The 72,089-nt window shown below is 41.6% G+C and overlaps 1 protein-coding gene and 1 pseudogene across 1 annotated transcript; one reads left to right on the top strand and one right to left on the bottom strand.

The window, feature by feature from the left end:
- Positions 1–20,190: 20,190 nt before the first annotated feature.
- On the bottom strand, positions 20,191–24,255 carry LOC103668312 (annotated as a pseudogene).
- Positions 24,256–68,649: 44,394 nt separating this feature from the next.
- LOC103668311 (60S ribosomal protein L23a-like) lies at positions 68,650–69,293 on the top strand. The gene is given in 2 exon segments (XM_040625684.1): positions 68,650–68,930; positions 68,932–69,293. Coding segments are annotated over 2 exon segments (585 nt in total). The 5' UTR covers positions 68,650–68,699; the 3' UTR covers positions 69,286–69,293.
- Positions 69,294–72,089: the final 2,796 nt, after the last annotated feature.

Here is a 72,089-nt window from a genome sequence, read left to right on the forward strand (position 1 = left end):
CCGATGCAGGGCTCGATCCCAGAATGCTGGGATCATGACCTGAGCCAAAGGCAGACGTTTAACGACTGAGTCACCCAGGCGCCCCCTATCAGAATGTCTTAACATGCTAGCCAAACGAAGATCGATGGGCTTCACGGCAGGTCCACACAATGAAACTCATTGAGGGTGGGCTGCAGGAACCTCAACATTCTTAGCAGGAATGTTCCCTAGCCTTTGGGAGGATCTGTCCAGCTAAAAGGACTAAGTTCAAATAGTGGCGATTCAGGTTCTTTTGCACAAACTGAAGGTTGAAATCCTCTGCTCAACCAAAGAGAGAAACTCCAGTGGTGGAGTTCCAGGCACCAGCTACAGCAGTGTTTCCTCAACTTCCCGTAAAATCACCCAGGGGAACTGGTAACACTAGAGCTTCCCTGACTCTTTTCGGATTCTGATCCAGAGGGTTGTGGGTGGGACCACCAGTGAGTCATGGGTTGACGGCAATGTTTTAGAAACGCAGGGCTTTAGAATAAAAGTACAAATTAGGGACATGAGAAACATTCCACACTTATGAAAAAGTACCCAGGAGTGATATATTCGTCATTCTTATTTTTCCCCCAATTTAGTGACATTTTTTCTCACATAGATTTGACCCCTTTGCCTCTCCACTTTCTTTCTCTCCTGGATCTGTCTTTAAAGCTTTCATCCCAAGATCCATCATAAGATCTTCAAGGGGGGGGGACTACACTTGTCAACCTAGTACCCACCTCCAGCCTCTCCCCAGCGGGTGCCCAGTAAATATTTACTCAGTACTAGCCTGGTTAATAATATTCTGAGGGGTTAGAAGGTTTTTGAATCTAACTGAGACGACATCTTGCAATCCTCTGGCCCTGCAGTCAATTTTCAACTCTTCAGTAAACGAAGCACCAAGCGTCAGTGCCTTTGCAGAACACCCTGTAACAGCCATCGATTCCCCCTAATGTCTCCTCTGCTCCCCCCACCCTAAGGATAAGAGCAGAACAGGGCAATAGGGGCTGATGATCGAGATCTGAGCTGCACGTGAAAGAGACTATACCCTGTGATTTTTCTGGCTGTTGACATCAAGTTGGTTACTACACCATTGCTATAGCATTTTAGTAGTAAATAAAAACGCATTGTTTAAAGCGAATGCATTTATATTGAATTCTTTAGATTTAAAAAAAGTCAATAAGCATCTCCTTTCCTTTTTATCTATAGGGCAAATTGAGGTTTGAAATTATACATCTGAAATAAAGTTGGGGAAAAGATAAAGGATAAAAGATGGAAATATGTCAAATGAGTTTTAAAAGGGAAACACAAAAGCAATGTGCCTTGAAGATATTTTTCATAAAAACCTCTCTCATGGCTTTTCTGAGCAGGAACCATGGTTGAGCAGAGAGAGGAAAGAGGCAGCCCAGGTAAGACAACAGCCGGCAGATGAGGACAGCACAGAGAGCGGGCTTGAGTAGTGAGACCCTTGAGAGAATCTCATTCTTACTCAGAAGGACTGTGTGATCTTGGGCACATCACCAACCCCTCAAACATTAAAAAAAAAAAAAAAATCCTTCAATTTTTAAAAATTTTTAGCAAACATTTGTGAAGACAAATAGCCATCCATCTTCCCTCCCTTTTAAATGAATGGGTGTCACATGAACTTTTAGAAAAGGAATAACACAAAATAGATGAGTTGTAAACTAGTCTACTGGCACAGAAAATACAGCTAATATCTGTCTTCGCAATGATTTCAGCTAAGCAAAGTAAACAAATCCCTAATCCAACTAAAACTCATTTGGCTATTCACGTTATCATACACTGAAACAGAAAACAGAACAGAGCAAAACACACACACACACAAACCCAGAAACACCTACCTACCACACCAGAGATTTCTAAACAGGCTCTCTGTCACTCTATTTGGAATTTTAACTTAATTTGCATTTATCTCATGATTATGTCTTTCGGAAAATAGGTTTACATTTCAGAAACTTTTTCTTAGATTTATTTTTAAGTAACCTCTATACCCAACATGGGGCTCGAACTTACAACCTGAGATCCAGACGCACGTTCTACTGGCTGAGCCAGTCAGGCACCCTTTGGATAGCCTTGAAACGGATTTCTCATGTGAACTCCAAGTTCATGAATCATTACCCTTTAGGACTCTGTGCCTTTAGGTGGAGACTTTCCTACCATTTTCACACACAAAAAAAGTCGTCAATGCATCCAAGTGCACCATGTATTTAGATGTAGGTCTGGCAACAAAACACTGGGAAAGCCCAGCCTCAAGTCCCAAATCCAGTATGGTAGTTAGGTTTAAGCTGGTAGGTGGGGGCAGTTAACAAGACAAAGGAGTTGCTTAGAACCACAGGAAATCTGCTTCAGTCCAACAATGTATTCCCGAATGTTAGCATTTGACAAAAAAATGAGAACAGTTCTATCCTATTTCCTCCATTTCTAGTTCTTCTCCAACACATTGGTAATATAAAGCACGAACAAGGGTGTACGACTATTTGCAAAGATGAATCATTACAAATGAGTTGGGACACAGCCTTCAAAGAATTCCCATAAATTCAGAGTTCTGAACTTGGAATAAATGCTTAGCTCTAGTCTCTCTTTGGAAACTATGAAATATACTCCATCTTCACATGTAAAAAAGATTATAAGCAAGATTAATTGGTTTATTATGAAGAACACTGATCTTTTGCAAATAAGTTACTGTCATTAAGACTATGGACAAATATGAAGTCAAAGCATACATCCGTAAAGGTAAAGGTGTTGTGGTCATCAGTTCCAACGTGGGGAGGTGGGGGGGGATTACCTCACACCAATAACCTCACACCAAAAACCAATTCTCCAAACACCAGCTGGATGTCCTCAATTCAAGTGAATTCTGACACCATCTACCCCCAGGTTCCTACAAGACTGCTTCCCCCCCACCCCCCGCCCACTACTGATGTAGGTGGCAAGTCTAGGCCTTTACCTCTGCTTCTGACCAACTGGCTACAGATCCGAGGTTCCAATGGTCCTGTCGCTGGGTTTGCTTAATTTGCTAGAGCAGCTCACAGAACTCAGAGAAACATTTTACTTACTAGATCACCAGTTTATTATACAAGGAAAGAACTCATCAACAGCCAGACGGAAGAGACGCACTGGACCAAACACGGAAGAAGGACGTGGAGCTTCTATGCCCTCTCCAGGTGCGCCACAATCCACAAATCTCCAAGAGTTTATGACCCGGAAGCTCTCCAACCCCCGTCCTTTTGGGTGTTTACGGAGGCTTCATTACAAAGGCATGATTGATTAAATCATTGGCCATTGGTGATTGACTCAACCTCCAAACCCCCTCCCCTCCCCTGAGGTCAGGGGGCTGGGACTGAGAATTCCAATCCTCTAGTCAAGATTGGTTTCCCTGGCAACCAGCTCCCACCCTTGGGTCTTTCCAAAAGTTACTCCATGAACATAAACCCAGTTGTGGTAGAAAGGGGTTTGTTATGAATTACCAGCTTCCGCTGCTCTTTTCACTCAGGAAATTCCAGTGGTTTGAGGAGCCGCGAGCCAGAAACCTTGGACAAAGAACAAATATAATTCTTATCAATCACAATATCACAGCAAGAAAAAATTCTCCGAAGGAGAGCAAAATTTGCCCCCCAAATACGTCTCTTTGGCATAAAGGTTATTTTAGGCTGATTATTTCTAAGAAACAGCAGACACAGAAAAAGCTGTGAAAAATGAAAAGTTACTAGAGACATTTACATTTATAAGGGAAATCCCCATTTGTATGGGTGGCTCCCGCTCCCTACTGGGATGACTAAATCTCTAAAAACTAATCAATGGAGACGGCAAGGATTTAAATCTGCATAACAACCTTACCCCTGTTTACTGTGCTTTTCCTGGTGACCTCCTGCTTCAGGACTCCCCATCCCGCAACATCTTCTTTGTCTTTAGTTGGAGACACTATTTAAGGTAGTGGCTTGGGCCTTTTCTGGGAGTTAACTCAGTTTTCTTGGATCTCTCCAGGTATACAAGAGGTATACATGTTATTAAACTTTGTTTTTTCCTATTAATCTGTCTTATTACAGGGGGTGTCTCAGCCAAGAATCTAGAAGGATAGAGGGAAAATCATTTTTCCTCCCCCACGTCTTCATAGGTCTTGCTTGCCATTTAAAATAAAATCTTCTAGAAATTAGTCAAATCAGAACTTACCTAGCTTCTGCCTAAAATGCCACAGCTAATTTAAGTGAAAAACTAACACCACTTGGTATAGAGGTATCTCCTCAGAGTTTCAGTATCCCTGTCTGCTGTTCATGCTGCAAGGAAAATTTCAGCATGCCCTCACTGAGGGATAGTGACAAAGTAGAGGAGACAGAACTTTCAGCTAAATCCTTGCTTGATGTTACACTCCATACTCCATTAAAAGATAAAAATCAAATATTTCCTTGTTTGTTAATATTTTATACTGACAACCACAGGGTTCTTAGGAACTGAAAATGCCATCAGGAACCAGGTAGCCTTTTATGCATGTGAATTCTCAATAATTAGGTAGGAAAACGACAGGGTCTTAAACATGCTAATTGCCCCTTAGGCAGGAGGCGAATAGTTAGGAATTCTCACTGAACCAGAAATCAGAAAGTAGGTTGGCTACTTCTTTATAAACTATTATCTTAAGGATGGTCTATTTATTTCAAACTCTGAATTCCCTCCGATTCTGATTTGCTGTATGTCTTCCCAAGGCACATCCGCTGTCCTTGACCGTAGCGGGCGGGGGCTGATTTCCTAGCTAGTTTGAGGAGACGGTGCCCATTACGGTGCTGCCTCTACTACCTCCCTGTACAGATAACGAACCAGGAAAAAGCTCTGACTGGGTAAACCCAAGGTTCAACCCAGTAAAAACGGACGGTGGCTGATGTGATGGTTTTCGGACCTCATGGTCTCACACCCTGTCACCCTAGACCCCTCAGGCAATCATCCTCCAAACAAATGGCCCACTGATTTACATCTGAAGGGTCTCCTGGCTAATGTTTCACTAGACAGTGGTAAATGACTTATCTTTTTTTTTTTAATATGACGTAGCACAATTTAAAAAAAATTTTTTTTTTCAGGGGCACCTGGGTGGCTCAGTCATTAAGCGTCTGCCTTCGGCTCAGGGCGTGATCCCAGAGTCCTGGGATCGAGCCCCACATCGGGCTCCTCTGCTGGGAGCCTGCTTCTTCCTCTCCCACTCCCCCTGCTTGTGTTCCCTCTCTCCTGGCTGTCTCTCTCTGTCAAATAAATAAAATCTTTAAAAAAAATTTTTTTTTATTAATCTCTATACCCAACATGGGGCTTAAACTCACAACCCCAAGATTAAGAGTCACATGCTCTTCTGACTGAGCCAGCCAGGTGCCCCAGTAAACGACCTTAACAGCAGCTAACCCCTCAAGGCCCTGAATGCCTCGCTTCCACATTCCTTAGAGACTAATCCTACCCTAACCCCCTCCCAACTTGAAAGTATATAATCAGTCACTCCTAGCAATCCCAGTGCCCCTCTTTCTGCCCACCGGTCCTGTCTCTGTGCTTTAATAAAAAAACACTTTTTTTGCACTTTAGACATCTCAAGAATTGTTTCTTGACTGTTTGCTCCCAGACCCTAACATTTCACATCACTCTAGACTCTATTTTCAAGGATGTTTGTATAAGCAAACAATGGGATGATAGAAACAGTGTCTCACTCCTTGGTCAGAAGACAGACCTTTTTTTTTTTTTTTAAACTCTCTAGGACCACATAATGTCTCCCTTGGGGCAAAGATGAGGCAGGTTTATTGGAAGTCTTCTGTAAAGAATCTGGTTCTTAAGTTCAGGGTTCCTCATTTGTGACATAAATCCACGCTGTGCACAGTATCCACTGGGACTGCTCAATCCAATTCTACGGAACTTGAGGGACAAGGGGAACAGATGCAAATACGAAGCTCCTGCTGCCTGTTTACTGTCTTGTGAGCAACAAAGACCCTTGTCTTTGATCTTGGAGTACTGTACCTTCTGCCAGAATCCATTTAAGTGCGACAGACTAATTTATTAGCTTGCTGGTAGGATGAAATTTCAGACCCGTGATAGTTAACTGCCAAATACTTCCCCTGTGCTTGCTCTTGAAACAATGGTGCAAACGATCTTTTAAATAAAACTATTTCAGGAAGGGGCACCGGGCTGGCTCAGTCAGTGGAGCATGTGATTCTTGATCTCGGGGGCTGTGAGTTCGATCACCACCTTGGGTGTAGAGATGACTTCAAATTAAAGTCTTAAAAAAAAAATACTATTCAGGGATATGTGGTACTGATGTAGTTTTGAGCAGTGTTGCTGTTGGGATTCAGAGCCAACAGCCAAGAAAGAATTCTTGAGGCGTCTTTGGTGCAAAAAGTTGATTTTATTGAAGCACAGGGACAGGACCCACAGGCAAGACCCACAGGCAAAAAAAGCTGCGGCACTGGGGTTGTGAGGAATGGCTGATTATATGCTTTGGAGTTGGGGGAGGTAAGGACAAAAGGAGATTTCCAGAAGGACTTTCATATGCTACAGAAGACTCTGGATACTGGCGGTCTAGCTATGGTCAAGGTTGTTTTTCCTTAGGAATGTTATACTTTGCCTATCTCAAGTATTTGTCGATGGGCTGCAGGTTATAAGGAAATTTAATTTTATTTGCGTTTCCTTCTGCCTTTGATTCCCATCTCACTATGGAAGGGAGGGTGATGCTAGGGCTCCAGGAAAATTGAGTTATGGGTCTCTGAAAGTTAGGCTACTGGTAAGGTGGTTTTTTCCTTGTAAATCACTAAGGCATTGGTAAACTGATGGAGACTCATGTCCTGCAGGACTGTGATCTCTATCAGTTAACCATTTATTTTTCCCTTGCCTTAGTTTCAGGGCACTAGGAGTGCCTGAAGAACGTCACACAGATCCCACCCTGGTGTGGCGGGGGATTGCGGGGTGTCAGCTCGTGCTTTGTGCTCTGCTTTTCTTCTGCTCCCTCATCAGTACTGGTGAATGCACCACCGGGAACGCTTCTCAGTCCTCCGCAATGAAATAGGTGCAATGATTGGGGCGCCTGGGTGGCTCAGTCTGTTAAGCGTCTGCCTTCTGCTCAGGTCATGATCTCGGGGTCCTGGGATCAAGCCCCTTGTGTTCCCTGCTCAGCGGAGAGCCTGCTTCTCCCTCTCCCCCTGCTGCTCCCCCTGCTTGTGTTCTCTCTCTCTCTCAGATAAAAACAAACAAATAAATAAATAAAATCTATTAAAAAAAATTCTTGATGAAAGTAAAGTAAGATATATCTCTACATTCTCCTTGATTTGTCTGTCCTTAACAGTAAGCACAACATTTCTGGAATGACTATATCTTGTAATCTAATGCCATTTCTTAATGTCCGCTTTTATAGCTATAGATGTCCATGAATTTAATTTGCTCAATGTCATACACACGCAGTAGTAATTATAAGTGTATTTTAAGTGGATGGTTTCTTTTTTTTAAGAATTTATTTCTTTATTTATTTACTGAGAGAGAGAGAATCTCAAGCAGAGTCTACAGTGAGCCGGACTCACGGTTCTCATGACCCTGAGATCATGACCTCAGCCTAAATCAAGAGTCAGACACTTAACTGACCGAGCCACCAGGCTCCCCTATAGTTTCCATTATATACACATTTGTTAGTTTCCTTTCTCGTTCCTGGTGTGTGAGTGTATAAGAAAAAGGGACCCGAAACATCCAAACAGTTTAGGTAGGAAACTAACATACCAGAGACGTTAAAGTGTGAGACCAAAAGTGGATTCTCCTAACTCTGAAATAGGCTGTTTCAATGACCTTCATCAAGTCATTTAATCTCTCAGGTCCTCTATCTGCTCATCTGAATGGGTTAAATTATTTTAAGAGCAACTTTTAAATTTCATGAAACTATATTTTTTTGTTGCTAAGCATAATAACTGATACATTGAGAATTTTTTTGAAACAGGATATCAATTCTGATATTTAAAATCTTTCCACAGGCAATGGATATATAATGAAGAAGATATCCCAAAGCAGGACTTTGAAAAGTGGCAATAAACTCATCTATGATAAAAGATTTCCCTAGCCTCATCATGGATATTAGATACTGCTCTTTAGGTACTTTCTTGCATTGCCCTATTATCTCTAATAGGTGATATAAGGTATTTCTTTAGTGATAAGGTAATTCTTTCAAGATTGCAACACTATAACCTTCTCTACCACTGATTAAAATAGATAACTTAAAAGTTGCATCAGAAACTAAATATTTTTGAGACACCTGGGTGGCCCAGTCGGTTAAGCATCTACCTTTGACTCAGGTCATGATCCCAGGCTCCTGGGATCAAGTCCCACATGGGGCTCCTTGCACAGCAGGGATCCTGCTTCTCCCTCTACCCCCCACTCCCCCCATTTGTGCTCTTTCTAACAAGTAAATAAAATCAAAAATAATAATAAAAAAATAATAACAAGAAAAAACTAAATATTTTTATAAGTAAGTTCCATTCAGCTTTCTTTTTAAGATTTTATTTTTGGGGCACCTGGGTGGCTCAGCCGCTTAAGCATCTGTCTTCAGCTCAGATCATGGTCTCAGGGTCCTGGGATCAAGCCCCACGTCAGGCTCCCTGCTCAGCGGGAAGCCTGCTTCTTCCTCTGCTCCTCCCCCTGCTCCTGCTCTCTCTCTCAAATCAGTAAATAAAATATTTTAAAGAAAAGATTTTATTTTTAGGTAATGTCTACACCCAACATGGGGCTCAAACTCATACCCCCAAGATCAAGAACCACATGCTCTACCAACTGAGCCAGCCAGGTGCCCCCTCCCAAAAGTTCTTAATGTCCTGGTTCACGGACAACCAAAATGATTTTCTATGAGGTTGTACTGATGGTCCCAAGTAATTTTGTTTTCTGTTATTAATTTGTAGTAGTTATAAGTGGTATTTTCATAGTCAGCATTCATTTCTACTTTCTCTGGTTAGAGCTTTCCTATTCTCCATTAAGGAACTATTCTGCACTCCACTGTACATAATCATGCTATCTCTATTTTCTCTGGCCTCCCTCCCTCCCTCCCTCCTTCCCTTCCTATTAAAAACAACTGCAAATCTAAAAATTTCATATAATCAATACACAATTACAAAAAATAAGAGGGTCTAAGGTATGAACCAAAAATCAGTTATTATATCATCACAAGACATGACAGAATCCAATGCATTACAATTTTAATACATTTGAATTAATGCATTTTGTTTTTATTACCATTTTTAAAATATTTTAATACTATGTTAAAATTTATAGCTTGATCATTTATATTTTTTTAAGATTTTATTTATTTACTTATTTGAGAGAGTGAGAGAGAGAGCACAAGCAAAGGGGAGAGGAAGAGGGAGAGGAAGAAACAGACTTCCAACTGAGCAGGAAGCCTGATGTGGGGCTTGATCCCAGGACCCTGGAATCACCACCTGAGCCGAAGGCAGATGCTTAACCCAGTGAGCCACCCAGGTGCCCCTCAATCAAGCACTTCTAGAATCCTTAATACAGGGCCGCATGGGTGGCTCTGTCAGTTAAGCGTTTCCCTTTGGCTCAGGTCATGATCTTGGGGTCCTGGGATGGGCCTCCCAGGCTCCCTGCTTGGTGGGGAGTCTGCTTCTCCCTCTCTGTCTGCCCTTCCCTGCCCCCCACTCATGCTCACATTCTCACTCTCAAATAAATAATAAATCAAACCTTGAAAAAAAAAAAAAAAAAGAATCCCTAACACAAAATGCAAAAGCCAGGCAGCAAAACACGGATATTACTTTTTTCTTATCCTTCTAATGTATTTTAGGATCAAAAACACGTCCTTCCTAAAATAATGCCTAGCAGCTAAAGACGGGGCATACTGATGTGGACAACTGCAAATGTAACTTTGCCAAAGAGAACTGCAACTTGATTTGGGTGATATTTATAAATTTGACTTTCTTAGTTTTTTATAGGGCATTTGTGTTTTGCTTAATGGAATGGATCATCATGACCTAGATAATTTGCTGAAATCAAGGGATAAATGGATTAAAGATCAATGCAATATAAAAATACAAGTCTGGCTTTGGCAAAATGATGTGTAAACAGGGGGAAAATATTAGTTTTGCAAGAAATATTTGAAGGTGAAAACTAACCTCTAAGTAACTTCTAAGCAAACACTAAAAATGGCTAATTGTTTTTTTCTTCTTTAATAAATAATATTCCAGTGGGAATATTTTATCTCAACAATGAGTTAGAAGTCTGAATTATAGTGGCACCTGGGTGGCTCAGTCGTTAAGCATCTGCCTTCGGCTCAGGGCATGATCCCAGGGTCCTGGGATCAAGCCCCACCTCAGGGAGCCTGCTTCTTCCTCTCCCACTCCCCCTGCTTGTGTTCCCTCTCTCGCTGGCTGTCTCTCTCTCTGTCAAATAAATAAATAAAATCTTAAAAAAAAAAAAAAGGAATTATAATCTTTTTTAATTGCTAATTTACATATTACCTTGTAGGGGCTATTAACTTCTGCATTTCAATTTCTATTGAAGGGGAGCTGAATTTGTCCCCAGATAAGTCTCTTTGGCCTAAGCATTATTTCAGGCTGATTATTTTTAAGAAAGAGCAAACATAGAGGGAGCTCTAAAAGCTGAGTAGAGGGGTGCCTGGCTGGCTCAGTCAGTAGAGTATGTGGCTTTTGATCTCAGGGTTATGAGTTCAAGTCCCATGTTGGACATACAGCTTACTTAATAAAAATTTAAAAATGAGTAGAAGTTATCCTTTAGTGGGGCGCCTGGGTGGCTCAGTCGTTAAGTGTCTGCCTTTGGCTCAGGGCGTGATCCCAGAGTCCTGGGATCGAGCCCCACATCAGGCTCCTCCACTGGAAGCCTGCTTCTTCCTCTCCCACTCCTCCTGTGTTCCCTCTCTCGCTGGCTGTCTCTCTCTCTGTAAATAAATAAAATCTTAAAAAAAAAAAAGTTATCCTTTAGTAAGAGACATTTACATTTATAATGATGCTTCTCATTCTGTACCAGGATGACTAAATCTCTAGAACCTTATCAGTGGAGAAGACATGGAAACAAACCCGCGGAAGAACCATACCCTTGGTTACTGTGCTTTGCCTGATAACCTCCCATAACTGATCCCCCTCCCCTCAACATCTTTAGTCTTTGCTGGAGATGATATTTAAGGCAGTGGCTTGGGCGCCTGGGTGGCTCAGTTGGTTAAGCATCTGCCTTTGGCTCAGGTCTTGATCCCAGGGTCCTGGAATCGAGTCTCACATCGGTCTCTCTGCTCAGTGGGGATTCTGCTTCTCCTTCTGCCTGCTGCTCCCCCTGCTTGTGCTCTCTCTCTCTGTCTCTCTGACAAATAAATAAATAAAAGTTAAAAAAAAAAAAAAAGGCAGTGGCTTGGGCCATCTCTGGGAGTTACTCAGTTTTCCTGGTTCTCTCCCATATATACAGGAGATATACATATTATTACACTGTCTGTTTTTCTCTTGTTAGTCTGTCTTTTGTTACAGGGTATCTCAGCCAAAAACCTAGAGAGACAGAGGGGAGATTATTTTTCCTCCCCTACAGTATATTTACAAAACAAAACAAAACAAAACACAGCAAAAACAAAACAAAAAAAAAACAAATGGAATGAAACCAACATTTACAAGGAATCTAGACAGGGCTGAGTTTTAGATAGGTTCCCTCCCTTAATTCTCTCAATAATCCCAATAGGAATATACTGTATCTCCATTTTGCAGACAAGGAAAATGATGTTGAAATATGTGAATTTGTCCATATTAATATAACTATTAAGATGCTTCCAAAAGTCACCTCATTAACATAAACTCAGGTGTGGTTGAAAGGGTTTGTTATGAATAACAAAAAACCATTTTTATTGCTCTCATCACTTAGAAAATTCCAAGAGTTTTAGGATCTCTATGCCAGAAACTGGACAAAGACCAAATATATATTTATTATAAATCAAAAATTCTCACACGTCTATAACTATTTATAGATTTATCTATCTAAAAATCTTTTTTATGTATCTATACCTAGATATACTCTATTGCTTTGATTTGCCCTCTCTTGTCCTTAGAAATATCCTGTTAGCTGGGGAGCCTGGGTGGCTCAGAAGGTTAAGTGTCTGAGTTTGGCTCAGGTCATGATCTCAGGGTCCTGGGATCCAGCCCTGCCCATGTGAGCCCCAGCCATGGTGAGCCTGACCTCAGGCTCCATGCTCTCCTTGTCCCTCTCCCTCTGCTCCCCACCTCATGCTCTCTCTCTCAAATAAATAAAATCTTTAAAAAAAAAAAAATCCCATTAGCTGATGAAAAATCAAGTGTTCTCCCTCCCACAATTTCAACTTTATTTTTCTTCTACTACCTAAAGCAAATATCAATACACCCTTTTCTGATTAAGTAGGAAAGGAAAACATTTAAGTTTTTATGATCTTGTTTGATTGATAAATATTGATTTTTATCATCTTTGGCTGGAAGGTATTTTATTTCCTTCTGAGATTCCAATTTCTTTTCTATCCTCCTTTTGTTCACTGAATATTATTAAATTTGTAGAATTCAAAAAGATGAAATAGCAACATAAAATCTACTTCTGTGTTTTATATCCATTCTTTCCCTTCTGTTGGATGTTGGCTTATTTGCTTTCTTCAAACATACACCCACTATTCTAGACTTCTACTGAGACTCAAGCAAACTCCTCCATAAACATGTGTGTTATTTAATTTTTTATAAGAGCAGCATGATACTTTGTTCAGCGGAAATTTTTAGAAATCAGATTTACTTATTCATTGAGCACTTATTTTCATCTACATTCTCTGACTTGTAATGATGGAAACTGAAAACTACATAGTAAAATTCTGAGGCAGGATGTATATAAATGTATAAATGTATATAAATCTAGCAAAATAAATCAAAGAAGCAAACCAGAGATCAATTCTGTTAGACCCTAGAATAACTCTGGAGTCAAAGCCTTCAAGCAGATGCCTATTAAGATACTTAACATACAACTCACCTGCATATTTTTCTTTACTTTGTCCACATCTATGTCAATTGTCCTTTTAGTAAGTTTCCTGAAGGTGATAACAGAAGGAGTGAGAAACCCAGAAATGGAGACTGACTGGGAGCATCTAGCATGGAGCCTGCCCAATTTTGCCCAGCCCTGGCCTCTCTACTTCAGCGGCAAAATAACTTTCCAGCCACTCTGTCCTCTTAACATCAAGCAAAGCTTTCAGATTTGGACTCAGGAACTAAAAGTTGAGAATAAATTCTTTGAAAAAAAAAAACTCAATCTAAATTAGTATGAAATTAATCTGTAAGCCACAGTTCAGCTTAGCATCACTTGACCAATAGCTATTGAAGCTAAAGGGACTAAATAAATATATTCTTTGAAATTGGCATCTGTTTGACCTTAACAGCTGTCTTCCTCTTTTGAAGTGTCCTCAACTTTTTTGATTTAAATTTTTCTTTTCTTTTTTTTCTTTTAAGATTTAATTTATTTATTTGACAGAGAGAGAGCACAAGCTGGGGGAGCAGCAGAGGGAAACGGAGAAGCAGACTCCCCAGTGAGCACAGGGCTCTATCCCAGGACCCTAGGATCATGACCTAAGCCAAAGGCAGACGCTTAACAGACTGAGCCACCCAGGCACCCCATTTTTCTTCTTTGAAAAAAAGGGCAGCAGCGCCTGGCTGACTCAGTCAGAAGAGCACACAACTCTTGATCTTGGGGTTGTGAATTCAAGCCCCATGTTGGGAATAGAGATTACTTAAATAAATAAAACTTTTTTTAAAAAAGGGCAAATAATCTAACAGAAGATGTAAAGACATGAGGAAGAACCACATAGAGAGGAAAAATTGTGAAAAAGTGGTCAGCTGCATTACTGAGCAAGGCAATGCAAATCAGTATCAGAATGACATGCTGCTTTGCACCCATTTTATCGGTGAAAGTAAGAAATCTGATAATATGAAGTGCTGGAGAAGATCTGGAGTAGAGTGATCTTTCAAACATTGCTAGAAGAAGTACTGATTACTACAACCACTTTGGAAAGCAGCTGGAAATACATTGCAAAGATGAACATTCAGATACCACATAGCCCAGCAATTTCCCTGCTAGTCATATACCCAAAAGAAACTTTGGCACATATCCTCTTCCTCCTCCTCCTCCACCACCACCACTACCATCACAAGATGTGTACAAGAATGTTCATAGAAACCCTTAGTCATTAAAACCTGAAAACTACCAGCGGCAGAATGGATAAATAGAACATATAAACGACTGAAAAGCAGCTGTAGACAAAAAGAATGAATGTTAGCAATGCAATTTTGAATAAAAAAACTAATCCCATAAAGTGTCATGTTAGGAAATAAAATCTTGTAATAATAACTGATCTTTCTGTCATTTTTGACCCTTCTTTTTATTTGAACCACACGATCCTTCCCCATTAAAACAAGACTAGGAGGTTGAGGCATTCCATGTTTCTTACCCCAGAGGAATAGCAACACACAGCAAAGATTAAAATTGTTTTAGTACATAAGAGAGGAAAAATTTTCTTTTACCCATCGAGGTTCTGTGGCTAGTCTAATAGTTAAATTGACATAAGACCAATTAACAGAAGAAAGACAAATTTAATTTCATACATATGGGAGCTCCATAAAACTATGAGATCCCTGGGCAATCAGGCAGTTGAGGCTTACATGCCACCCCAAGCTAAGGAATGGAATAGGGGCTTCAAAGAGGAGGGTAATTCATAGGACAGTAAGAGGAACACGTTTGGTTAGTAGACATTTGCCCTGCGTGGGGGAAGAAGACCTTCCTCTGCCCTGTGCACTGTCTAGCTGGACTCAGAATCATATTGACATCAGATTCACAGGAGAAAATCAAATTTAATAGGCCTAGGTATGGGGACTCCACACAAACATGGAAATCCCGAAGACAGTGAGGCAACATGAAGCTTCCACGAGCTAAGGGGAGGTATAGGGTCTGAGGATACAAAAGGGAGAAAAACCATTAGCCAGAAGGTGAAGGGGGATGTTTTGAATAACAAAGTTTGCCCTGTTAGGTAGGTAAGGTTCTTAAGAACAGAGGAGTCTTTGTTAGTAGCTCTCTTCCTGGTACAGGCTCTTCTTTCCAATGTAAATTTAGGTAGTTCAGGGGGAGGCGGAGAGCTTTTCCTGCATCTGCTGGAAAGGACTTTTAACTCAAAATAATCTTTATGCCAAAGTGGCCCACCCCGTGGCAGCCTGCCCATGGCCCCTATACCTACCATAAAGATGAGTCATTCAGATCAAGGTGATCTCTGGCAATAACTCTCTCTGAGCCAGCCCTCTGTCTAAATTTTTCCAGGTCAGTAAGGGAAATTTGGAAAGTTGTTTCTTAAGTCTGCTGGGTTCTGATTGCCTTCAGTTCAAAGTAATTCATACACCCAAGTGGCGTATTTTGGGGGTTACATATTCTGCTCCACTTCAAGTACCATCAATGTGACGTTGGGTATTTTTTAAAGAGATTGACTGACTGATGATTGAGAAAGCAAGTGGGAGGGAGGGGCAGAGGGAGAAAGAATCTCAAGCAGACTCCCTGCTCAGCACAGAGCTCAAGACAGGGCTCGATCCCACGACTCTGAGATCATGACCCGAGATCATAACCCAAGCCAAAATCAAGAGTCAGATGCTTAACCAACTGAGTCACTCGGGTGCTCCTTGTGTTGGGTATTAAAAGCAAATCTCTAAAATAATCAAGAAATACACCAGCACTGCTACATTTTAATCCTGTATTTGCAACTGTAGGAAATGCAGAGACAGGAAGTATAAGGACGGGAGGGAAGAAAGAAAACTGATTTTTCTGCATAAGATACAATAGCCCATATGTCGAGATGAAGCCTCCATCAGCGTGGAGTCCTGAATAACCTCACTGAAACACCATCCCTACCAATCCATATAGAACATTTGATGTGAAAGAGAAATAAACTTTTGTTGCTTTGAGCTACTGAGATCTGGGCATTGTTTGTTGCTAACTTATTCAAACTGGTACAGATGGCTTCAATTTAATCTATAGCACTTTGTATCTAGCTGGATAGCTTCACATCCAAGCTGGAGAGCCTATATTTTAAACGCCTGAAATAGTTTATAATATGTATTTACAAATAAATAGAACTCATGAATATACAAATTTCCCTAACCTGGAGATTAGACAAAGTTAACTCAGCCAGAGAAAGAAAGAGTCAGAGAAGGGTACAGAATTGTTAGATGGTGTGAATCCCTTAGAGGGGGATCCGAAATTTCTCCTCTTCCTTCTCAGGGGAGAGACTCTGTATGTGTGTGTGTGTGTGTGTGTGTGTGTGTTTCAAAGAATGGTTTCAGGGGCGCCTGGGTGGCTCAGTACGTTAAGCATCTGCTTTTGGCTTAGGTCATGATCCCAGGGTTGTGGGATCAAGCCCCGAATTGAGCTCCCTGCTCAGCAGGGAGTCTGTTTCTCCCTCTCCCTCTGCCTGCCACTCCCCCTGCTTGTGCTCTCTCTCAAATAAATTAATTAATCAATTAATCTTTAAAAAACAAACAAACAAAGAATGGTTTGGAAAAAAGCACACAGAGGAGAAATGGCAGCACAGGAGATCGGGACTGAGACAGCCTACCATACCCAGAATCTCTCTCATCAAACAGTATCTGCAAGCTTCCCTAGCTTTGCCCTATCTCCCAGTAAGGTGGCGAGGAAGGGCTGAGAGATGGTAAAGGGCCTTGCGCCTGAAAGAAACAGGACAGAGTGGGTGGATGGACTTACAGAGCCTGAACGTGATGGCACAACTGGGACCCGGGTGCCAATATAAAGGGCTGCCAGGGACCAAACGGAGTCAAGCGCCTGTGAGAGGACACCTGCACGAAGATCCGCTGACCATCCAGTTGCAGGGGTTTTCTAAAAGGCCATTATTCCACATGAGCCTTGAACATAGTGGCCACCCTAAGAGGGATATGCAAAAATCCTTAACCGCCTGAGTTTAAATTTGATTTGTCTAAGACAGTTCTATAATGGTGATGACTGAGTTCAATTTTTTGCCTTCATGCTGAATTGGGAATCAAAATGAAGGCTGAACATTTACAAAGTTAAAAGTACAATGATTTGCTTATGTGCGTTTTGCGGTGAATCAAGCACTCCCTCAAAGAGCTGGCTGGGCATCGTTAGTAAATTAAACATACGGAGAGGGAGAACACTGGGGAATGGATTAGATTTGGATAGAAAAGCAATCAGATGTTCAATTTCTAGACATGGTAAATTTGAGATGCTTAATAAACCTCAAAGTAGAGGAAGTTGGGTGTCAGTAGAGAGGTTTAAGGGAGATATGCACATTTGGGGGGGTTAGGTATGGATGAGGATTTAAAGTTAGGGACCTGGGAATTAGATTACATAACAAATAAACACGGAAAAAGAACAGATCTAGAGACGCGAACTTCGAGGCATTCCAACATTTACAGATTAAGAGAATGTTATTCCAACAAAGGAGACAGAAACAGCAGCAAAATGAACTAGTGGAGTAAAACAGGATTGTGTGGTGTCCTGGATGCCAAATAAAGTTTCAAGAAGGATGCGATCGACCATGTCAAATACTAAGAGGAAAGATGAGAATTGAATAATGGCCATTGGGTTTGGCATTGCTGGCATAATAGATAACTTTGGAAATGCAGTTTTGTGAGTGTTGGAGATGAGAGCATGTGCAATGGTCCAAATCTGGAATAGTTGGTCTTTCCATTCTTATGTGGTTTTTCCAAAAGAGTTTTGTTGACTTGGTAGGAAGAAGCTCCTTGATAAGGAGGTTATTCATTCGAATATGTCTAGAAACACAGCATACTATATCCCACATTATAAGTCAAAAGGAAAATAAACAAATCAAAAGACATAAGAAATCAAAAAAGAGACATATTTATTTCACCTAGAAATTCTTAAACTTCTGTCCTATGAAGTATACACGTGTGTGTGTGTGTGTGTGTGTGTGTGTGTGTGTGTGTGTGTGTATAAGGCCCCACAGTCTCTCACATGAAGCCCTTTGGGTCATATGTAATTTGAAAACCCAAATATTTCAGACTTCAGAAAGATAATGAAGCGGATAGTGCATATTTTATGTAATTCCACCAACAGGAAATCAAACACATGAGCACTTTCACAATTTTTTTTTATATAAAGTTTCACCCTGGGATAAACAAAAACTATAAATAGCTTCACACTCCTTTAAGTTTATACACCAAAGAATTGTGTGCCAACGTTTCTAAGAAAATAATTTCAGTTTCAGAACTTTTGGGGTTTCAGAGTTGTGGGCTTATATTAGGATTCAGTGGAAATGTTTCCTAGAATAAAATTTGTACAGTGTTGACAAATGACCTAGAAGTGAGGGTCAAGAGCCAGTAGTAACCTTTGGGTAAAATATAAACATGGGCATTTGTTAAGTACAGTTTAATTGTAGCAGCTAATATTTCACGCAAGCCACTTACGGATTCATATCATGAGACAATAAGCAAAACGCTTTATAATTTCAAAATGTTATATGATTGTAAAAATAATGACACGAAAATGACATCAAACGAAACGTTTTTGTATGTTTTTAAAAATGAAAACAAAATGGGTGCCTGAGGGGCTCAGTCGGCTGAGCAACCCACTCTTGCTTTCGGCTCAGGTCATTATCTCATGGGCCCTTAGATGGAGCCCTGTGGCTGCTCCGTGCTCAGAGGGAAGTCTGCTTGAAGATTCTCGCCCTCTCCCCACCCCCACTCACAAGCACATGCTCTCTCTAAAACAAATATTTTAAAAAATGAAAACAAAATTAATTAAAAACATTACTACACAGGAAGATGAGGGGAACAGATGGAGAGAAAGAAGGCCTCCCTGAAGCCCTCAGTAAAACAGACAAATTAATAAACAATTATCAAATGCCTGTTTATTTTTTTAATTTTTTAATATTTATTTAGTTAAGTAATCTCTACACCCAACGTGGGGCTGGAACTCACGACCCTGGGATCCAGAGTCATATGCTCTTCCTACCAAGCCAGCCAGGTGCTTCTGCTTATTTATTTTTTAAGATTTCATTCACTTATTTGTCAGAGAGAGAGAAAGAAAGAGAGCACAAGCAGGGGGAGCCACAGGTTCCCTAATGAGCAAGGAGCCCGATGCAGGGACTTGATCCCAGGACCCTGAGATCATGACCTGAGCCGAAGGCAGACACTTAACCCACTGAGCCACCCAGGCGTCCCGCCCCTATTTCTTATAATAGTGCATTTAGTGTTATGGGAGATAGCGTCCCCATTCCCTCCACTCCACAAAAAACCACAAAAGCTGCCGTGGATCCCTTGGAGAGTATAGCCAATGGAATGTTCATCTTATAAAGTGATCAAACTAGAGCTGTACAGAGCCTATGGTTAGAGATAAACTGGTCATAGGAAAGCCAGGGTCAATCTACTTATGTAAGTCATCATGCTTTTAGGTTATTCACTCCATTCAAGTGCATCAGTCATAAAGAAGAGCTAAAATATCCCTTCCTTGTACTTTTTTTTTTTTTTTTTTTTTTTTTTTTTTGGAGCTAGAGGGAGAGAGAGGGTGAGCACAAGCAGGGGGAAAAGCAGGCTCCCTGCTGAGCAAGGAGCCCGATGTGGGATTTGATCCCACAATCCTGGGATCCTGATCTGAGCTGAAGGCAGACACTTAACTGACTGAGCCACCCAGGGGTCCCCCCCATGCTTGTACTTTTAAGCTGTTTTTCCAGCTTTTTTTTTTTTTTTAAGATTTTATTTATTTATTTGACAGAGATAGAGACAGCCAGCGAGACAGGGAACACAAGCAGGGGGAGTGGGAGAGGAAGAAGCAGGCTCCCAGCAGAGCACGGAACCTGATGTGGGGCTCGATCCCAGGACCCTGAGATTAGGCCCTGAGCCAAAGGCAGACGCTTAATGACGGAGCCACCCAGGCACCCCATGTTTTTCCAGCTTCTATAAGCAATTTTCCACCCAACAGTGATGAGTTGTCCCCACTCTTCGGTGAGATTCAACAGATGCAGCCAGGACTTCTCATTTACTAACCAGAGCCTAACAGAGGGAAATTCCACAGGAATCTGCGATGAATTTGGAAATAGCAGTTAAAATAACTCAGTCCCAGTTAGTTTACATGTGGCCCCTGGGAATGGCCACGAGAAGGATGGGGCTGGAAGGGGAGAAATGAGGGCCTCTAGTTCCAGAATGAAATGCTTTTCTGTACGCGTAAAATAAAATGGGGACCTACACATATGAAACTACAAGCCAGAGAGGTTGTATGACTGAAGAATTGGAACACGGGATGCTTTCCCCTTGCTCTCATCATGCTGCCTGTGGTGGTCACACAACCTTCAGATACATTCCACACTTAGTCATTCTGCTTGATTTGGTGCCTCTTCGGGAGCACAGTTTGTAAACAGTCTGCTGAAAGCTCCATGCGAGTAGCGACTAGCTCAGGAAAAGTGCAGGTGGCTTCAGGATGAGCCCGCGGAAGGTGGGACCAGTGAGCGGTGACGGGAAAGCCTGCGTCTGGATGAGCCTCGGCTTCAGGGAGCCCTGGTTTAGAAGAAATCCCCTGACGTCAGCACTTTCCTCGGAGGAAGGTGGCGTGGAGATGCCACACTAAAAAGTAAGCAATACCAAGCGCCTCTGAGAAGTGTTCCCACCAACAGCATGCTGTCCGGGGGAATCATGCCTGTTACTGCGGTGAATGCCATTGTATCTGGAGCTGGGTACTGACTGGAAGCGAAAGCCTCCGGAAAGACATCTGTCTGGCTCCTGTTGTCACCGGTTTGCATTGTTCTCTCCTATGGCTCAGGATGCAAGCACATTTGAGCCGTCCTTCCGAGACACGGCGGCTTCATGAACACAATCTATTGCACGGTGTGAGTTACATTTTGTCTTTCCTGGAGAATATCAGGAAAGGAATACATCTAAGAACCAGTCCACAAGACACACTCGATACATAAATTAAGTGTGATAAAGTAATGAGCAGCTTGGGGGACGGATGACACATTTGTCAGCCTCCTTGATTCCCCAGCATGGCAATGGCGTCCAGAACTGGTGCCGAGCAGGAAGATGAGGACAAGGTGGGGAGGAAGGAAGGGGCGGCTACTCTCCTGAAACCCTCGTGAGAGAGAACAGACCTGTGGCTTGACAAGACTTCCCCGATGGATTCTTACCGCTGTTCCAGCAGACCACCTTCAAGGCTAGAGTTTCCTAGGTTATACCAGAAATTCCCTATCATTCATTGTTGGGTTGCTTGAGAGTCAAGAAGTTTACAAACACAGAGGCTAGATTAAAATCCTGTTGGACAACAATTATTGACCGCTTGTTTCCCCAGCTAGCGTTTGAGGACTTGAGTGGTGGTGTGGGAAAAGCAGAGCCCATGGGGCAGGAAGTGTGGTATGAGGATTTGGTTCACTATGCACTAGACCTGGTTCACTTAGACTAACTACCAGTCCTTCCTGAGACTCAGCTTTCTCGTCCGTGGAGTGAGAATACTTCCCACACCCACCTCACAGAATGACTGGGAGACATGCATGAAAAAGTGTGAGAGAGCGCCACTTGCACGAGGTAAAGGAACACACAAATAGTCATTAGTATTTATATTAAAATTTACCACAGAGCAGAACATAGATTTGACCAGGATATAGACATAATGCCTCCAGAAAAAATGAGGGAATTTAATTTAGACAATAATAGTGTTTCTTTTATAATTTTTACATCACAGTCTCCTCTCCTTAATGGCAAATTGATAAATTTCTTCGTGTACTATATTCATTCTCTTTGATGATCTTTAACTTCCCACCCTTGGGGAAATGGTAACCTAACTTCTGTAACTCACTGTCTAGACATCTGAATGACTTTCTTTGATCCTTGGTTTTTTAATACTATCAGTACAGTGTAATTGATACACAGGATCTTGAGACACAGTCTATTAATCGTGAGGATAAGTGATACCAGTGCTCATTTTGTCCAGGCCCAGCTCACCAGTGCTGATGCTATTGCTTCTCTACGTCGTAGAACTCAGTTACATTCATTGTATATTTATATGCTCATATTTATGCATCCTTGGCCAAGCTCTAAACTTGTCGAGGCTCAATAGTGTATCTTATTCTTTTTTTTTTTTCAGCTGGAATGTTTATTTTTCTGAAAAATATGAGATCTTTTAAGGGACTGTATTTCCCTTTTTGCTTTGACTGCTAGGAAGCTCACAGGCAAAATGAAAGCTCAACTTCGCTAACTCTGAAGGATGAAACAGTATATATTTCTGTGCATACACTTTCTCAGACCTCTTACTATTCTACCTTCATCTTTTACAGACTTCTTTATTTTCATTTTGTTTCATGGTTTTATACTCTTGTCAATCAGTTATAGATTCTTTCATTATGCTCGGGAGATGGTTCTTTGGGTTCCTTCTTATTTTTTTTTACCCTTCTGTCCAAAATGGTCTTCTCCTAAACCTATGACAAGTTCAGCATGAGAGATGGTTCTTCAGGTTCCTTCTTTTTTTGACCCTTCTGCCCAAAATCATCTTCTCCTAAACCTATGACAAGTTTACTCTCTGAATCAGAGTCCAGGCCCAAATGTACTGTTCAAGAATCAATCTCATCTTTTCCCTTCAGTTTATCTTCTGTGGGAGGAGTCAAGGCTTTCAACTTTTCTGAAGAGTCCTTCTCAGACTAGGGACTTGCCTTGTCTTTGAGCCTGGATCTGCTTTCTCACTGTTTGGCTATGCACTTTTCATTTCCTCCTTAGTCTCCACTGGGTTTGCCAGTTTGAGCCTTTTTTTTTTTTTCTTTTGGACAGTAGATGGCTTTTCATCCATTTGACTACCTTCTTTGTCTTCTGCATCTTCTGGCTCATTCTTAGAGCTCCACTCATTGTCACTGATATACTCACTATCACTACTATCCGACTTTTCGGAATCTTCCAAATCTCTGTGCTCTACAGCCGTGTAAACATCCTCTGAGATTTCATTTATGCTTAGTCGTGCTTTGCAACTCTGTCATCTTGTCAAGATTTAGCTGGAACCTGGTGCGAATCTGCCAGTTGGGTGAGATGAGAACAGGCGCCACCTGCTGCTGGACCAACTGGCTCAGCTCTCTCAGGTCCATCTCACCACCTTGCTTCAAGAACCCAGGTTAAGATTCAGGATGCTTCCAGTGGTGGACATTTTGTCTGTTTTCATCATGACTGGCATGGACACTTGAGGAGAGAAAGTTTTCAGACCGCTGTATAAAGTGCCTGTTTGTCCCATGTTTGCCGAGTCTGGTGAAGCTGTGCTCTTGTCCACGAAGTCCATGGGCTCCTCGCTGGCACTGAGGTGGCTCCACGTGGCCCTCACGTGGCCCTCTTAGCATCCTGCTCCACGTCAGAGCCGGTATGCACGGAAGAGTTTGTACTCATGGGAGAGCATGGCACATGTGACGAGGAGATCCTGTGGCCCCTGCCCCTGCTCAGCATGGGCTTGCCCATCAGGATCATGGGGGACGCTGTCATGTCAAAGCTGAGCTTGACCTTTTCCTGCTTGTCTAGCTGGGTAGGGCCGGGGTTGCTGGGGTCGAGCAGCTTTTGGTACTGGATGTTGGGTGTGTAGGATTTTCCGATGGGAGAGTAATTAAGACCCCTATACTTCCTGTAGATGGTCTCCACATACACCTCCATCTCTCGCATTGCACTGTTGAAGATGCTTTTTGACTTTTTCAAAGGAGAAGGAATTTCTTTAGACATGAGGAGGCAATTATTTATTGGAACCCAGGCCCTGTCATGTTGTCCAAATAAATGGGCATCAAGCTACCCATCTTTACCCCTCAGAGCTTTTACAGACCAGAATGGAAACCCCTTCAGTTCTGCCCAAAGGATGTGGATTGCTCCAAGGTTCATAAAACCAGTTATCTCATTTTCGGCTAGCAGCTAGATACTTACTGGACACACTTTGATTTCATTCATCTCATGCTCACAGATTTTGATGAGTACTTTTGCTGTGTCAGTTTGTGATTTCCTCCATTATAAATGACGCGGTTATGCAAAATCCACTTTGCATCAGCCAAGAAAGCTTCTGTGCAGCCATGTATTTTCTTTTTACCATTCTTTTCCAATGTACAAAGGCCCATAGAATGGAAGATGGCTTGTAGTCAGGATGCTGTTCCAATGGAACAGGCTTCTGGAATGCATCTGTCCCTTGTTGTTTGACTTTCTGAATAGCAAACTTGAGCAGGTAGGATAACTGTTTGATGGGGAGCGTTGTCATGGCTTAATTCCCAGCCTCAACACATTCTGCTACCATAATCTTCTCACTTCAGGACAAAACCCATCCCCCTCTGGTTCCATTGTCAGTCTCAAAACACTTATCATGATAAACCCAGGGATAAAGCTCATAGCAAAGGACTTGGCCTTTCTGGTAACAAACCGAGCAGTAGAAATAATTCTGTCCATCCTGTGGTATGACATTCCTGCCTCTCCTCATATGGATAGTATGCACTGAGAAGGTCCAGCACCCATCTGACATCCTGATACCTCTCTGCAGCCTCGCCTCTGAACTCTGGGCTCCTTCGCTTCTGCTGAGATGACCTCCAAGCTCTTATACCTTATTGGTGTATCTAGTCCCAAGACCATTTCTCCAGGAAATTAATAGGTGCATCCTTTGTTCAGAAGGCTGAGTTAGTATAAGGAAGGATATTAAAAGGATAAGACATGACATATAAACCAGCAGGTGGGAGCCATGTCAGCACGGCAGCTAGCTATGCTGCCAGGCTGTCCCTCATCATCAAGATTACCTATTTAACTGGGGCACCTCGGTGGCTCAGTCGGTTAAACATCCAACTCTTGGTTTCGGCTCAGGTCATGATCTCAGAGTCATGAGATCGAGACCCACATCAGGCTCCACACTCAGCAAGGAGTCTGCTAAAGTTTCTTTCTCCCTCTGCCCCTCCCTGTGTGCACTCTCTCTCTCTCTCAATAAAGTAAATAAATTTTTAAAAAATAAAATAAATCTTAAAAAATAAATAAATCTTAAAAAAGAGAGTGTGAGTGGAGGGAGGCAGAGGGAAAAGGAGAGAATCCCAGGCAGACTCCCCACTGAGCACAGAGCCAGATGCAGGGCTCGATCCCACCATCCTGAGACCATGATAAGAGCCAAAATCAAGAGTTGGATGCTTAACCCACTGAGCCACCCAGACACCCCTGAAAATACCGTTTCAAATGCTTTCTAATAACTCACTCTCTTTGATTTCTAAACATGTGTCAGTGTATATGTGTGGCAGGGGTAGGGACGGTGGTATATATGTGTACCTTGGATATATAGGCCCATTTGCTCTTGAAGTCATGACTGACAAAGAATAAATTAACGTCACAGGTTTGACATATCCAAGGGGAGGTACAACCCAGCAATGTAGACCTTCTGTTGGGTAATATCAAATAATGGGAGACACAAGGCCAGTGTATCACATCCTATCGACATCGTCAGTATGGAAAAACTGAAAGAAAAAAAAAAGGAATGGTTCTTTGGAAAAAAATACAAGTAAACTGTGGGCCTTCATAAAACTTTTAATTACATTTTTTATTTCATCTCTAAAGTAATAAACGACAATTCATTTAGGCCTTTCTTCACAAAGTACCCATATTCTGAAAGTGTGAATTCCTTTCACAGAATCACACTCTAATTGCCTAGGACAGAGTCTTAAATGACCTTCATACTTCAGATGAACTATGTTTGCTTCCTTGAAAAAAGTGGCATTATGGGTGGTCTATACCCTCAGATAGTTAAGAAACAAAAATACGCACAGTACAAATGGCCTTAGTGTAAAGCCTGACAGAATTTGGGATCTGAGCCAGGGAATTTTCTCACATTTCTGCCGCAAAAGGGCAGCAAAATCACATGAAAATCTTTTCTGGACCCAGATCACACAGTACATTAAAAGATTTTGCTACTGTGCAATTTTCCCAAAGGCACTAGTCCTTCTCAAAATATTTATTCGAAGCGCTTTGAACTTGCTCTAACAGGTGAACACAGGACTGCAGATATTGGGGAAAGCTATTTACAACCCCTTCTCTCTTGCCTTCCTTTACTAAAGAGACTGGAAAGCTACATTAGTCACTGGTTTGCCTCTCACCCAGGGTGGCCAGATGAGAGGCAATTCTAGTGATCAGTGAGCTGTATGTAAAGTCTTGGAAAAGGGGAAAAAAGGAAAAGCTTTGGGAGGAAAAAGATCTTGGCTCTTCTTCCGGCTTTACACCAGAAATATGAGCAAAGGATAATGGAGTGGGAAGACAGAATGAGCCACGATCCCCTGAAGACATCCCATTGCACAAGCTACCTCCTGACATGTTAGCTGATAAAAATATGTCCCAATGTTGGGGCACCTTCGGCGCAGGTCATGATCCCAGGGCCCCATGTCGAGCTCCCTGCTCAGACGGGAGTCTGCTTCTCCCTCTTCCTCTGCCTGATGCTCTTCCTGCTTGTGCTCTTTTTCTCTGCCAAATAAATAAAATTAGTAAAATCTTAAAAAAAAAAATGTCCCAATGTGTTTAAAGCACTGTTATTGGATTTTCTTTTGTTTTAAGATATCTCCCCACATAAGAAAGGTGTTCTTGGGATGCTGAATTAAAAAAAAAAAAAAAAAAGGCAACCCAAAACTTTATTATTTATTTACTTCTATTTTTTTTTTAAGATTTTATTTATTTATTTGACAGAGGGAGAGACAGCACAGAAGCAGGGGGAGCAGCAGGCAGAGGGAGAAGCAGGCTCCCCACTGAGCAAGGAGCCCAATGTGGGACTGGATCCTATGACCCTGGGATCATGACCTAACCGACTGAGCCACCCAGGAGTCCCATGTAACAATTTAATTAGTGGTACAATTAATTTTCAAATTTTGTCAACATAGAGGATTCAAATTCAGATTGCTTAGGGCAAACATTTTTGTATATATTTACTTCATATATAAATATCTATTACATATAGTAGGAATAAAAGCAATCACAGAAAATAAAGGACTGATTTAATAAAAGTAAAAGGTAGTAACATTTCATCAAGTAAATGTTTTGTACTCTACAAAAATATTTGAGTTACTTTAATAGGTAAACTAAAATGATCTCTGATTCAACCAATCGATTTGGTGAGGAACACTAGCTACTAGAACAGGTTGTCAGATGTCTTCCTTTATTTTTTATGGAATGTTTTACTGACTTTTGTTTTCAATTAGCTGTGTTGGCATTACAAATGAACCATATATAAATGAACCACTTGCAATACATATAATTATTCAAACTTATATGTTAAAAAATGAAAATTTCACATCAATGTCAATTAGCTATGCACACTTTTGAAATGGAAAATGGAATATATTGGTTAAGAATAAATTGGTGAATGTTTCTGTGATTATGTCGTAGGGGTAAGGCACTTTCATAATTACTGAAGGGAATATAAATCTGACAAAAACTATCAAAATTGCAAAAGCACATTTCCTTAGAATCATCTAGGAATTTATTCTGAAGACATACTTGCATGCATTCATGGGAAATCATACATACGCGAGATTACTCTTGCAGCAAAGTTTGCAATAGCAATCTGGAGACAAATGTTCATAAATAGGGGATTCGCTCTGTAAATTATTGCGTATTCATAGAAGAAAACATTATTGAAAAGAATGAAGTAAGTCATCATGTACTTATATGAAGCAATCTCCAACTTCTTTTAGGTGAAAAAGGAAAAACGTGGAAAAAATGGATGGGTAATACATGGATATACCATATATGGGCATGTAAAAAAATAGGTATATATATATTTCCCCCGGTATAGGTATAACTGTGGAAGAAACTGACATTTGCTGCTTTTGGTGACTAAGAGTGATGTGTGGGTAAGGTGACTAGGAACAGGATAGGAGAAAAACTATAAACCTATTTTTTTAATTATAAGCAACGTATAAGCTATTACATATCTTCCAAAAGAGAATTAAGATATATGTTAGTGAGGTGCCTAAGTGGCTCAGTTGGTTAAGCATCCAACTCTTGATCTCAACCCAGCTCTTGATTTCAGGGTCGTGAGTTCAAGTCCCTTGTTGGGCTCCACACTGGGTGTGGAGCTTACTTAATAAACAAATAAACAAACAAACAAACAAAATGTATGTTAGTGAAAAATCCCAAAATTTCTTTTCAAAATAATTGAGTATCATAAGCTCATTCTGCTCTTTTCTGCATGCAATGAATCACATCACACTGTCAAAGGGAAAATTTTAAATGCTTAAACAAACATATGAAGTCTTACAGCTTTATTAATGCAACAGAAAAAGCCAGCTTAATTCCAGATTAGCTTCCTGGTGGATCTATCCTACTTCAGTGTTAAACGCAGTGTGAAAATGTTTTTAATTAATGACATTTCTCACTTTTTAGAATCTTACAAAATTGGCAATTCTGTGATAAAAAAGAGCTTATAAGGTAGGTCCACCTTTCAGTTATGAATACAGAATGTTGATCCAATTAATTGAGCTATCCACAAATTGATATTCCTAAGTTCATTTTGATGACCGGCAAAGTACGAGTACCCACTACAATTTATTTTTAACTTTGCTAGCAATTTAATAAGAATTCCCATGGTATGTAACCTATAATAGATAGAAATGGCATAATTAAAAGATAATAATGCACAAAATTTCCATAACAGAGGAAGTCGTGTTTCCTTCTTCAGAAGTGAGAGTTTCATCTTAGGTTATTTGAGCTGTGTTCCCCCACAGACATAAAACGTATCCTTGTCCAAATTTATCATGTAAATCCTCCCCCTTTTTTATTTTTTATTTTTAAAAGATTTTATTTATTTATTTGACAGAGAGAGACAGCCAGGGAGAGAGGGAACACAGGCAGGGGGAGTGGGAGAGGAAGAAGCAGGTTCCCAGAGGAGGAGCCTGATGTGGGGCTCGATCCCAGAACGCTGGGATCACGCCCTGAGCTGAAGGCAGACGTTTAACGACTGAGCCACCCAGGCGCCCCCCCCTTTTTAAAGATTTATTTGAGAACAAGAGCACAAGCAGGGGGGAGGGACAGAGGGAGACAGAGAAGCAGGTGGCGCTTGATCCCAGGACACTGGGATCCTGACCAGAGCTGAAGGCAGACCCTTAATCGACTGAGCCATCCAGGTGCCCCGTAAATCCCCTTCTCATGTAAAGTAAGACCAACATAAGGGAAATATGTAGGAACCAGAGACACCAGACTGTTCAACATCCTCCAGAGTGTGCTTCCTGCTTTGAGACCTTCCAGGACTTTATTCAAGTCTGGATATTAATAAGCTTCGCCCATTAAAAATGCACATTATGCTTGGCTCCAGTTCTAGAACCTAGTTATACTCAAGGATGAAATCCTCAAGTATTCTTTAGTTAGCTGCCTCCATTCCCATCCATTCTATTCACAAAACCAAGTGGGTCAACTCCAGAGGCACACGATAGATACTCAGTAAATACTGATAAGGTGAGGGATGAGTGAATGGGTAATAATAAATGATATTTTTACAATACTTCACTGCTTCCAGGCGCCTGGGTGGCCCAGTTGGTTGAGCATTCAACTTTTTTTTTTTTTTTTAAAGATTTTATGTATTTGACAGAGAGAGAGACAGCAAGAGAGGGAACACAAGCAGGGGGAGTGGGAGAGGGAGAAGCAGGCTTCCCACTGAGCAGGGAGCTCGACGCGAGGTTGGATCCCAGGACCCTAGGATCATGACCTGAGCTGAAGGCAGACGCTTAACGACTGAGCCACCCAGGCACCCCAGCATTCAACTCTTGATTGATTTCAGCTAAGGGCATGATCTCGGCTCAGGTCATCATCCTAGGGTCGTGGGATGGAGCCTCGACTCAGGCTTCGTGCTCAGCATGGAGTCTGCTTGAAATTCTCTCTCTCCCTCTTCCCCTACCCCTCCCCCTACTCACAGACGCTCTCTCTCAAATAAATAAAATCTTTAAAATATACATATATATATATAAAATACTTCAGTGCTATTAAAATGCATATGCATAATTACTCCATTTATTCTTCACAATACTCATGTAAAAAGGGAGGGATGGGGTGGCTGGCTGGCTCAGTCAGAAGAGCATGCAGCCCTTGATCTCCGGGGCATGAGTTTGAGCCCCACATTGGGTGTAGAGATTACATACATACATATAATACACAAATAAACTTAAAAAAAAGAAGGCAGAGCTTTTAGGTCATGTTTTACACATGATGAATTTGAGGCCCCAACAGGTGTAAATGACTCATTCAGTGTCACAGGAGTGACACGACAAAAAGGCTACCAAGGCCCCATAACATGCCATTGCCCTTCAGTGAGTGCAGAACAGCAGTAATGGCATCCAGCGGAAGCAGCCATGGCGGGTGGAAGTGGCTCCCTGACTCCTCCATCTCTGGACGTTAGTGCTTCGGCTCCCACTTCAGCTCTCAGTTCCCATACAAAAGGGCAAATGCTTTGCTTGGAATACTCTTTGCTGTGAAGATTCCTGACATCACATTCAGCCACCTGAGAGGCCAAAACATTCTCCCCAGCTTTGAGAGAATCTTTGCGGCCACATCTGAGTTCTGAAATGTTGCTATAAAGCCAACAAGCTGTAATCTTAAATCAAATTCCAATATGGAAATATGATATGATGAAAGAGATTACTACCCTTTCATAAACTGATAATGGTGTAACACCAATTATTCTATTGGGAGGTATTAACATTAAGGTCTGCCCTCTGAGTGAGAACAATCCCCTTTGTTCTCTAATAGGTACCACTTTCTTCCCACTGGGTATTGGCATTGCCACCCATTGTTAAATCAAATCTTGCAGAAATCACCAAGGATTATCGTGAATGTCAGCATTAATGTCAGCCTCGGTTAGCAACAATGCCAACATCCGGGAGTTTGCAGAAAGGGAGCAGCCCACTCAGGAAAATCAGGCAGAGTAGTTTGATGTGCCTGTCAGACTTCACATCATAACTGACGTAATACAATAAGAAATGAATAAAACCGGGGGGGGGCATCGTTAATCAGAAGAGTTAACAGATTGCCCCCCCAAACCCTCACTGTCAGCTTTGCCAGAAAAATACACATATTATAGAGGAAACACTGATAACAATGTTGCAATACGCTTGTCTCAATATGTCTACAATATATCACGAAGCCAGAAACGTGAAAGTTAACCCAAAAGTTATTGCTGGGGAAAGACTCCACTCAGACTACTAAGTAGAATGGCAAAATGATCTATACGACAACAAAACAGAAAGGACTAACCTCACACAGGAAGACTGATGACAGGATTACTTTGAAATATGTCTCTTTTATACAAATTAATTCATAGAGCTTCATAAAGTGTTTCATTTGTCCTTTTGCAAGATTATACTTTGTTGCTTGCTTTTTTGACCTGTTATCACAGTAACATTTATTTCCATCCCAATGATGTGCTGCACTGAATCGATGAAATATCGAACTTCTCTTCAAAGGAGAGCTCATCAAAAAGAAATTTGAAATATGAAATTCCGAAATTAATACAAAATAAAGTCCTTTTTTCTATGAATGAGTGATTTATTTTATTATCTTATCTAAAATCTTGTAATGTGTTTTTAAAGTATTCAGTTCAAAAAACCAAGAACTAAAAGTGAGGACTAGAAAGAAAATAGAAAACCGGAGATCAGAAAATCTATGGTAAATTTAGAAGTATACTGCCAAGTAGAAAAGCAGGACAAAAAAAGTTTTAAAGCACCCTGGATCAAGATTTTGCAACTCTATTCATGTAAGATAATTTTATCCTAAGTGAAAATAATGTGTTTACTACTGCAACTAGCTTCCTATATCAGGGCTGGGGAAATGGCATGTAGCTATACCATAAAGTCACATATAAATGATACCCAATATAATGATTAAAAACTGACAATGAGTTCCTATCTTCCCCCTTTTCTCTTTCCTTCCTCCCTCCCTCCATCCTTTCCCTCTTTCTTCCCTTTCTCTCTCTTTTTTTTTTTAAGGTTTTATTAATTTGTTTGAGAGGGAGAGAGAGCACGAGCAGAGGGAGGGGCAGGCAGGAGAGGGAGAAACAAACTCCCCACTGAGCACAGAGCCCGACAGGGGGCTCAGTCCCAGGACCCTGAGGGACCACAACCTGAGCTGAAGTCAGACGCTTAACTGACTGAGCCCACCAAGGGGCTTTTTAAATCTCTGCCTGAAGTATAGCTTAGACTAGTGCACATACCATTATTAGTGCAAGTGGTTTTTGACAAGCTTGAATTAACTACCAATCCAAATCCAATTTATTTTCGTGGTGTTTTGTCACTCCCTCATGCCTTGACACCCTCCAGGAATGCCTTGACAGGACCCCTCCTTGAGCAAATTCTGAGCAGAGAGCAGCACATACATACGCTGCGTGTGAATGCTCTGATGGAGCCAGGTGCCAGACGCGGTCCACGGACAAGAGAGGAGGTAACTGATCGAACCTGAGGGAACTTGGCAGACTTCTTATAGGAGGTAACGTATGTATGGAATGGTAAGTGGGAATTTGCCATACAGACAAGATGGGGAGGCAAGATATTCTGTACGAAGGGAGGTGGAGGAAACTGTGGTTAATCTAGCCAATAACAACAGATTAGTAGCTTAGGAAATACTCTGTGAAATCTTACTTTAAAATGTGAATTTCTATGCCAGGGTCTAAACCCACTTGGTCCCTGCTTGAATTAAGTGAGATGTATATGAACTCACGTGAGACCACATTCAAATAATGCCACACTTCGCTTGAAAGGACAAGAGCGTGCTGGTGACTCTCATAAGGCGATCAAGCAAGAGCCTGGGAATGTGAGCAGTTCATGACGACAGGATGTTGGGGATACTTCCCAAAAGCTGGCATCCATAAGTGTATGTGCTCTAATTTGTGACATTTCTCAGAAATCTGAAGCCGCACGTTAAAATATCAACTTGTGCAGGATACTATTTGAAGCATTCGAATATTTCCTTACACCTCCAATAATATGGATGAAAACTTTTAGCTATTTATGGTGTTTTCTTTTAGGAGCAAGGAAGGTATACTCTTCATATTCATATTGGTTGTTTTCTTCTCCCCCAGACTACTGGCATCTTCATATAAATACAATTCCCAGGTGGCATGTACTATGAGTTTATTCCTTGTGTAAATGCATTTTTATACCCTGTTGTTTGCCTAAATTATATTTTTCTATAAATACAGACTGGAATTCTACTTACAGAACAGGTATGTAAGTATGAAAATTGTCTTTAAAAAGGACTTATTTTTGTGTTTTCTTTACATTATTGGTCTGAAACTTGAAAACTATACGCTCAGAAGTGATCTGAAATTATCTTAATGCAATGAAACTCAAATGCATTAAACTTGTAGAATTTTGTAGCCTAAATTCATCTTAGAAATGATTTATTTCATCCTCCTCATATACTGAATATAGGAGACTTAGGTCAAATGAGATTATGGCTTGCTTCTGAGTCCTCAATTTTTGTAAAAATCCTGGAATTAGAGTATTAGTTTCTACATTCCCAGCACTGTGTTCCTACCCCTGCTCTCCTGTGGAGACCCCTATATGACTACCTTTTCTTTAAATAATCATACAATAAGAGGCTTTGAGGGGCTCTCAAAGATCCTGTAGTACTCCTGTTCTTTGAGCAGCTAGTACTATTGTGTTCTGCATGGACTTTAACCTAGTAATTCCTGGAGAAACTGACATGTAGTAAATGAGAGCATTACTCAAATGTCATCCCCAAATTATCATCTTTCTCTTTAAATAAATGAAAGTGAGCTTCATTCTTAAATGGGATATTATCGTATCTTGACACAAACATTCTTTTATATTACGGAAATATTCAACGGAAAATGGGATATAATTTGTCAGCAAAAATGCATTCTAAAATAAAGAAACTGGGGCACCTGGCTGGCTCAGTCTGCAGAGCATGTGACTCTTGATCTCAGGGTCGTGAGTCTGAGCCCCACGTTGGGTGTAGAGATTGTTTTTTAAAAAAATTAAAAATTAAAAAAAATAAAGAAACCTCATTATTATCTTTGAAAGAGCAGTATCATTAAAAGATGCCTAGTGCGGGGCGCCTGGGTAGTGCCGTCGTTAAAGCGTCTGCCTTCGGCTCAGGGCGTGATCCCGGCGTGCGGGGACCGAGTCCCACATCAGGCTCTTCCGCTACGAGCCTGCTTCTTCCTCTCCCACTCCCCCTGCTTGTGTTCCCTCTCTCGCTGGCTGTCTCTCTGTCACATAAATAAATAAAATCTTCAAAAAAAAAAAAAAAGATGCCTAGTGACTGTCTCAACTATCAAAGATTCATTTCATCCAAATGGGTCATTGTGTGGTAGGAGTCCCTCCCCCGCCCTCCCAAAACCCCCGCTGGGATTTTTTTGCGGCAGAAGATCGGCCTAGATATATTTCCGCAAAAAAAAGAAGCAGACTACTCAAAGATCTGGTGCTGTCCGTTTCCCCACAGTCAACTCACAAAAGTACCAGGAAAAATTTCCACCACAAAATCAGTCATTCACCAGATAATCCCAAAGTCCACTTGGATCGGATTTGGTCAACTGCCCATAGGTGGCACTGCCACATTATTCAACACGTATCTACTGAGCCCATATTCTGTGTGGAGCACCGAGCCATGCATGCACTTTTCAAATTGGCCTCACACTCAACCATCATGCTGTGTTGGCCCATGCTCTCCCTGCACCTCTGAGAGAGGGCTTTGGAAGCAGAGGGTCTGGGTTCTAGTAACTGCTCTGGCACATGCTAGCTGAGCACTAATCCTCAGTTTCTTTAGCTGTAAAATGCAAACAGTAGTACCTTGCTCATAAAATTTTAAGGAAGGTCAAATAAAATAATGCTTGAAAAATACTTAAGCAAATTGTCTAGAGTGTAATGTGGAATTGGAAATGTTCCACCACCCAACACTGTGATTCACTTTGGTTAAAATAAAACTATACACCAAATATTTCTATAGTATTTAGTAAGAAAACTTGATAATGTGCTTTTGAGAATGCAGGATACAAGGGTTCTCTGTGAATCCTTACTGAAAAGATAATCAAGAAGGTTGGAAAATATTTACAAATTATCATTAAGGTACAAGGTATAAAAAGCATTAATTTGGCACTGATTTAACTTTATATATATTATTTATCCTGTTGTTGTCAAGTTGATTTGGGGATAGGTCTGTTATAAATGGAAGAAACTCTCATAACATTCTGTTTTCATTTACAGGGTTTTATTTTTGTCGCTAGTGCAATATAATCCTTAACCTCAAGACTATAATTACAACAAGGGGCTTGCTATCTCTGCTTTCTATAGAAAATGCTGTCTGCTGGAGCATTTATTACAGGAAATTGGATTTACTCACCAAAACTGTAAAGTGCACACTACCCTTCTGACGTTTGGCTCAATATCCTTTTGCCCTTGCTAAATGTCATAACACATCTCCTATATATGGGATATAGATTTACTTGTCCACGAGTAAGCTTTTTAATTTTAAATTTCTCTGTTCATGCCCGTTCGCAAAAAATACATTTGTGACTCTAACAAATTCATTTTTAAACAAAACACAGAGATTCTTCTACAATGGTAAGTACAAAACCAGTGTTGACTGTGAGGAGTTCAACTTTTGTTATTTATGCTGTCTTCCACCAGTTGGCAACTACTCTAAGGCTGATGGAATAATGGAAGTAGAGTCCTTTTGTCTTCTCTTTCGGGAAAACAAAGTTTAACACACCAGGGCTCAGAATCTAAGTTAATTGTCCTGCTGCCACCTGGGCTTTTGTCTTATTCGTTGCCTCTACCTTCCTGCAAGGACTGTCTACAAATACTGAGGCCCCTCATAGAATTTGGGGCTCTTGCTATTTCCTTCGAAAAATCATGGTGTCTTGGCCAGAAACCCCAACTTATGGCCACCTGCTGAGAGTTCTCCCCAAGTCCCATTGCTTCCTGCTCTGTCTGCATCTCTGAGCAAGGCCTTCCACAAGATTCCCTGGGCGCTTGCCTGCCAAAGAAATGACAACCAGACACTGGCTTTTGTTATACTGAAACCACTGTAGAACGTAAAGATGGTGGGAAATTAAGATAGACACACTAGTGCTTCAGCAAGGCCTGACTTTAAACTGCACACATTTTTCTCTTCCTTATCCTCAAAGCCTTCCCCTCCCTTTCACTTGTTTTTCTGTAGAATTCTTCGTTCCAGGAGCTTGGTATGGATATTGCGATCTCTCTGACCTCAGTGTATATACTTCCTAAGGAGACTCGGGTGGCGGGCGCCAGGGCTACTCACGAGACCACCTTGAGGACATTCCTACCGAAAGGGCCCCGATCCTGTATTTTCCTATAAAACCTCTCAGCCTTTTACCCCGGGTGGGCTTGCACTCTTAGGGGCAGGAGCCGGCTGCAGCCTCCCTTGCCTGGCAAAGTAATAAACTATCTTCTTTCTTTATCCCCCCACGCGGTCTTCCTGGTATATTTCCGCTCTGGAGCACAGAGCTTGGTTTTCAACAACATTGTTGCTTGATTACATCCCATCGTGACTAAAAGCAAATGTAGAATCCTGCAGTTTGAATCAGGGACCTGGTGTTGTTTTTCTTTTTAAGCGTAAGGATCATCCTAGCTAATGGCATCAAGAAGGTATCTGCTGAGTGACTGGTAAGCCTTGGGAACAGACAGGTAAAGAGAAAGTCCACTGGCGAACTTGCTACTTCCATTTATCCTCACTATTGGGAACAACCAGGGTTCGATTGTGCCATGAAGAAACTATAAAGAGCAAACACACACACACATACACACGAAGCAAAAACACAGGCTAACGAATGTCACAGAGAGACCATGACTTCAGCGTCCAACTTCAGCAAATGAAGGCTAAATGCTTGAAAACATTAAGCTCGGATCACTAGTGTGCCAGGCAGGTTCTTTCCTATTTTTCCCTAAATATTGCTTTACGAAGGAACTTTCTAAGTAGTCATATATTTACGGACCACGGACATACCTTGCTCATTTCTGAGCAGAATCTCATCATCAGGACCCAGGAAACAATCAGCTCACCTGCGGGAGGTTCACCTGACCGCGCACCTGTGAACGGCCTCTCGGCGTCCCCGCGGCAAGCCCGCACTGGCTCGGAGCGCTCGCAGCCCCGCCGCCTAAAGCCCCACGAGTGACCGAACCTCTTCGGTCCTCAGTCAACCCATCTGTAAAATGACACTTCAAAACGACGACGCTTGAGGGACTAAAAGCGAAAACATGCGTGAAGTGCCCTGCGGGCGCCAGGCACACAGTTAACAGTGCACAAAGTCACAGTCGCAGACCACAGAGCTGTCCCCTACCTGGTCTTGGTGTGTCACACCTGTGGACTCTCTACGCCTGAGGCTCCGAGGCTCCAAATGTGCTCCTCGCCCCTCTCCTGTCAGCAGCCCCGGATCTCATCACCCATCCCGCTCCCTGGTTCCCACTGGCCACTTTCTCCACGCGCCTCAGGTGGCACGGGGGTCTTCTCGCTCATTCCAGGGGACGCTCCTTCGAGCTGTGGAGGCCCCCAGCTCTTCTCCGTCTCACTCCTGGGCCAGTCGGCTTCCCTGCCAGCCAGCCTTTGAGTAGCTCAGTGCGGGGAAGAAGAAACAAAGAAATTCCTGCACTTTCTTTCTCTTTTGCTTTTTTGTTTTGGTTTTAATTATGTTGAATTTTTTTTTTTTTAAAGATTTTTTATTTATTTATTCAACAGAGACAGAGACAACCAGCGAGAGAGGGAACACAAGCAGGGGGAGTGGGAGAGGAAGAAGCAGGCTCATAGCGGAGGAGCCTGACGTGGGGCTCGATCCCACAACACCGGGATCACGCCCTGAGCCGAAGGCAGACACTTAACCGCTGTGCCACCCAGGCGCCCCTAATTATGTTGAATTTTACCTGAATCCTATGCTCTGCGAGAACAACAATGGTTAAAGGAATCTCTCCCACCCATTTGTGTTTAAGGTAGGAGGGGAGAAATAAAATAGGGTCACTATGTCAAGGGGTGTTAAGCCGGAGCCAGGAGGCCAGGAAGGAGGTGGGCGTCCTGCACCTCCTCACCAGGGTGGAACTATGAACTTTCGGACTGGGCCAGACCGCAAGTAGTCCGAGGACTCCGCAAGTAGTCCGAGGACTCCGCAAGTAGTCCGAGGACTCCGCAAGTAGTCCGAGGACTCCGCAAGTAGTCCGAGGACTCCGCAAGTAGTCCGAGGACTCCGCAAGTAGTCCGAGGACTCCGCAAGTAGTCCGAGGACTCCGCAAGTAAGTAGTCCGAGGACTCAGGACTCCGCAAGTAGTCCGAGGACTCCGCAAGTAGTCCGAGGACTCCGCAAGTAGTCCGAGGACTCCGCAAGTAGTCCGAGGACTCCGCAAGTAGTCCGAGGACTCCGCAAGTAGTCCGAGGACTCCGCAGGAACACCTGCAACTTGCTACAGTAATGCGCCTTTGCCTAGTGATAGCCTTAGCAACCAATTATGTTTAACCAAGATTAGTTTTCTGCCACCAGTAACAATCAGAATTCTTTGTAAACAACTTATATAAGCATTCTCTTTTTGTCTTGAGAAACCTCTGATTTTTGCTCCCTAGTGGGACACTATTTGGGATGCTGCCCAAATCCGTGCAATTCTTTGATCCCAAATAAAGTCTGGTCTTCATTATTGCCTCCTGACAATTTCAGGTTGACAAAGGAAATGGCTTACTGCAAAGAAACGCCCTTCTCCATAGGACTTAGAAGACTTAGATGCTCTGCCTGAGACAAGGGCAGAAACACACCCTCCCAATTGCCATTCTTTGTCTCATAAAAGATGAGCTGATCTGCTTGTTCCTACGGATCAATGGGAGCAAAATGCTTTTTAACCAAACTTTAGTTAAGCTTCTCTACTTCCCCCTGGTCCCTGAACTTTGACCTACCTCAGCCTGAAACAACATACAATGCCTCCTGTCAATAGAATGGCAGAGTAACAATTTCTCAGATGTAATTTCCAATCTTCCCTTTCAACCCACTTCCCTGCACCTAATTATTTCTAGCCTTGTTTATTCCTACCCATGAAAGAAAACTCCTTTCTGCCTAACACTTGAGAGGCTTGCAGGTCTCATGATATTTTTTGCTGTTGCTTGTTACGACTGTTCATTGGTTTGCTTTTTCAAAGCGGAGCTGGGCAAGAAGGGTAGGCAGGGTGTGGTTGAAAAACTAACGGAAAACAGAAGTAATGAAGGAAATTTGTGCGGTCTGTGTGTTTGCTTTCATGGACGATTTTCCCCTTATACAAATGAGAGGTGGAGTGGAGCAGAGTCAAAAGGAGGCATTCCCATAAGGCTGTGAGGTAGAAGCAGCTCTGGATTTCTTAGTCCCAAATTGAGTTCTGCGCTCAGATCTGTGACTATGGGGCCATCTCACCACCCCCCAGGAGCTGCCTGCAAGCAGTGCCCCTCCTCATCACTTCCTCCCCTGGGAGCGCAAGTGTAAATCTTCTCCAGGCTGAATCTATGGGTAGTAATGTTTCCTGTCAAGCCCGCTGGAGCCAGAGGAGAGGAAAGGAAATTAATCTTGAATCAAGCTGTTAATCAAATTTCAGCAAAGGTCAGAGATGGGCTTAGGGACCATTTTTTTAAAAACTCCCAATGATTCTTGTAGTCTACTGTTCTATTATTTTGAAATTCAGTCTTATCAGTTCCCTTTGACTTATGGGGGGAGAATCTCATCTGAATAGACCACTTTCTGTCAACACCATAATCATATTCTAGTCTCATCATTCTTTTTTTTTTTAAAGAATTATTTATTTATTTATTTATTTATGTGGGGGCAAGGGCAGAGAGAGGGAGAGAGTCTTAAGAAGACTCCATGCTGAGTGTGGAGCCGGACCTGGGGCTCCATCTCAGGACCCTGAGGTCACCACCTGAGCCGAAACCAAGAGTGGGATGCTTAACCGACCGTGCCACCCAAGCACCCCTATTCTCATCATTCTTTGTACTGAATTTGCACTGCAGAGACTAATATTGCTGGCACTCTTACCATGCTCCAGGCACTACAGACATAGTGTTCTACTTGAGCCTCACAGTAAATGAGGCATCAGTGAGGCATTATTATTTCCATTTTACAGACGAGGAAACCGAGACTCAGAAAAGTTAATTTGCAGGGGATTCTAGAGCTCACAGGCAGCAGAGTAGAAACTTAAATCATTCCAAATAATTATCGCTGACTCAAAACACCCTACTATTTCTGTTGTACTGTAATGCTTCACCACATACCTAAATACATCCTCATCTTCATTTTACATAAACCATTTTAACTTTTATTCTTTCCTCTCCGTATCTACATAAATAATACTAGTTTAAAGTCATAGGTTATGTAACCATTTTATAAAGCCTATTCACGTATTTTGTCCCATCAGTATTTCTCAATAGTCCTGTGAAAAGGGCAAAATGGTTTTATTTTCTTCATTTATAGATGAAGCATTTCAAAGTGAGAATAAATGAGGACCTTTTGGTAAAGTGAGACAGCTACTAAAATGGTAGCATCCAGATCTGAACCTAAACTTTCAATTCCAAATCCACGATCCTCAAAAAGACATCACATTTTCGTGATCAATTCTTTGTGTCTCCTTGGATATTGTGGTGTCTAAGGAAAGCATAATAAGGTGCTAACGAATTCTTTTCATTGTGAGACAAAATACATACTAGAGAGGAAGTCTACAGGAAAATATGTATGGTATACTCAGCCAGCCATGGGACCAGAGTAAAACCAGTATAGCCAAAAATATTTGGCATAAAATCTGAAGTTATTCTTTTAAAAATATTTAATTTTTATAAAAATATTCTTAATTTTAATTTCATTATCATATAAAAATACATAAATGTAAATTTTAACAAATAACTAAAATGCAAACATCTAGTCAAAACTGGAACACTGCCAGAACGTTCTAGGTATCCTCTGCCAGAAGGAAGAAGCTTCCAGGTGGAAGGTCCAAAATGCAAGAAGGGAGGAAAACCAAAAAATAGTAAATATACATGTAGATTTACGTGACTGTGTTCAAATACTAATAATGTCTAATAGTTTTATAAACAGAATTAAATGCAAGGCAGCATTATATGTTAGGATGAGAGTAATTAAAGTGCATAAGCTATTATCTACGAAGATGGTAAAAGAATTGTCCTTATTTTTAAATTCACTGTATTGTTAAATGTAGCAAACATATAGAAAATCCATAAAACATCAAAGCATTATTTAATGGAATATGGAGAGTGAATACCTGTATAACCATCCCATTTACCTATTGATCACAACCTCTTCCCCCAACCCAACTTTCCCAATCAGAATAAAGCCTTCTCTTTCATAGTAATCACTTCCTTTTTTTGCTGCTATGATAATTATGTCCACTCTATGGTCAATATTTCTAAGTTATCTATGATCAAAAATAATGTGTACTCTGTTGTTGGGTGAAATAACTTACATGCACACACACACATATGTGCATAACCATTAAGCCATGTTTGTTAATGGTGTTCTAATGTTCTATACCTAATTGATTTTTTTGCATGGTAATTACCAGAAGGAGCATATGCTAAAATCTCCCACAATGTTTGCTGTGTTTATTTCTTGTTGTAATTTTACATTTTTTGGATCTATTGATCAATCTATTAACTGACCAATCCATCTATCTCATCTGTTTTATCTCTTTAATGAAATGGGGCTTTCATCTTTACAAACCGATTCTCTTTATAGCTAGTAAATTTTTTTTGTCTTAATTTATAGTGGAGTTGGTTCATGGCCTTTTTTTTTTTTTTTTTTAAGTTATCTCTACCCTCAATGTGGGGCTCCAACTCATGACCCTGAGAACCCTGAGATTAAGAGTCATATGTTCTACCAATTGAACCAGCCAGGCGCCCCAGGGTTATGATGTTTTTGCTTTCTTTTTTTTCTGCCACTCTGCTCAATACCAAGATGACTTTCCTGCAACCCTGGAGATGAGATTAGTTCTGGTTTACTTTAACACTAAGGTTGTAACCCTTTTGGGTCCTGGACTTTTCTGCTTGAGAGAGGCCCTGGGTCTTGACTTCTGTACCCCTCCTTCCTTCTTTTCCTGGATGGGGAGCACAATATGCTGTCCCCAAGTGTGCCACTTTGGCATGTGGGTTGTTTTGAGCTGAAGGCAAATAAGACCCAGTAGACTCAGGAAAAGCTTTTACCTCCCCCTTAACTACTTAATTTAGATTGGGGTCCTGTAACAGGAAGAGATAACTTTTTTTTTTTTAAGATTTTATTTATTTATTTGACACAGAGGGAGAGAGCGCGCGCACAAGCAGCAGGAGTGGCAGGCAGAAGGAGAGGGAGAAGCAGGCTCCCCACTGAGCAGGGACCCTGTTGCGGGGCTTGATACCAGGACCCTGAGATCATGACCTGAGCCAAAGACAGCTTAACCGACTGAGCCATCCAGGTGCCCCAGACATAACTTTTTGTATCAAAAAGCCTTTTTTTTTTTTTGAGAGAGAGAGTGTACATAATCAGGGGAGGGGCAGAGGGAGAGAGAGAATCCTGAGCAGGCTCCACACTCAGTGCAGAGCCCCACACAGGGCTCAGTCTCATGACCCTGAGATCATGACCTGATCTGAAATCAAGAGTCGGATGCTTGAGGCACCTGGGTGGCGAAGTTGTTAAGTGTGCCTTCGGCTCAGGGCGTGATCCCGGAGTCCTGGGATAGAGCCCCATATCGGGCTCCTCGGCTGGGAGCCTGCTTCTTCCTCTCCCACTCCCCCTGCTTGTGTTCCCTCTCTCGCTGGCTGTCTTTCTCTCTGTCAAGTAAATAAATAGAATCTTAAAAAAAAAAAAAAAAAAAAGAGTCAGATGCTTAACTGACTGAGCCACCCAGGTGCCCTGTCAAAAAGACTTATCTGCATGGCTTGGCAAACATCTGATCACCAAATATTTGCTCTTCCCATCTTCCTGTCAATTGTCTTCCTCCTCTTTGAAGCCAGACCCCTACCCCCTTCTCCTTACCTCAGGGTGGTATAGAAGCCTCAATTGCTTGATTGCCCAGGAGTTTCATGTCTGTGGGGCTCTTATACAGATGTAATTAAATTTATTTTTTTCCTTTAGTCTATGCTATATCAATTTCATTATTAGAGTAAAGAAGTTAGAAGGGACAATTCTTCTACCCAAACACCCTCCTCCCTACTCTAACCAGAAAATCTAGACCTCCAAGATGGAAGAAGCTCAAGCTTTGAGTATGAGGGAGTGGAAGGTGCGATCGATTGTTCTGTGTTCTGCTAAACTCCATTTTATTTATTTATTTTTAAAGTTTATTTATTTAAATAATCTCTATATCCAACATGGGGCTCAAACTCACAACCCCAAAATCAAGAGTCACATGCTCTTCGAACTGAACTAGCCAGGCATCCCTGCTAAGCTCCATTTTAGTTCTCATTTTATTTTTTATGTATTTTATTATTACTTTTTTAGTTCTTATTTTAGAGTACAAGTTTGGCCTGGATTTTTTCCCAGGGTCTTATCTGCTCTTTGATGTTTTTAAAGTGATGTTTTAAAATTTTTATCCAAAGTTTTGAGTTGTTTTTAGTGGGAAGATTCATCTAAATAATTACAGAATTTTTTGCATGAAACAAAAGAAAAATTACTCCTTTTCTGTGGAATTTAAAAACTCAGACAAAATATTCTTGATATCTAAGGCTTCTGACCATATGAGGTGAGGAAATGATTAGAAACACTATTTTCTGCCAACCCAGAAAACCTCTCCACAAAAGAAGAGAAAGACAATAGTTTTATTATGAATATGCAATAAGCCAAACTGCAATGTGTATCACAGGCACCAGCTAAAGTGACTACAAAGACAAAAGTCTTAGCGTTTTATGTCACCAAGCAGATATAATGCATTACATACACATTCGTAAGATAAATAACAAATCTTAATGTAAAAGGACACAATAGTGCCATCTGTTACACATACTTTATCCTAAATTTACTGGGTAATTGAGATGGCCATCTCTGTTAGCTAATTACTTTTATCCAAAGGAATAATACAACTTATATCTATATAACAGGTAAGTAGTTACAACTTGGTATCAGATGCTTAAGTCTAACTCTCAGGGAGACTAGAAGATTGGGGGGGAGCAGCCATCTCTTTTTGATGATTATATTTCAAAGAGCTATCTCCAGGCCTGGGTTGTAAAACTGGCAAGTTTACTTAGCCTTTAAAAATCCTTATATATGGGATGCCTGGGTGGCTCAGTTGGCAAAGTGTCTGCCTTCAGCTCAGTTCATGATCTCATTGTCCTGGGATTGAGTCCTCCAGCTGGCTCCTTCTCAGCAGGGAGCCTGCTTCTCCCTCTGCCTGCTATTCCCCCTGCTTGTGTGTGCTGCCTCTCTCTCTCTCTCTGGCAAATAAATAAATAAAATCTTTTAAAAAAAATTCTCACATACATCTCAAAGAGCAGAAAACAATTACAATTTTTCAAAAGAAAACACTCTAAGAAAAGCAAGGGGAACGTTTCTTTCCTTTTTTATGTCATGGAGAATTAATTATTTCCTTATTTTTCCTTCTTTTTGATTTTCATTTACCCTAAGATTTGAAGGAAGAACATTTTTCCCTGTGTTCCAAAATCTCTTCTTTGAACACTGAGAGGTAAACCTTGAAGGTTTGAAGGAACCCATAATGATGAAAGGGCTGGTCTTTCCTACCTCTAGGAATCAGCCTCTTGGAAGAGAAGAGAGAACTGGGAGACAGAAAGAGTCACTGAGGGGCGCCTGGGTGGCTCAGTCGTGGGGCGTCTGCCTTTGGCTCAGGGCGTGATCCTGGCGTTCTGGGATCGAGCCCTACGTCAGGCTCCCCCACTGGGAGCCTGCTTCTTCCTCTCCCACTCCCCCTGCTTGTGTTCCCTCTCTCGCTGGCTGTCTCTCTCTCTGCTGAATGAATAAATGAAAATCTTAAAAAAAAAAAAAAAAAAAGAGTCACTGATGTAGGCACCCCAGGACTCTGTATTTTAGATGAGGAAGATCTGGCATCAGATTTTGCAGACCTGGCATCAGAGGCCAGACATCATTGTGCCATCATGGGATTGATGACCAAATCAGAGGTATCTCCGCAGAGGCCATTGTGTGCAGAAAGTGCTATGGACAAAATCTAAAACCTAATACAGCAATATAAGCAATATAAAGTATTCCAGTATAGGGGATAATTTTCCCTCTACCCTTCTAGGTTCTTGACTGAGACACTTATAATACAAGACAGATTAACGGGAGAAAAACAAACAGAAGTTGAATTAGATGTATACCTCCTGTATACATGGGAGAGATCCAAGAAAACTGAGTACCTCACCAAATGGCCCAAGCCATCATCTTAAATACTATCTCCAGTTAAAGACAAAACATGTTGCTTGGGAGGGTGTGGAGCTAATTGTGGGAGGTTATCAGGAAAGCACATTAATCAAGGGCAAGGTTGTTATGCAGATTTAAGTCCAGGTCTTCTCCACTGATAAGACTTTCTAGAGATTGAGTCATTCCCTTTCCAGTACGAAGAGGGAGACACTGTTACAAATGGAAATTTTCCTTATATATGTACATTTATTTTACAAAAGGGTAACTTCTCAGGTTTTAGAACTTTTCCTTTGTCTGTCTCTTAAAAATAATCAGCCTAAAATAATCCTTATGCCAAAGACACAGATTTTGAGATGGCAAATCCTGCTCCCCTCTTCACCATTCACAGTAAAAGTAACTCAGAAAAAGATGTTCAAAGTGAAAATCCAAAATTTACTTACCAAATAATACTGAGAGAAATCAAGAAGTGGCTGAGTTTACCATAGGTGCTTATTTCCTTTCCTCAGCAAACTGGGAAATGGAGAGTAAAGTTTGCTCAAACGTAACACGTTACACGTTCGTACATGAGATTATGTAGCTTCAGTTACTGCAGTGCGCTAAGTGGGGTCTCGTCAGTTTCCAAAGAATTTTTGTGCAGTGTATATCTGCCTCAAGGACTAACACTAACCCTCGATGGGGAGGGGGTTCATTCGCTTGAAGCCACGCCTCTGGCCTTGTGAGAGAAAGGAGACGGACCCCTGGAAGTCATTGCTGACTTGCAAACAATGGATTGTAATGAGACTGAGAGGCTGAGTGTAAGAATATTGCATAATCCATCACATCCCCTGGGCTGACACAGGAATGTCAGCGTACAGAAAAACAGTTACGGAGAGCTATGGAAAAATATGAATGCTTCTGTGCGAACTCCGAGCCATTCCTGCAAGTAATAAACTTCTTCTGAGAAAAGAAAAGGCAGTTCCAGCTCAGGGTGTAAGTGTGTCTAACAATATGTGCTTTCTACAAAGTGGGGGTCCACACCTGAGCTAAAAAGCCAAATCAGTTGCGGGGTGGGGAATTAAAGGTTCTGGTCACCAGTTAAATGTGTGGGTGTGCGTCTGCTGGGGGGTTCCCCACACCAACACGCAATTCTCAGACACCAGCAGAGTGCCCTGCAATTTACCTCAACTCTGACGCCATCGACCTGGAGAGCGCGTCCCGCAGGCGAAGGGGTCAGTCCTACAAGACTCCCCCCAGTTCACCTGAGACGCCTGCTGCGAGTCCAGGGTGTCACCTGGAATTCTGACTGACCCGTTATAGACTGGAGGTTCCCACGACCTCCTTGGGTTCATTTCATTTGCCAGCGGGGCTCACAGAACTCAGAGAAACAGTTTTCCTACTAGATGGATGACCAGTTTATTATACAAGGACAGAACTGAGGAGCAGGCGGTCTGAAGAGATGCACAGGGCGAGGTTTGTGGGAAGGGTGCAGGGCTTCCAGCCCTCTGCGGGCCTGCCACTCTCCCCACATCGCCACGTGTTTACGAATCCGAGGCCCTCTGACTCCTGTGCTTTGGGGTTTTTATGGAGGCTTCCTTGTACAGGCGATTTATTTGATCACTGGCCACTGGTGACTGATTTCAACCTCCAACCACTCTACCCTCCCTGGAGGTCAGTGAGGGGAGAAAGGTGGGTGGGCCTGAAAGTTCCAACCCTCTAATACAGGGCTGGTTCCCCTGGCAACCAGCGCCCATCCTCAGGTGCTTTCCAAAAGTTGTCTTATTAACATAACAAAAGACACCGTTGTGGCTCTCGCCACTTAGAAAATTCCAAGGGTTTTAAGAGCTCTACGCTAAAAATGGGAGGAAGACCAAATATATATATATATTTATCATAAATTACAGTTATCACAGGAATTAGAGCATTTCCATGACAGCTGAGGCCCTCATTATAGCACAAGAATTCCATTCTGTTTTCTTTAAAAAATTAAAGCAAAACCAAAAAATTACGTCATAAACTATAACCATTAAGAAAACATGGCCAGTAATATAAAAGGTGAGGCAGGATTAGCCGGTTGCCGAGGCCCAAGAGATTTAAGGAGTAGGGTCACCCTATTACTTAGAGAGCCTGAGGGTTGTCCTTGCCCAAGTTTCTTCGGAGCTAGTTAAGGCCAAAAGACAAACCATGACTTTCCTCTAACAAGAAGGCATGGCCAGAGGTTTGTGTTGTGGAATCAGACCATTTTACGTGCACCTTCCAAACAAAGACAAACGCTATGCTGTTTTCACGATGTTACTTAAGACCGAGCACTACTATCACCAGGATTAAAATTTCTTTGTGGAGGTAAGAGGAAGACCAAGCAGATGTAGAGAGGATGCAGACTTCTGGGAGAAATAAATATCTACTCCCAAAGGAAGAAGTGGAGAACATATCCTTCAACAGAAGGAGTCGAAAATGGCACCCAGATACGGGTTACGTATAGGACAGCAGTGAGCAAGGGTGTTACACAGTCTATATTTAAAATTCTACGTACACACACCACACACAGATGTACACCCATATATAATATGCCTATTATTTCAATAGTTATTTCAAACACTACCTTGGGTCTGGATATCAACACTGAAGAACAAGGCACAGTTTCAGCATGGTCGGCCGGCACTCAAGTAGGAAGTCCAGAGGTAGCTGCTGAAAGTGCTTCTGTTCCTTGTTTTTCAATCAGTAAACTAGGCTTTGCAAATTAACATATTAAATGCCAGAAACGGATTATTATTGGTGAAATAAGCATGTTGACTACAGCAACGATTTTTGTAAATGGATCCTCCTAGAGATAAAAAGTAGTTAAGGTTTACGGACTGGGTCAATCTAACGTATGAAGTACTGCCCACCTCTGCACAAAGAGGTTTTAAGAATCTAATGAGGTTGGGAGACTTTACCCTTTGGAATGGACGCCAAGGCTTGATTCCTAAACGGTCGTGGGGCCTGAAACTGCTTTAGGAATACAGTTCTTAGACCTGGTTGCACATTAGATGGACTTGGGATGCTTTAGGAAGCTGCAAACGCTCAAGCCACACCTCAGGACAATAAAATGAGAATCCTTGGGGGGCCAGGCAAGGCATTAGTGGTTTTAAAGGCTTTTTAGGTCATTCCAATGTGCAGCCAAGGTTGAGAACCACTAGTTTGAGAGGATATATAGCGGCAGTTACCATAACATTCGCAGATTGCAGACTCTGTAATAGCCTTGGATCTACGTGGAGTGACCCTCTCGTGCAAGGAGGTAGCCGAAGCACCTGAAGAGACAGAAATCTGGACTTCATAGAGCCTCCCCCCCCAATAGGTTATATGAACAGTTTCGGGTCGGCTTGATCATCAGTGTCTGATTAACCTATGGCTGTATATGTGCCGCATTTGTTCTAAGATTTAATTGATCCTGACCGAAAAGTTTATAGAGAAGCAACTACCCTTACCCACTGCCAACTTATGGGCAGCACTGTTTATCAAAAATAAACTAAGAATTATGCAAGACTACATTGGCGTAAGTCAGATAACAGTGGGTACTGTGTAGGTAATTTGCTCTCCACCATGAGAAGTTTATTTCAGGAGGCTAAATTCTGGAGAGAGACTAAATTACCATATTCAAGAAAGGGTAGAAATATTAGGTAGTGTGTAAATAGTTTGTCTCTAATCAGGAAAGCAAAATTGTCCTAGGTGGAGAAATATTTATTAGATACAGGCACCAACCACAGGAGGGCAAACAAGTCCCTATCTTTTGCCTCTACAGCTACATTTTTGATCTTGAATTTTCATTTCAGCTCAGTCGTGGAAAATTTAATCTTCCAAATTGAAGGGACATTCAGTAAGTTCTGGTTTGAAATTCAATCTTTTAAAGTAGCACTCTCTTAATTCAGGAATTTCCTGTCATTTCTCTCCTTCTACAGGGGTCCAGGGCAGGCCGCCCCAAAATGTAACATAACAGCACACTGATTATTTTGAATTGAAGATAACCTGGGAAACAGTCCGTGCAAGGACGCTCAGACCCTCCTCTGTCTCCTTGAAAGCAGGAAACGAATCTCCCATATGAAAGGCACCCTCCCTTTCCTAAGAAGTAAAAAAGATATCCTTATCACCAGAGAGCGGGACTTCAAAGTTGAAGAAAGCTACAGAAGTCAACCTTGTTACTTTTTCACTAATCTACTATTTCAGCCCCAATTCTGCTTAGAATTCCTTCACTAATTAAAGCTCCCAAATATGGTTTTATCTTGTCAAGTCCTCTCAAATTTATTATCTCTTTGTCTAGAATGTATAAAACCTGCCTAGGTCATTTCTTTGGGTCTCAATTTCATTTTGGAGCCTCCATGTACATGTAATAAGGTTTTGGCTTTTTCTGTTATTAATTTGTCTCGTATTAATTTAATTCCTAACTAGCTAGAAGAACCCTGGGAAGGGAGTGAGGGAATATCTCCCTCCTCAACACTTCTATTTGCCCTGTTCCAGGAGGATTTACAAATCACTGGCATTTGGGATGGATGGACAGATGGATGGATGAGACAGACTGATAATGTATAACTCAACATTAGAACCAAGAACCCGTGCAGGCTTTGACTGACATGCATCTTTTTTTTTTTAATTAAAAAAAAAATGTTTTTAAGGAATCTCTATGCCCAAAGTGGGGCTCTAACTCATGACCCTGAGATCAGGAGTTGCATCCCCCACCCACTGAGCCAGTCAGACGCCCCTGACATGTACAATCTTAATTGGTTTTATTGATTGACATCTATATTCTACTTCCGTGGCTCAAATGCCCATGTCCTTTCTACTCTGTGATGCCCAATTTATTGCAAACTAATGTGTGCCTTCACTTTCCTATCATTTTGAGGGCTTTTTCTTTTGGTTTTGTTTTAAAGATTTATGAGAGAGAGGGAGAGAGAAAGAGAGCACAAGGCGGGGAGGGGCAGAGGGAGAGGGAGAAGCAGACTCCCCGCTGAGCAGGGAGCCTGACAGCGGGGCTCCATCCCAGGACCTGGAGATCACAACCCAAACAGAGGGCAGATACTGAATTGACCGAGCCACTCAGGTGCCCCTTGAGGGCTCTTTGAGCCTCCAGTCCACTCTTAGTCCTTTTTATATCCCTCTAAAGGGAATAGGCCACTTTTGGATGTTCCCCCACCAATCACGTTGAGGGATGTGCACTCACAACTTGCTACTCTAGATTTCAGAGGCCAAAATGGCTTTGGGACTTCTCCAGGGGACTTTCACTAATCCTTCTTTATGTTTGGGTCCCACTAATCCTGTGTAGACTTCTATCACACACCAAACCCTAGAACACAATCCTGGGACATTTAATCTACAATTTCACTCCTTTGATCACCTCTGCCAAATATTTTGCTGTCCCTAAAGCAAATACATGGGTTCGTTGCATGCCCAGGGGTAGGAAATTGTTCTCACATCCTCATATGGCCTTTAGAGTTAAATGCATATGGCATAAACTCTAGATTTGCTTCCTTCAAGGTTGAGTTTACTGGAAGCCAGGTTTTTACAAGTTTCGTGTGTCTAGGAGTTTAAAAAATCTACTCAGGAACTCATTTGATTTATTTACTCTCAGCCGAGCTAGCCCTCCCCAGACTCAAGGAATACCACTAACCCAATGGATGGAGTGCACGAGATCATCAAAAATAATGGGAGAAAGAAAAAGCTTGGTTATCATCAAAATATTGCCACCTGCCATACTTGTAACAAGGACTTGTGGCTAATTGGACGGCTGGGCGTGGGATAACATTTTATCAGATTATCTGTATTAGCTGCTACAGATGTGAGAAAACCGAAGTTCTCGTATGTTAAGTGACACGTCCGAGATCACAGTGCTAATTAATAGCAACTCTGGGTACAGAAAGTGTAGTGTTTTTCTGTTGCTGGAAACTCTGAACTTGATTTGGAGAAATAGAAAGTGGCTTCCAGCTAGCTCAATATTAATGATTCACAAACATGGCTGTCCGTGAGACTCAACCAACGAGCTTTTGCAAAATATGTAGGACTCTCCCACAGCAAGCATGCAGAGTCACCAGGCCTTCATTAGGATCCACACCTCTGTATTTAATTACACACAGATAATTTCTATGCTTTATAAAATAAACAAAGCTGAAGAGCATGTGTAATGCACATGCAATCGGCCTCAAGTGTTGCCTTTCCTGGGCATCCTTCCAGCAGGTTTTTCCTGATCTCTTCCAGCCCCCAAAGACTAACTGAGAGGCAGCTAATGCAGGCATCAGCCCTGATGTATGCACAGCTTGAGGCAGTGGTTTTAACATCTCTGTGGGCTTCAGGATCCTCTAGGACACCTGCTAAAAATGTAATTATCAGATGCCACTCCCAATTGGCATGAACTGCTTTACGAACACTTAATAAAAGATAATTAATAAATGGGTATATGCTTGAGTTTGGTCTGAAGCTAGCGTTTATTATAACCTGGAACTGAAGCTTTGGGGCCCTACTCATCTCAAATTCTTTGACTGCTCTTGTGTATCTACCAAAAATAACTTAATAAACATGCATGACCAAGTTGGTTTATATCACAGGGCTTATTTACCCGAGGGCTTGCCTTCTAATAGTTGAACCCTCCTTCCGTTGCAGGCTGCAAACCATCTGTATCCTGGTCCTGCCTCTGGAACATAGCTTGGCAATGAGTAGGAAGTGAGCATATTTGTCTACTGGGGGATTTGGCAGGAAAGCACGTAAAAACATTTCCCAAAGTACTTCTGAGCCTGCCCATAGAAATACCAACATTCTTCCACACCTATAAGATGAGCTGTGGTGTTTACTAAGTGTTGAGTTTGAAAATACCACATTTGTTGATAAATACCTGTTAGGAGAACAGAGAATGCCTGCCAAGCACAATAATTTTCAGGGAATACAGATGGCAAGAGTGTTTGGACCTTAAAAGCTCTGACAGCCTAGAGAATTTGTTTCCAGTTTAATTACTTTGTAGGTGAAAACAGGGGATACATGTATCACACTGGATCTAGCAGTAGGATGAACGTAGGTATTGGCCCAAACCAACTCTTCTTGGCTCTTCGCATGAATTCCTGAGAGTAGGAAGACAGGTGCTCACGAATCTGTGTGGTAAGCCCCAGCTCCCTCCTGGTCCTGGTCCGCCAGACAAAACATGTGGGAAACTTTAGGAGAAATGGCCCTGTCAGGATAATCATTAGGGCAGCCTCCTTACTACCAGACTGACGTATGACGGGAGGTAAACCTGAGGGTGGAGGAGGGGGGGAAACAGGGGAAATAAAGTAGACGAAGAACTGGAAGATGAAGTTGCAGAATTCAGCCTGATCCTGGCAAGACACTAAGGGAATCCTGTATCGGCCAAGGAGAGCCCGCCTCCTTGTCTGCTTTGCTGTCTGCTCCAGATCCAGGAAAGCCTAAAAAGAGTGGGGTTGTCAGGAAATGTAGAAGTGATACGTGAAGAACACTGAAAGGAAACAAAACAAAACAGAAAACAGAACAAAAAACACGTCCTGATGGAAAACATATCACCCTCATTGTGACTGATTCTATTCACTGAAGTGACAGCGATGTAATTGTCTTTTTTACATATTACCCTAACAGCACTCTGCAAACTGTGAATGGAGGCATGATGTGATATTTACTGTTCTATCTCTGGCACAAAGCGTAACACTTACGAACGGGAGATGCTTAATACACATTTGTTGAAAGAATGAACACAAGGAAAATGTCTCTGTTGAAATGGAAGCGTGAAGCGCGGAATGAGGCCAGGAGATGAGATACGAATTCTCCGGGCATATGTCATAACACTCATGTTTCTAAAACTGTATCCCTTCCTTCTTTATCAGGTCCTTCCTTTCACCACTACTTCTTTATTTCCTTCCCTTCTCCTCGCTTGCCATACTCCTTTCTTCTCCCTCATTTCCTCCCTCCCTTTCTTCCCTCTCTCCCTTCTTCTCAAGCTGAGAGAGGTGAGGCCAAAAGGGGCTAGAGATGACCTTTCCAAGTTCCTCCGCTAAGCTGGTGGCAGAACTGGGTCACAGACAACTTCTTTTGTCACCCAAGCCAGGTGTCTTTTCACTGTATCACAAACACTCGTCCTGTTTAGATTTTCGTGCAATAGAAGAGAGCCAAGCTGTCACCATGACACCAAATGAAGACCCTCATTAAGCGCTACGTAGTGCTCTGAAAGTACTACGTCTAAAGCAATGAGCGGCTGGATCTCAGGCAGAGGAAATGCCTGACGGTGATGGCCGCTGAAAGGACGGACATGACTGACAGGAAACAAATTCTGCTAATATATGTCAAGAATTACAGTATGTACGGATTATTTCTAAAATTGACTCCTCTGAATTTCAGCTATGATCTTGGACTTTGTTACACTTCAGCTGTATCTTCCCAACACCCAATTTGGAATGAAAATATGAAAAACCTCTCAGTTCCTATTTGTTTGAGTATATAGTTCCAGAAATGTGCATATAGTTTTTCCAGCTAAATCAGTCTGTTATTTTGCTATCACGTAGACATATTCACAATTATCATTTTGTTTTTTCTATTGCCAAGTGATTATTTCAGCAAGGAGAAGACTGGAATACTCTTAACGCTTTGACAGCCTCTCAGTAACCTAGAAACAAGTTACTTAGCTACAGTCCTAGCCAGGAATATTAAAACTAATGATAAATACCCGTATAGTATTTCACAGACGTAATGAGGGCAAATTAAGTGACGTTCAATGCATAGGGGGAGTTTTTCAAGGACCAATACAAAGCATTATCCATTTAAGTGGAGAGAAATGGCAATATTTGCTGGGGGATTAGGAAGCACTATGAGGAACTGACCAACTCTATTTTCCCTCATGCATATTCTTACTTTTCTCTGGAACTAATGAGCCCTGACAGGGGCAATAGTGAATAATAGCGTCTGAAGTTCTACTCAAATTGTGCTGTACTGCTGATTTTTTTTCTCTTGCATTTGTATCTTTCGTTTAAATTTGCTTTCTCATATATGCTGCGTTTATTAGAAATTGTGCTTTAGGGAACCTGTTTTAATTTTTTATTATTTTACCTTTAGCAACAATTACTACTTGATGCAATTTAATTGAAAGGATTGGAAGGAAAGAAGCTGTAGGCAGGGATGGTGAATTTGGAGGCCACTAGTTTGTGAATCAGTTAAGTCCTTGGTGAGTGATAATCAAGAAAGTCAAATTATAAACAAGAAACATAATACTGTTCTTTTAAAATTCTGATCTGGAATTAGTCTTTATTGGCTTTCTTTTTAAAGATTGATTTATTTATTTTTAGAGGGGAGGGGTTAGAGGGATGGGAAGGGAATATCAAGCAGACTCCCCACTGAGCACTGAACTGACTTGGGGCTCAATCCCATGACCCTGATATCATGACCTGAGCTGAAACCAAGAGTGAGATGCTTAACCGACTGAGCCACCCAGGCGCCCCTTATTGGCTTTTTTAAAACATCAGTATTTTCTAAAACATCAGTGACATTTTCTAAAATGTTAGTCTAAGATATTAGTATTTCCTAACTGCTGGAATTTTAGAACAAAAGTTATATCTGATGAAAATATCTGGCCAATGCACTTCAGTCTTCTCTCCCCTCTGATAGGGAGTGTTGACTACAAAAACAACAACACAAAAAGAAAGCAAAATGAGTAATATAGAAAAAGTAGGTAGCTGAAGACAATTTATTGACATAAACTACCTTAGAAATTGTTCACGTTACTTGCAATAAAGAGAATAGATCAAAGTTGAATCTTGAGTATCAGGAGAGATACTGCACAGATTAGAAGGTGTGAGGAGATATTCCACGAATTGCGCATCACGGGAAAGTTGAACGAGATATTAGTGAGGGGTGGATGGAATCAGTTTGCAGGATTTTGCTGGTTTTCTGGGAGTCTAACATGACTCCCCAGGGGGGAGCTAATTTGTCATAAATCTCTCCATCTGACTGGGTATGGAAAGTGACGGCTGGAGCATGCATGGAGGTTTCCTTTGACTAAAGAGGTCTAGGGCTCGCTAATACACTTTAATCCAGGCTTTCCTAATGTGCATCCAGGATGACTTCAGAGACAGAACTATAATCCCATGCAGTAACTAGTGGAAATCCATTTCTTTTTGAATGGTACACTTACCGGGTTTAAAGCAACTTGAAGCTAAACATTCTACTTCTGAAGATGTACTGTATATGTTATCATATTGTGTTATTTAATGCTTTATTAGTTGTGACTTTTTTGGTTTCCTATAATGTTAAGCAATGCAATTCATGTTAACTCTATACTAAATCACCTCTTGGTTTCTGTTTTGCTTGTTTGTTTGTTTTTGGCTTTTATCAAATCCTATGGTTTCAACTACTAAAGACTTTGAAGCAACTCATTAAACCCATAGACCATGGACTTAGATTTCTTTGTAAATCCCTCTCTTACTGTTGACTAGAAAGGCACTCTTAGGCCACCTTGTTAAACTCTTTCAGTTTTCTTATTTGCTAAATTAGGGGAGAGAAGTGGTATTTGGACTGCTTGTTGATATGGTTGTGAGAATTTCATTACATATCACAGCTCATAATAAGCATAGTGTCAAACTTGTAGTAAGCATTCAAGACATTCAAGGTTAGCTACTATAATTATTCCATATATAAAACTTATTTCTCTTCTCCCAGTGATTTTATCCTTATCATAAAACATGAATGGAGATTTAGAGGTGAAGTCAGCATGATGGTAGAATAAGAAACCTCAGACCTTATTCCCCACAGAGACACTGACTTAACAACAATATATGGTCCAGAGAGCCTTTGTGAGAATTCCAGAAACCAGTTAAGATGACTCAGCAACCCAGGAAAGGACAAAGTCAAGAACAGTCTCAGTGAAATGGATAAAAAAAAGTTGATGCATTTCACCCCTCAAGGTCCTTCCCCCAGGCCAACACACCTTGTTGTGAAAGGAAGAAAACATTCAACTCAGTGCTTGTTCCTTGGAACAGAAAGAGAAGACTGGAGCATACATCCAATGGTCCAGCTGTGTGAGGGGGGCTGCCCCAGGGACTGGATCCTATTACCCGACTTCGAGTGTAGTGCAGAACAAGTTGACTTTCGAAGTCTGGGGACTGCTGAGAGCAAAGACGACCTCAGTGGCCTGTTGCAGCACCGAAGATGCTAGAGAACCATAACAGACACCAGGAGGAACAAAAAAGTCTAAGCTCCTGAAAAAGTAACTGGCAAATCTGTATAGTTGGGAAATTTCTGAGCAAACGCAGAGAAGACACATCCTCAGAAAATGTTTGAGTGCCCATGGAATCTCAAGTCAGTCTTGTGTACAAAGCCAGTCCATAAAGACTGGAAGAGGTAGATGTTTTTTCAAATACCCAAATCTCAGCAAAAAAATAAGGCATATGAAGACTCAGAAATACAGCTCGAGGAAACAAAATAAATCTCCAGAAATTGACCCTGAAGAAACAGACTTCTATGAATTAACTGACAAAGAATCAAAATAATGGTCTTATAGAAGCTCAATGAGTTTCTATTAAAACAAAAACAAAAACAAACCAAGCCAGAAAATAGCATGTGACGGTGAGAATATAGAGAAATCAGAACCCTTGTACATGTAAAATGGGGCAGCTGCTATGGAAAACAGTATGGAGGCCCCTCTAGTAATTAAAAACAGAATTATCATATGATCTAGGAATCCTACTTCTAGGTATATATTTAAAAGAATTGAAAACAGGATCTCCATGAGGTATTTGCATACCGATGTTCACTGTAGCATTATTCTCAACCGCCATGAGGCGGAAGCAAGTTAAATAACCATCACCACTGAATGGATAAAGAAAATGTGGTATATACACACGATGAAATATTTACCCTTAAAAAAAAAGTAGAAATCCCATTATGTGCTACAATATGGATGAAACCTGAAGACATTAAGTGAAAGAAGCTAGTCACAAAAGGACAATTAGTGCAGGATTCCACTTACAGGTGGTATCTAAATTAGTTAATCTCTGAGAAATAGAAAGTGGAATGGTAGTTGCCAGGAGCTACAGGGATAGAGAAAAGGGGAGTTGCCTTTCAAAGAGTATAGATTTTCAGTTTCACAAAATGAAAATTTTCTAGAGAGCAAAGTACTTACAGTTAATACTACTGTATTGTACACTTAAAATGGTTAAGATTTTTAAAAAATTCTAAAAGATTTCTTTATTTAGAGAAAGAGTGCATGTGCGAGAAAGGGGACAGCAGAGGGAGGAGAGAGAGAATCTCAAGCAGACTCTGTGCTGAGCGTGGATCCCAATGTGGGGTTTGATCTCAAGACCCTGAGATCATGACGAGCTGAAATCAAGAGTTGGATGCTTAACTGACGGAGCCGCCCAGGTGCCCCTAGATTTTTTATTTTTTATGTGCTTCTTAACACAACAAAAAAGGATTTCACTTCATTTCAGTCTGGCTCCGATGGCTCTTGTCCTCACATCGGAGAGGGGCTGAGCAGAGCTGATGTCCCAGAGAAGCACTCTGACTGCCTGGCCCAGAGTCTACACCTGCCATTGTGTCTTGGAAGGCACACAACTGTGACTGGCAGCCTCCACTAGAATCCCTTTGTTCCACTGCAAGTGCAAATGACTGAACCGTGGGCATATGCTTTGAATAAGTATTTTGTTAGATCAAACTAAATTTGGAAGAAAGTCCTCTCCCCCTAGGTCTTGCTAGTTGAGCAAAACATAAAGGTATAGCTGAATTCTAATATTACTCCATGTGGCATTTCTCGTAATAATTTTTCACCCATGTATTATTTCCTTTCAAAGAGAAAGTTTACAACAGCCTTGTTTGGAGTAAATACCTAGTTTTCTATCTGGAAATGATGATATTTTTCCTTGAAACACTGTTCATCTGTAAGTCCTGGGTTTAAAATTACTGCCTATACCCTGGCATTTTCTCCTCCTCCTAATCCTCCTTCCAATACATGGCTGAATTTTGCTTGTGATATTTTATGCCTCGGCATCTATTCAGGTAAATTTTGTTAACTTATTTCTCCACAGGAAGGAGAAAAACACATCCCCTCCTGGCACATGGGAGGATTTTATCTCATTTGATGGACTGTTTTATACAGCATTCATTTTAATCTTCCTTCATATGATGGATTGCAGATATCTCTCTTCTTATATAATGTCACTTTGGTGCTAAAGCAAAATGTGAACATTTACAGGTACCATTTCAAAAGAATTATTTTCTGCGGGCGCCTGGCTGGCTTAGTCAGTAGAGCACATGACTCTTGATCTTGGGGTTGTCAGTTCGAGCCCCACATTGGGTATAGAGATTAGGTAAAAATAAAATCTAAAAAAATAAAAAAAAATATTTTCCATTCACTCTAAAGCAATTAAAAAATCACTGGAGAATGTAACAGAAGGTGGGAGAAATCTTGGTGGTGGGGACAGATATCCCAGACACAGTATTTTGGTTTGTTTGACCAGAGGGGTTCAATCTGAAATGGTGAGCTGCACATTGAGGGGACGGATTTGCATGACAATACTGTGCACTAAAAAGTAAACGTCTGCACGACAGGTGTTTGACCCAGGTCATCAAGGGTGGATGGTGATTTCTGCATCCTGGCAACGTCCTCCAGGAGCTTGTGCTGAGAAAACAATGCCATACAGGCCGAATCTGCAAATGCCTTATGATTCTCAACTCTGCCCTCCCAAAGTATAACCTCCTGCAGCCCAGGGACCCCCTTCTTCTCCCTGATGATCCTAAGTGGCTTTACCAGTGAGGCTGTCACTTTACCCTTGATTAGCTACAGCTGGTTGTGAAAAGAGGCGTCATTTGTGCGTGCCACGAGGAGATAAAGCTCATGACTTTAGTGCGTGGTTTACTGATCACCACACACCAGGTAGGCAGCCCCCCCCCCCCCCCCGTTGGTAGCAAATGTCCCGGTGGCCTTACGAGGAAACAGAAACAGCTCATTTCCTTCTCAGACTTGTAGATGTGACCCTATCTTCAGCTGCCAACCACCAGGCTGTCGATGCCTGGTTAGGGTGGGAATTGCTTGCTCATAAGAAACAACCGATAAATGATAAGCCATAAGAACATCTCTGCAAAAACCTACCCATAAATATGATCAGCAGATAAGACTGCCCCTTCAAGAAAATTTAATACTCTATTCCTGAGGAATAAAATGGGAACTGGGCCCAACTATTCTGGCAATTTATGCTTTTACTCGTGTAACCGAGCCTTTCTTTTTTCTGAAAAGTGTGTAGAACTGTAGTGGACTGTCCCCAGCACATTAATTAGTTCTCTGCTGGCTTTTTTGTTCTTGTACTTTCCGTGCCTTCATTCCAGGGCCACTTTGAAAGCTTTCCTTACCCTTCACCCAGAGCCCCTCGCGCAGCATCACGGGGTCACGCCCTCACTTAGTACGCAGAAAAGACCAGGCGCCGAGCAGCCCTGACTTTCACGATGCCCAAAGAGGACACGCAGAAGAAAACCCACCAGTGCAGCGCTGCACCGTGGGAGGAAAACCCAGCATCTCTGAGTCAGCCTGAGGATGGCGAGGGCGCCTCTGAGGGAGGGTGAGCATGAAGCCGGCTGATTGCAGAGCCGCAGGTCGGGATCGGCCAGAAAGATGGGCCTCCAGGCAGAGGAGGAAAAGAAATCCTAACAGGTGGAACAGCACGGCCAAGTACTCGGAGGTTTGAGGGCTCTCAGCACGGAAAGAACTGAATACACACCGTGGATCTGAAGTAAGTGATGCGTGTGCGCGCGCACTCGCGTGTGGATGTTCACACACACGCAGCCGCGCGGGTGGGGATGGCACAGCGGAAGATGCGTCTGCCGCCTCCTAGGTCACCTGGCTTAACACGGTGTTCAAATGTTGCCAGGGCACAGGGGATCATTTCACTGCAACAAGGCACGTGAAAACATTTCTTTCTCTCATGAACATGAGTGTCAAACAGAAAAACACAAAACTGCACCAAGCATGTGATTGCCTTTATAGAGGCAGAAATCCAGAGACAGATGGAACAAGCTGACAACTGAGGTAGAGAGGCAGTTTCTAAGCCACTCTTGTTCTAAATCTTTACAGTGTGGCTTCTTTTATATTATTATTATCGAAATTTCTTTGAAGTGCTGCACATTTATACTGCTGTCTATGTTAACCCCAGTACTCAGCGAAACTTCGAAATATAGACAGACTCCAACTTAAAAATACACGAAGTCCCCAAACTCCATTTCTTTTTTTTTTTTTTTAAGGTTTTATTTATTTATTTGACAGAGAGAGAGAGAGATAGCCAGCAAGAGAGGGAACACAAGCAGGGGGAATGGGAGTGGAAGAAGCAGGCTCCCAGTGCATCAGGGAGCCCGATGCAGGACTCAATCCCAGGACCCTGGGATCAGGCCCTGCGCTAAAGGCAGACGCTTAACGACTGAGCCACCCAGGCGCCCCCCAAACTTCATTTCTAAGTTAGCTGTTTTATTCACAACGTGTTCACCCACAGAAGCAGTGTTACAAAAGGCCGCAAGCAGCATCACCTTAGTTCGCTCACTGCACACAATGGTTCCCTCTCTCTACTGCAAAGTTCCATGGGTTTTGACAAATTAATAATGTGATGTGCCCACCCTTACATTATCATACAAAAGAGTTTCCTTGCCCCCTCAAATCCCCTTGCTTCACATATTTAATCCTCACCACACCCTGAACTACTGGTAATCCTGAACTATTATACCATTTCTATAGTTTTACTTTTTCCAGAGTGCCATATAGATAGAAACAGTCGGTATGTAGCCTTTCAACTGACTTCTTTCACCTAGCAATGTGCATTTAAGAGTCTTTCATGTCTCTGTATGACTTGCTAGTTAATTCCCTTTATTTTTAAAAATTATTAAGAGCAGTTTTAGTTTACAGAAAAATGGAGCACAAAATACAGAAATTCCCATTTATCTCTTCAACCTTCCCCTCCAATAGTTTCCCTCTTAATGTCTTCCATTAGTATAGTACGTTTTGTACAATTGATGAGCTGGTATTGATACATTTTTTTTGGTACTGATACATTTTAAAAAATTAAAGTCCATAGTTTACATCAATTCATTTATGTTTTGCATTCTATGTGTTTTGAAAAATGCATAATGACATGTATCCAGCGTTATAGTACCATACAGAATAATAATTTCACTGTTCTTAAAAATCTCCTGTGCTCTACCTATTAGCCCTCTCTCTCTCCCTATGAGCCCCTGGCAACCAGTGATCTTTCTACAGTCTCCATAGTTTCACTATTTTCAGAACGTCATTAATTGGAATCACTCAGTATGTAGCCTTTTCAGATTGGTTACTTTCACTTAGCAACATGCATTCAAGTTTCCTCCATTCTTTTGGTGGCTTGGTGGCTTTTTTTTTTTTTTTTTTTATTTCAAAGAGAGAAAGAGTGTGTGGGTGTGCAAGTATGAGTGGGGGGAGGGGGACAGAGAGAAGCGGACTCCCTGATGAGCAAAGAGCCTGATGTGGGGCTTCATCCCAGGAATCCCCCCCCCCCCACCCGGTTCATGACCTGAGCTGAAGGCAGACGCTTAACCGACTGAGCCACCCAGGCGCCCCTTGATGGCTCATTTCTTTTTAGCAATGAATAATATTCCATTGTGTGGAGGTACTACCGTTTATTCACCTGTTGAAGGCCATTTTGGTTGCTTCCAAGATTTGGCAATTATGAATAAAGTGGCCATAAACATCCACACACTGGTTTTTGTGTGCACAGAAGGTTTCAGCTCAATTGGGAAAACACCAAGAAGTAGGATTGCTAGATCTTATGATTAAACTATGTTTATTTTCATAAAAATCTTCCAAATTGACTGTACCACTTTGCACTGTCATCAGCAATGAAAGAAAATTCCTCTTGCTCCATCTCTGCACCAGTACTTGGTGTTGTCAAGTGTTTTGGACTTTAGTCATCGTAATGCGTATGTAGTGTTTTAATTAGCAATTTCCTCAGGATACGATACTGAGCATATTTTTAGAAAGTTTTTTATTGAACTATAGTTGACACAATTTTAGGGCATATTTTTATAGGATTATTTGCAACTTGTATATCTTCTTTTGATGAGGTGTCTGTTCACATCTTTTGCCTATTTCATTTACTGGGTTCTTTGTTTTCTTATTGAGTTTTAAAAGTTCTTTGTATACTTTAGATATTTTATCATATGTATGTTTTGCAAAGATTCCAAGTGTGTAGCTTTTCATCTGCTAATAGTGTCTTTCACAGAGCAGTTTTAAATTTTAATGAACTCCAACTTACTTTTTCTTTCCTGAGTCATGCTTTTGGTATTTTATCTAGAAAATCCCTGGCAACCCCAAGGTCCCCTAGATTTTCTATGTTATTTTGCATTTTAAATTTAGGTCATGATCCATTTTGAATTAATTTTTGAGGTTACAAGATTTGTATCTAGATTCAGTTTTTTGCATGTGGATGTTGAGATGTTCCAGAACCATTTGTTGAAGAGATTATCTTTCTCCATTTTATTGCTTTTACCTCTTTGTCAAAGACCAGTTGACTATATTTGTGGGTATCTATTTCTGGGCTCTCTATTCCATTCCATTGCTCTATACAGCTGTTCTTTTCCAGTACCATATAGTATCTTGATCATTATAACTTTATGTCAGATCTTGCAATGCAGTAGTGTGAATTCTACAACTTTGTCCTTCTTCAGTATTTTATTGGCTAATCTAGGTGTTTCACCTTTCCACATAAACTTCAGAATCAGTTTGCCAATACCTACAAAATTGCTTGTTGGGATTTTGGGTGGGATTGAACTGAATCTATAGATTGAGTTAAGAATAATAGATATTGTTGCAATACTGACTCTTCTAAATCATGAACATGGGTTAGCTCTCATTTGAATCTTGATTTTTTTTTTCACCAATGCTAAGTAGTTTTCTGCATAGAATTCCTGTACATATTTTGTTAGATTTCTATGTAAGTACTTATTTCGTGCCATTGTAAATGATGTTTTTAAAAAAAATTTCAGATTTCAATTTTTCATTGCTTATTGAATTTTGTATACTGACTTGGTATCCTGAAACCTTGCTTTATTTGCCCGTGAATTCCAGGATTTTTTTTTTTCCAAGAGTTTCCCAGAAGGCTGAAGATTTTTTAGATAAACATCTGTGAGGGGTTCCTGGGTGGCTCAGTTGGTTGGGTGTCTGCCTTCAGCTCAGGTCATGATCTCGGGGTCCTGGGACTGAGTCCGGCATTGGGCTCCCTCCTCAGCGGGGAGTCTGCTAATCCCTCTGCCCACCCCCACTCGCTTGTGCTCTCTCTCTCTCTCTCTCCCTGTCTCTCTCTCAAATAAATAAAATCTTAAAAAAAAAATCTGTGAATAAAGACAGTATTATTTTTTCCTTTATAATCTGAATAGCTTTTTATTTCTTTTTCTTGTCTTATTGCACTAGCTTAGACTTCCAGAATGATGTTAAAAAGGAGTGGTAAGAGGGGATACCCTTGCTTTGTTCCTTATTATAGGGGGAAGCACCCCATCTCTCACCTATAAACTATAAATTTTGGAGATATTCTTTTTAAGATTTTTAAAAAATTTTTAAGTGATCTCTATTCCCAACATGGGGCTTGAACTCACAACTTGGAGCTCAAGAGTCACATGCTCTACCAACTGAGCCAGCCAGGCACCCCTAGATATTCTTTATAAAAATGAGAAAAGTTCTCCTCTATTCTTAATTTGCTGAGAGTTTTTATTGTGAATGCATGTTGTATTTTGTCATATGCCTTTTCGGCAGGAACTGATATAACTATACAAGTTTTCTTCCTTAGCTGGTTGATATGGTGATTAACACGGATTTTTTTTTTTTTTTAAGATTTTATTTATTTATTCGACAGAGATAGAGACAGCCAGCGAGAGAGGGAACACAAGCAGGGGGAGTGGGAGAGGAAGAAGCAGGCTCCTAGCAGAGGAGCCTGATGTGGGGCTCGATCCCAGAACGCTGGGATCCCGCCCTGAGCCGAGGGCAGACGCTTAACCACTGTGCCACCCAGGCGCCCCTAACACGGATGATTTTCAAACATGAACCAGACTTTCATGCCTGTAATAAATTGCACATGGTTGTTTTCTTTTGTTTTTGTTTTATTTCCTGTGTTTATTCTGACTCATGTTTTCCAAGCTGCCTGGATTTGTGGTTTGGTGTCTGTCAATAACTTTGGCAAGTTCTAAGCCATGAATACTTGAAATACTTTTTTCTGTTCTTCTTTCTGCTTTTGACATTCCAATTACACATAATTTACACCTTTTTATATTGTATGTCTGTTCTTGGATGCTGAGTTTGTTTTCTCTTTGCATTTAAGTTTGAGGGGTATCCACTATCTACAGATAAGCCACTGAAGATTTTCTTCTTTTTGTTGTTGTTTTTTAAGATTTATTTATTTGAGAGAGAGCACAAGCATGAGTGGGAGAGCAGAGGGAGAGGGAGAGAGAATCTCAAGCAGACTCCGCGCTGAGCATGGAGCCCAACACGGGGCTTGATCCCAGGACCCTGAGATCATGACCTGAGCCAAAACCAAGAGTCAGATGCCTGACTGACTACACCACCTAGGCACCCCCCTTTTCTTTTTTTAAAATTTTATTTATTTAATCTAATCTCTACACCCAACATGGGGCTCAAACTTATAACTCTGAGATCAAGAGTTGCACGCTCTTCTGACTGAGCTAGCCAGCAGGTGCCCCTACAGGTTTTCTTCATTTCTGATACTGTTTTTTGTTTGTTTCTAGCATTTACTTTTGATTTTTTTCTTAGCATTTTCATCACTTTGCTTACTCTACCCATCTACGTCCATTCTTTCACATTGTCATTTTTTCCCCACTACCACTGTTAACATATTATATTTTATTTTATTTTTTAAAAAAGATTTTATTTATTTATTTGACAGAGATAGAGATAGCCAGCGAGAGAAGGAACACAGGCAGGGGGAGTGGGAGAGGAAGAAGCAGGCTCATAGCAGAGGAGCCTGATGTGGGGCTCGATCCCATAATGCTGGGATCACGCCCTGAGCCGAAGGCAGACGCTTAACCACTGTGCCACCCAGGCACCCCAACATATTAATTATATTTTAAATTTCCTAATAATTCCAACATTTGTGCCATATGTAATTCTCGTCCTGACACTTGTTTTATTTCTTCAGACTGTTTTCCCTTACCTTTTAGCATGCCTTTTCATTTTGTGTTGAAAGTTGAACATGTTGTATCAGGTAATGGGAATTAAGGTAAACAGGCATTTTCTGCACGCGCGCGCGTGTGTGTGTGTGTGTGTGCGCGTGTGTGTTTTGTTTTTTGTTCGCATTTAGTGTATTTTTATGTTAATCCTGCTAGGGGTTTGCTTGTGCTTAATGTTTGGTGTAGTTATAGTTGCGAGACATTTTTAACTCATAACATCTTTACATTTTTTTTTCTCCTTTTGAATTTCAGTGTCCCTAAGTATACTTCCTCAGAGGGAGTCTGCCTTGTGGCTCTTTCAACTGTCATCCACTCTTATTATACTGGCGCTCTGTTGGGTAAGCAGTAACACATGGGAATGGGAGCATATTCTACAGTTTTTTGGTTAAATCCAAGTCTTTGAGTGGCCCTGTGTATTGTGGCCTTTGCAAGAGTTTCTCCACTGATATAGCTTTCCACTCACCCCCTCAGCTCCATATTGCCTTCCCTGGCTGCATCATCCCAGTTGATTTCCTTGAAGCCCTCAATCTTGTTGACTGTGCTCCACTGTCCCCCCCCCCCCTCCAACTACCAACTGCCTTCTATGATACAGGAAGACTGGAGGAGGCTGGGATGGGAGTAATTCTCTCCTCTTAGCTGTGATAAGGCTTTGAAAAGATCCCTTTCCCTGTAGAATTTTGTTATGGAGAAGGCTTAGAATAGATTTCACAGTAGTTACTTTTCTCTTTTCCTTGCCAGAGCCACGAGGGGATCTTTATTGAATCTCACCATGACAGTCTGATAAGGTTCTTGGAGACAAAGTCCATGAAAGTGTAGCAGGTCTCCTAAGACTGTGGCCCTCCAGGAATTTCTCACTCTCATGCTAATCCACACCCAGCCTCCAGCTGTTCCTCGAAGTTACTATTTACATGTGCCTACTAGTTATGGTTCTGTTAACTTCTTCTCCAGGTAAACAGATCTTGGATGTGTCTCTCTGGATACACTTGTCTATTCAGATTTTGAGGTAGCAGTTTGCTCTGTGATCTCAGTCCTCTGATGGGCCCAAGACGAGTCATTAATTTTCAGTTTGTTTAGTTTATTCTTGTAAGAATAGGAACAACAAAGGGCAAACAATTCTATGTATAGACTAGGCTACGTATATACATGAAAGTCAAATATAAAATGTATATTTTATTCTAGTCTATTCACAAAATTAATATTAAAAGTTAAAATGTTTTTAGGAAGAAGTTTTTATATCTGAGAACATATAAGGCAAAAGTAAAATAAAAGTATGCTTGCACTTAATTTATGCCACTATAATTATGTCTGTGTGAATTTGGTTCTAGCAAACATTTATTTTTTTTTTTTAAGATTTTTATTTATTTATTTGACAGAGAGACAGCCAGTGAGAGAGGGAACACAAGCAGGGGGAGTGGGAGAGGAAGAAGCAGGCTCCCAGCAGAGCAGGGAGCCCAGTGTGGGGCTTGATCGCAGGACCCTGGGATCATGTCCTGAGCCGAAGCCAGACGCTTAACGACTGAGCCACCCAGGCGCCCCCAAACATTTATGTGCTTTAGACTGTGTGAAACGTGCCACTGTGCTCCACTAATACAGATGCATAAGAGTAAAACCACCAAACTCAGGGAGCTGACATTCAGGTATAGATAGATCAGTGAATAAAGAATATAGGTTAGGGGCACCTGGGTGGCACAGCGGTTAAGCGTTTGCCTTCGGCTCAGGGCGTGATCCCGGCGTTATGGGACCGAGCCCCACATCAGGCTCCTCCGCTATGAGCCTGCTTCTTCCTCTCCCACTCCCCCTGCTTGTGTTCCCTCTCTCGCTGGCTGTCTCTATCTCTGTCGAATAAATAAATAAAATCTTTAAAAAAAAAAGAATATAGGTTATAAAGAATATAAGCATTACGTTGTAGGAAAAGGTGAAACTCAATATAAAAATGCAATTTCTGGGTTAGTTTTCCATGCATTCACTTAGGTTTCTGTTCTAAGCAATTCGAAAAGTTCTCAGTAATGGTGTTTGTCCCCTGTAGACCATGTGACTTTGGAAGATACCAGGGACATATGTTAGGAGGAGTTCTGCACATAAATTACATTAACATCGAGGTTAATCCCCATTTCCCTCATCAACTCAGTGAAAAGCATCTCTAATATTGACATTTCTCTATCTTCTTATGGTCTAGTTTTTCATAGGAATACACATTTAATTCTCAAGAAAAGTACATAGACTGAGATATCACAGCCTTAAAATGGTAAAAAAAAAAAAAAAGCAAAACAAAACTATTATTGCATCCTTGAAAAACAAAATGCAATCCTTTGTCTCAGAAAGCAGAGATAGGCACTCTATAAAGAATAACAGAGTCACCTGACTGGCACCGGGACATGCATTGCCTAGCAACCTTCTGTGATTTGCATTAAGTCAGCAGGCTTCGTGGTACCAAGGCAAAAGGAGATCTCTGTACTATTCTTCAAAATATTTATTAATTTTTTCGCTTCTGAAGTTTGTACTCAGTTTTTCCCTTTGCTTTTATATTGTCCTCCCTGTCTGGGCAGGGATTGATATGTGAACCTCCTTTGTATTTTGACAACACAGACACACCACTTGCTTACAGAAAATGCTACAACTCTGAGCTATCTCTCAGGCCACTTACTAAAACTCGTTTTTCTTATGCCTCCATTATTTTTCCTTTTCTCATACCCTCACCTCAAAGACAGTATGTACCTCACTTATACACCACACCAGGTTACTGATTTTTCTGGGGAAGTTAACAGTAGTATTTCTTAGTTTTTATAGTCTGTAAAAGGCTAAGGAAGACTAGAGCCTAAAAGGTAATACTTAAGTACTACCATAATTTTTTATTATTTATTTAAATAATGGAAACCTCTTCTTAAATTTCATTTTATTTTAAGATTTTATTTATTTATTTGTCAGAGAAAGAGAGCACAAGCAGGGAGAGGGCAGGCAGGGAGAGAAGCAGGCTCCCTGGTGAGCAAGGAGCCGGATGCGGACTTGATCCCAGGACCCTAGGATCATGACCTGACCCAAACGCAGACACTTAACCAACTGAGCCACCCAGGCATCCCCTACCGTAAGTTTTGAAAATATTTTTAAAAAATTTACTTATTAAATAATCTCTACCCCCAACATGGGGCTTGAACTCGGGACCCTGAGATTAACAGTCGCATGCTCTTCTGACTGAGCCAGCCAGACGCCCCAGTACTACCATAATTTGAAATGGAAAACAATACCCCTTTCACGAACATGGCACCGAAGGTGAAGAAGGAAGCCCTGGCCTCTCCCAAAGCTGAAGCCAAAGCAAGAGCTTTGAAGGCCACGAAAGCGGTGCTGAAAGCCATCCACAGTCAGAAAAAACTGAAGATCTGCACATCACCTACAGTCCCACAGCCCCAGACGCTGCATCTCCAAAGGCAGCCCAAATATCCTTGAAAGTGCGCCCCCAGGAGGAAAAAAGCTTGACCACTATGCCATCATCAAGTGGCCCCTGACCACCAAGTCAGCCATGAAGAAAATAGAAGACAACAGCACACTTGTGTTCATTGTGGATATCAAAACCGACAAGCACCAGATCAAACAGGCTGTGAAGAAGCTCTATGACCCTGATGTGGCCAAGGTCAACATCCTGACCAGGCCCGAGGAAGAGAAGAAGACATACATTCAACTGGCTGCTGACTATGATGCTTTGGATGTTGCCAACAAAAATGGGATCCTCGAAACTGAGACCAGCTGGCCACATCTACATCTAAATCTAAAGTTTTTCACCACAAAAAAATATAAAAATAAAATGGAAAAAATAAAATAAAAATAACATCTTATTTTTATTCTTCAGGGGACTACCATTTGTTCTTTTTCACTAGACCAAAAAAAAAAAAAAAAAAAAAAAGGGCAGAGAGATATGTGCCCAAGTGGAAGACTTACCAGACTCCCCTCAGAGAATAAGCAGTGGTGTTTCAGACTCAGCGTTGATGCCGAAGCCTGGTCCTGAGTTCATGCCGAACAACCAGTGTTCCTTTCCTGCCCTTTCCTACTGCTCTCTCATTAAAAAAACTGCAAAATGTAAAAGGACCAAAGGTTCTTACAGTTCTCAGCACACTGTATTCCTCTCCCCATACATTCGTTATCTTTAATGGCCTTTAAAATGTCTGTGTATCTCTAGCTTCCCTTTTCCAAATGCTACAACACGAAACTGGCATGGCTTCCAGGGCGAGCCCTTAGCCTTGCCCTGCACACACTGGCCAGCTAGCCAGTGTAGTTACAGCAGGGCCTGAGGCTGGCCTCCGTGATCGTCAAAGTTCAAGGCTGTCACACTTGAGCCCCGTCTCTCCATTGGTAAGCACACTGGAGATAGTAAAAGATGAGAAAAGCAATCTTTACTTGTCAAGTTGCAGAAAGGCATAGTTCTCTTCCTTTACTGAAGGGACTTGCTTTGTAATTATGAAAACGAAACCCTGTAGTTCTACGTCTTCATGGCCTTATCAAGCATCTCGTGTGTAAGATGAGCTAACCATACGATCTGTTCTTCCCCTGAGAAGGGAGGGCAGGTCTCTGGAAGTGACAGCAGACTGGCGGAAGCCTTCCTTTGTGCAGGCTGGAGGCAGGAATGCTCTGCAGCAGACTCACTGCTCTTCTGTGGGGAGCAGAGCTGACAATAGCTATGTCTACACATCACCCCCCTAGATCCAACGGGGCTTATTTGAGGTAGATTTGAAGGATGCTTAGGAAACATTATTCTAAAGCCTTAGCATACACTGTCTCCATCTCAGCGATTTTATCATTAAAAAGTTTTTGGAAGAGGGAGCACACGAAAAAAGCAGTGGCTAAATGTATCAAATGTTCCCTGGGTCGTTCTAATATTTTCTAGTGAGAATAAATTAATGAATTTATGGATAATGGGTAACATACTGCTAAAAAAACCCTCAAGTCTTTGGAAAGCCACAAAAAAGACAGGAACAAATGATCCACTTATTTCTTCCATTTAGCATTCACTGATCATCTGAAGCACAGTGACCAACGTGTTTTCAGGAATACAAATGTTGAAAACAACTTCTATATCCTATGTTTAAGAAAGACACAGTCAACTGGGAACTGGCATTTATGTTTGTCATAGCAAATTCTAGATGTTAGCTTAATGTGCTAGTTAATTCTGAGATTATTTGATGTCAAGCACTTTTACTCATATAAAATTACATATTTAGCTCTTCCCCACCTCATACACCATTATCCAGTTTATGTTATTTAAATCTGAAGAAAAAAATAAAAATAAGACATTATGTTCAGTAAGCACCCTATAAGGAACACAAACATCAGGAGAACTCGAGGCTTTCTCTCTTCCCACAAGTGAGCTACAAACGGAACAATGAGGTACTTCCACACCTATCGAATTCAAACACTGTCTATCTGAAATATCCAACAAATGGAGTGCCGCGGCACGTCCGCAGCGCCACAGGCGCAGCACCCTTGATTCGTGGATTGGGGAGAAGGACAAGGCACAGACAGGTTAGCTTGCGAAAGAGAGCGTGGGTGCAGGCGATGACAGCCACGAGTGATGGCCGCGAACAGCTGCAACCTCCCGTATTTATTGGCAACAATCAAAGGCAATTACAATCACAATCAATCAAGGGAGTGATCCATATTACATTCTAGTGAATAGTAGTGCATCGCGGGGAGGGTCACGGGATAGTGGTGCATCACCATCACGGGGAAGGCCATATGGGATGGTGGTAAATCACGAGGAAGGTCAGGGGATCAGGTGATGTAACGTTTAGCAAGTGGGGCCTATTCTTAAACATGTTTCTAGGGGCCCCACGGGCTACCGTTAAGAGCAATCAGGTTTCAGCGGTGTTCTGCCCCAAAACAGCTGGGCGTTCCCAACTGGCGGGCAGGCCGGGCGTTCCTGACCGCTTGCAAACGGGCCTTCCCGACCGCTTGACCCTTGGCTCAACAATGAAGCCCACAAGGTCACCAGAAACATGCTTTCCTATTATATCCCTAACATAAGTCTTCGGCCAGTGGCTGCTGCAATGGAGGCTATGGTATTTTCTTGAAGTATTCACATGATTTCTTCCACTTTCCATTTGGTTTTGCATAAACAGACGCAACCCCCAATCTGAGAGAGACCTCTTTGTCCCAAAGCATATCCTCCATGCTCAAGGCTTCCACTATGACTGCTGGAACTCCCAGGGGCTAGAATTGTTGACTGGGGCCATATTGTTGAAGGCAGGTTGACAAAGGGAAACAGAAATGGTGGGAGAGTCAGTGAAGAGAATGTTGCTCTGCTGTAGGTGGGTTGAACTTAGACTTAATTGAGGGCTTGAGAAAGGAGGGATGATCCTCTGAGAATGTTAAAACTTACCAGCCCGAATTCTGGTCAGATGAGAGGGGTAAAGGATGGAATTTTTAAAAATGGCACCGTACTTATGCTTCCCGCCAAGATCATTTAATAAGGACACTTGCACACAAAACTAAAACGACACCAACAAACCAAAAAACAAACAAAAAAATGAAACCCTCCAACAAAACAAAACCAAACCCAAAACCCCCAAACTGGCCAAAATACATGAAAAATTAGTTTTCAAGGCATCATACAATGAGATTGGGAAAATAAAC

The sequence above is a fragment of the Ursus maritimus genome (assembly GCF_017311325.1).
Source record: "Ursus maritimus isolate PB19 chromosome X unlocalized genomic scaffold, ASM1731132v1 scaffold_X1, whole genome shotgun sequence".
Classification (NCBI taxonomy): Eukaryota; Metazoa; Chordata; class Mammalia; order Carnivora; family Ursidae; genus Ursus; species Ursus maritimus.